Source organism: Pan paniscus, chromosome 16 (genome assembly GCF_029289425.2).
Source record: "Pan paniscus chromosome 16, NHGRI_mPanPan1-v2.0_pri, whole genome shotgun sequence".
In the NCBI taxonomy this organism is placed as follows: Eukaryota; Metazoa; Chordata; class Mammalia; order Primates; family Hominidae; genus Pan; species Pan paniscus.
Genome location: NC_073265.2, coordinates 77970378 through 78039592, shown reverse-complemented (window position 1 = coordinate 78039592; position 69215 = coordinate 77970378). Strand labels below are relative to the sequence as shown.

The following is a 69215-nucleotide window of genomic DNA, read 5'->3' as shown; positions in this document are numbered from 1 at the left end:
GCACAAGTTTATGGTATAATCTAAATGGATGGATAACATATTCTTTTCTGTTGCCATATTTAGTGCCCTAACTTTTGAAAAAACACAAAAGCTGGCTGAGTGAATGGATCAGTTTATAAAATATAGTTAATAAGGCCCATGAGTCCTGGCTCCCATTGCTAGGCTGGTGGGAGGACACATGAACTCAGAGCCCTTTTATTCTGTGCCTCTGTCCCCCAGGCCACTCTCTCCAGGCCACCATCTCCTCACTGCTGTCCACTCTCCATTCTCCAAGTGTTGCCATGCCTCTGATCACAGCCCTGCTCAGGACACTTAGGCACGCCCCAGCCTCCTCTGCAGGCCCTTCACTGCCTGGCCTCAGCCCTGTTTCCAGTCCTTCCCCTCAGCCCGCACCTGCACTGACTCCGCCCCATCCTGCCCGGATCACTCAGGAGGGCTGTTTCCTGGCTCCTGGAACACAGCCAATGCGTTTCTTGGCCTTCTGCGCATCATTCATGCCATGCCTTCCGCCCACTTGTTGCCACAGAAGGCCTAGCCCAGCAGCTGCCACCCTCAGAGGACTTCCTTCCCTGGTCCCTGCCCATCTCTGCCCCCAGCACAGGGACTGCCATGCTCCTCGGTGCTCCTGAGGTGCTGGTCCTTCGAGAAATCACAAGCCCACCCAGGAAGCACTGCTGCCCTGTGCCTGGGAGGCTGGACTTCTCCTTCAGTCACAAGGTGCAGAGAAGGCAGGTGGCCCGTGTTCTCGCTGCCCAGCCAGCTCTGCGTGCAGTTAGGGAGCCAACTCACTGTGAGCTCCTGGAGGCTGAGACAGGGTCCACAGTCTAACGCTGTGCTTTTCGGCAGGTCCAGGGTAGGGTTACTGCAAAGGCCTTTCCTGGAACTTGCTAGAGGTGCAGACTTTCAGGCTGCACCCAGGCCCTACTGAATCAGCACCTGCATTTTCACAAGGGTCCCTAGGAATTCATGTGAACAGCCGAGGATGAGAAGGGCTGGTAAGAGAAGGGCTAGTCACCTCCAGACAGGACTTAATAAAGGACAGCAAAATGAATCCAACAGTGGCCACCCATTCCAGGCCAAGTAAGAGACTTTGAAAAGGTGTATTGCACCAGTCAGACTCTCGGTTGCAGGAAACAGAAACCACTCTGGCTATTTTAGGTGGAAAAGGATTTGTTACTGGATATTAGGTGTTTACATATCCTTGGAAGGGTCCAGAGTGTCCCTGCAGATGCCCTAGGTTGCTGCTACCTTGGTCCCCATCAGGAAGACAGGGCTTCAGGAGGGATTGTGGGGGCGGGCGACCTTCAGCTTCTTGACCCCAATGGAGAGGCTCTCATGGCCACTGTCACAGCCACCTCTCAACACCCACAAAGCTGCTATGGAAAAATCCACCATCTCCCCAACAAAAGAGTGGGGAGTAAGCAAATGCTTTACTAAAAAGTAAAAAAACCCAAGATGACCAAGGGCAGGGGGTGGGGGTGGGGCATGAGGCTGGTCTCTGCCACTCTTCTTCCAATTCTTGTGCAGGCACAACTCGTGAGACATCATATACAGCCACAGCTGCTTTCCCCTGCTTGGAAGTCAAGCGAAGGGCAGCTGGCTTGTAGAGTGTGGAGCCTATCACAGGTGCAGGGTGATGTCTCATGATCTGGCTGAAGGCTTGCTGAGCTGCAGAAAACCTGTGAGCCTACTCCGTGCCACCTCTAAAGCAGACTTTAACAAGAGAGTTCTTGGGAGCAAGGCACTGATGGTGCCTCATGTGACTTGGTTGGGGCGTCACCATGCAGGTAGATAATGGAGCATGCTTCTTCCAGGAGAAGCCTGGAAGTGGAAGGCTGGAGGAGCAGCCTGTATGGTAGGGCAAAGAGAGAGCGGCAATGGCTGGGTAAGTTATGCTCCTAGCAAGTGGTGGCCCCCAAGGCTCCTGCGGCTCAGTGGGCAGGGCTCAGTGGGCAGGGCTCAGTGGGAAGGGAGCTGGGCTTGAGCCAACATTGCTGGTACTCCTCTCACCTAATGGGGCTCAGGGGTCCCCCCAGTAGGAGGCTGGATGGGGTGGGCCACAGGGCAGGAGCTGAGGCAGGTGAGGAGAGGCAGCGCAGAGTGCTCAGGCTTGTCAGGGAAGGGGCTGTGTTTGGAGGCGACCTGGAGACAGCTCTGTGTTGGAGATTAGGGGAGTACCCCAGGATCAATGCCTGTGGGAGGAAGAGGAGGAAGCGGGATCAGGCGGAAGAAGAAGGTGAGTTGTGCTGCAGGCCCCTGGGGGGTTCAGTTGGAGCTGAAACTGTCTGTCAGGGATGCCCCCTGTTGGTGGTCATGCCATTGGAAGGGTGTGGCCTGGGCTGTCCCTGGTGCTGACAGTGCTCCCAGTAGCTGGGTGATAGGTGCTTCCTTGAGGAGGTCTGGGCAGTACAACTCCATATCCCCCTCAGAAAGGCCTGGGGCAGAGGTCTCTGCATGGATGATGGGTGGGGCAAGTCTCCAGAGAGCTCACTCTAGGGCCCATGAAAGAATCCCCCTGGAGTAAAGGAGGTGTAACTGCCAGGGTTGGCCAAGAGAGCCTCACATATAGCACCTGCTGAGCAAAACAACCTGACTCTCCCCCAGTTCCATCTTCTGCGATCCCAGACCTGGAAAAGCCTGAAGATGAGGAGGGGAAGCTGCACGTGGGTTGTGAGATTGAGGTTTTATTATAGACTTGACTGGACTTTTAGGTCTCTGAAGAAGAGTCATAACTATCAAATGGGATTTATTCTTGGAATTAAAAGTAACCAGGCCAGGTGCAGTGGTGGCTCACCCCTGTAATCCCAGCACTTTGGGAGGCCAAGGCAGGTGGATCACTTGAGGTCAGGAGTTCGAGACCAGCCTGGCCAACATGGAAAAACCCCGTCTCTATTAAAAGAAGAAAAAGTAACCAGAAAGCCACAGAGTCTCCCTGAGATGGAGCTTTAGGAGTCTAGAAAGGGAGATGTGAGGAAGCTGATTGGAGGCAGTGATGGGAGAAAAATAAAGGGTATCCTGTCGGTACTCCAAGTTCAGCCCGCTACAGAGTGTGTGCTCACTGAGGGGCTGGGGTAGGGTGGTTCTGTCCTGGGGTGGCAGGGAGCAGAGGAGGTGGGGGATGCTGCACTTTTGGCTTGTCGCATCCTGGGAGGCTTTGGAGTCCACGTGTGACCCAGTTTTCTGCCTCTGTCTGAGCGAAGTGAGCTCTGATTAGAGGAGGTGTGAGAGCTCTAAATGACTGCAGAGTTTTCAATCAGACAGAAAATAGGTGAGAAATGCATTTCCGTTAATGCCCCAATTATCCCAATCCCAACAGGACAAGAAATGTGCTTTTGCCTGCTCCCAGGGACGAGACCACCAGGATCCCCTGTGTGTCCTCTCCCAGATGCAGCCCGGCTGGCACAGCTGAGGGGTCTGGAGAGGGGTCCTTACAATGCACGGAAGCTCCCCCGCCCTTTCAGAGGGCTCAGGATCAGGCCCAGGCGAGTCCCATCCCTGAGCCGGGGCCCACACAGGCTCTGCTGGTGGCGCCCCTGCAGCCGCTTCTGTACTTCTCCCCTCTCCTCCACCCGGAAATGGCACCTTTGCCTCTGCCATGGATTGGATGTCCCCTCAAAACCCATGTTGAGATTTAATTGCCATTGTGACAGTATTAAGGGGTGAGGCCATTAAGAGGTGATTAGTTCATGGAATGGATTGTTAGAAAATCCAATTTGGCCTTTGCATTCTTTCTCTCTTTTTTTCTTATGCTCTCTCTCTCTCTCTCTCACATGCCCTTTATCTTTCTCTCTCATGCTCTCTCTCTCTCTCTCATATCCCCTTTCTTGCCCTTCTGCCTTCCTCCATGGGATGACACAGCACAAAGGCCCTCGTGAGATTTGGTCCCTCAACCTTGAATTCACAGCCTTTAGAACTGTAAGAAATAAGTTACCCAGTCTGTGGTATTCCATTATAGCAGCACAAAAGGGACTAAGACAGCCTCCTAAACCTCCCTAGAATCTGCCCTGCCTGCAATCCTGCTTGTGGCTGTTTTCTGCCAGACTCATCTCTCACCTGGATCCCAGCCATGACCTCCTGTGGGTCTCTCTGACTCCAGGTGCCTTTAGTTCGTCCATCCAGCGCCCCAGACCCCAGTCTGCTCTTTCTAAAACACACCTCTGACCATGGCACAGCCCTGTTAAAACCTTTCAGAGGCTCACGCTGCTTACAGCCTGCAGAGGGCCCTCCTGGTGCCCCAGTAGTATAGGGCCCTTCTGATGTTATGAGGCCACCGGATGCCTGGCTGTCCCTCCCTCTCTTATCCCACCTGCAGTCCACCCCAGCCTTGCCCATCTTCCTCTTCTATATCCACCACCCCCAAATTCTCTCCATCCCCACTGACTTCTCCAGCATTCTCTCCTACCTCTATTAGATTCCTGTGGCTGCTGTGACAAATGACCACACTCTGGGTGCCTAAAACCACAGACATTTGTTCTGTCACAGTTCTGGAGGCCAGAAGTCCCAAATCAGTATCATTGGGCCAAAATCAAGTTGGCAGCAGGGCTATGCTTCCTTCAGAGGCTCTAGGGAATGAAACCATCTCTACAGGGTTGATAAGAACTGCCCGCCCAGCTCTGAATAGAAATATAGTTAGAATTAAGCATTGATCAGGCTGCTCTTTGGCCCTCTTCTTTGTTGCTAAAAGTCATGTAGCGCTGGTTACTGACCATTTGCATCCTCATCGTTTCTACAGATAGGATTTCTGACATTAGGATTCTGAGACTAAGAATTGATTGCATACACGTTGTTCCTATAGACAGGATCTCTGACATTAGAATCATAGAGCTTTTGTGGAAGGATGGCTTAAGATATTTTCCAGGCCATGAATTCCAGGAATGAGTTTGAAGACCCCCACACAGGAATGGGATCGGCATGAGAATTCAGCTGTTTCATCTCCTTGTCCCGTGACTTCACCCTGCACTCTTCCACCCATCAATGATCTCCACACTTCAGCCCACTCCAAAACTCTTAAAAACCCTAGCCCCAAACTCACTGGGGAGATGGATTTAAGGTTTCCTCTTATCTCCTCATTCGGTGACCCTGTGATTAAACTCCTTTCTCTACTGCAGCCTGGTGTTTCGGCATATTGACTTGCTGTGCACATCGGGCAACGAACCATCACAGTTTCAGGAAGAATCTGTTCTTGCCCCTTCCAGCTTCTGGTGGATTTTGGCATTTCTTGGCCTATGGCTGAATCTCTCCAGTCTCTGCCTCTGGAAAGGCCGTGGTCACATGGCCTTTCCTCTTCTGTTTATGTAGTCAAGTTTTCTGGCTCCATTTTATAAGAATACCTGTGACTCCATTTAGGACCCACTAGATCATCCAGGATAATCTCCCCATCTCAAGAGCCCTCATATTTTTCTTTTTTTTAAGAGATGGGGGTCTTGCTATGTTGCCTAGGCTGGACTCGAAGTTCTGGGTGCAAGTGATTCTCCTGTCTTGGCCTCCTGAGCAGCTGGGACTACAAGCATGCACCACTGTGCCTGGCTTTCAAGATCTTTAATTTAAGGCTGGGCATGGTGACTCACACCTGTAATCCCAGTACTTTTGGAGGTCGAGGAAGGAGGATCCCTTGCATTCTACCCTTTGTTCATGCCATCTTCTTTGCTGCAACCTCCCCCTTTCACCCCTCATCACCCATAGTTGCCTCCTAACTCTTACTCTGATTTTGAGCTTGTGTCACCTCCTCTAGGAAGTGTTCCTTGATTCATCTTCTCATCCCCACCGTAACACACACAGACTCTAGGGCACGCGCTGTCTCACTCACTCACAGGTGTCCCCGTTCTGTGGTAGCACTCAGTGGTGTCACAACAGACTTTTTCTGAATTTGTCTCCCCAGCTAGCCTCCTAGGCTGCTCAGGCCGGTTACTAGGGCTTAGACATCCTGAATCTGAGTGTTGATAGATGCTTGAGGAAGGAGGGAGGGAAGAAAGACTTTTGAGGGATAGACTTTCCAATCATTTGGCGTTTTCATTTCATTTCATTTTTGGCTGCAATTTTTTTTTTTTTTTAACGATCTGGCTTTATCTACAGTTGGGATGAATTTAAGGAATTAGGAAGATGGGTGATTGGCTCCCACAGGACTTTTCTGATTAAAATTACAGGAAAAATATTTGAAAATAATTAATAATTATAACAGCAGCAACAAGATGGGCATGCATCTGCATTCACCACTGTGCTCCCCGCCAGGGCCCCACAGAATCAGCCAAGGCCCTGCGAGGATGGAAGCTGCCACCTTAGCAGTGTGAGGATTGGGAGGGCAGGGCAGGAAAGGCAGGGCCAGCCTGGATGACACTCGCTGTGCCCGAGCAGAGTACACAGTTGCCTTACAAATCCCCCTGCCAGTCCTGTGAAGGCGGGAGTAGCTGAGGCTCAGAGAGATGCAGCCATTCCTCCAAGGTCACACAGTAGAGCTGAGATTCAAACCCTGGTCTTTGTGACTCCAAAGCCTAAGCTCTTCTCAGCCCAGCAGGCTAGAAGGAATGGGCAACTGAGCAGGGTGGCAGGTGGGGGGCATCGGCAGGGAGCGGGCCTGGCCTAGAGTCTAGGGGAGAACTAATTGGATTCCCTGGGGCATAGAATCTGGCTTGTGTAACATCCCTGAGGCTCTCCCTCAGAGCAGCTTAGTGAGTCAGGATCCAGGCTTTCTTCCCAGCCACGAAGGACCTGTAGGCTCCTTAGATGCTGGAGCTGCGTCCCACTCAACCCCCTCATGGTCCTGAGGGAGAAACTGAAGTCTTGTGTTGGGGAGGGAGTGTGGCCTGACAGCCTGCATGCTGAGTCTGGGCTCAAGCTGGGTCTAGACAACAGGTGTCCTCCCAGCCAGGGCCCCCTGTGACACCATGCTGCCCCTCAGTTGACATTTCTTTTTAGTTCAAGGGGATTACGCAAATCCTAGGCGGTTAAGCTGCCGCAGGGCACTATGGAAACAGATCACCCTGCTCTCTCTGCCTCCTCCTCCCAGCCAAGCAATAATGACACCGAGGCTGACTTTTCTGGCAAGACTTGTTATGCTAATTTGGGAGCATGTGCATAGTTTTATTTGAACCTGGGTGGGCAGCAGAGAGAAGCCAGATTAATTATGAGAACAAATTTCAGAGCCAAATCAGATGTCTTCCCCCAAATACTGGACCAACAGTGGAGATGGGGAGTGTTACAGGGTCCGTGTGTGTCCACATATATACTAAAAAAATGTTATGTGCACATTTCAGCAGATGATTTATGTAATGCCTGACTGCAGCATCTATACATTTTTTTAAAAAGTTCTTTATTTTTATTTTAATTGGTTCATTAATTAATATGAATAAGTAACATCAATATGGCACCTACTTCTAAAGGTGAAGAAGGTAAAGAGTTGAGTCTGCTTTCCACCTGCTACTCTGTCACCCAGTTTCCCTCCCTGGAGCTGAGCACACTGCCAGTTTGGGATATGTCTTTCCAGATACTGAATGCATACACAAACATGTATGTACACACCTTTTCTCCTTTTCTACAAAAATTAGCAACTACACTGTGCACAACGTTCTGCCCCCACTCGTTTATTTTTCACTTAGCAAAGCATCTTGGTGTGTTTCAGGGCCAACATTCCATTATCTGGATGTACTGTATTGTAATTTAACTAGCCCCCTATTGATGGACATTTAGGTTCCAATCTTTTACAGTACCTTCAAAAATATCTTTGCATACTTGGTACACATGGGAAAGAATATCTATAGCTTTGTGGTCCCACACTTGCTGGTCACCTGTGGCTATTTCAAAGTTAATTAATTCAAATTAAATAGAATTTAAAACGCAGTTCCTAGTCACATTTTAAGAGCCATGTGGGGCTACTGGCTTCCATTCTGGCAGGGAAGATATAGGGCATTTCTGTTGTGCAAAGGAGTTCTAGTGGACAGCGATGCTGTCTCTATGTGATACATTCCTAGAAGGGAATGATGAAGCCACAGGTCTTTGCATCTTGTGTTGCCAGATATTGCCAAATTTCCCTCTGAAGAGGCTCTAGGTATTTACCTTCCCCCAGTAAGTGCTGAGAGAGAGCACACACTTTTTGTTTCAGAACAATCGGTGTAGAATGTCGGAAAGAACACGAAACGTTCCCTGTGTACTGATTCCAAGGACATTTTGTTTCCATTGTTGGTGCCCACGTTGCTCACATCAGACACTGCTGTTCCCAATTTACAATGGGCATGCCTGTCCCTGGGGTCCCACACCGCTATCTCCCTCAGAGGGGAGATAGCCACCTGGCTGAGGTCTGCTTCTCCAGAGCTCTAAGCCTCTTCTCGTCTCCTCTGCACACCCCGACTCTTGGTCCATCATGGTGCAGGGGAAACTGCTGATCCCATTTATTCTCCATCACCACGAGACAGACTTTACTAGAAAACTCAGCACTCTTGGCCCGACCTCTATTTCTTCACCTCCCACTGTTTCTGACCCTCTCTCCCTTTGGTGAATCATGACCTCCACGTGGCTAAACATAAGGGGCACCTCATCTTGTAGAGTTCCTATCAGTTCTGGACAGCAACCTGCACTCCGACTAAGCCCTCTGTCCCGCCTCCTTCACAGTCTCTCTTTCTTGCATTTACAATCTTGGCCATCTTCTTTTCCCTACTCAGTTTTCCTGGTCTGTCTCATCCCACTATGGCGTTGATTGGCATCTCTACATTTGGGGAATGATGCTAAGGCATTTAGCTTCTATGTCCTTGATTACTAGTAAGATTAAACATCATTTCACAGCTTTTGAGCTTTTGAAATTCTTCTGTTATAAAGTCAGGGTGGAAGCAGAGTAGATGTTGGGTATTAGATATAGATTCCAATCCAGTTCCTGGCTCCTGAGGGGCTCTGGCCCCACACCTCCAGGACCCCAGAGGCTCTTCTGATTCTCCATGCTCTGGGCATCTGCGTCCACAGCCGCTCCCTTCCCACCACGGTCCCTACACCTTCAGTCTACTGAGGAGACACAGCCTCATCACCATCATTTCTCCAGCACTGTGCACGCCACCCCCTACCTCCCACCCAGTGGACAGGGATAGGCATCAGCATGCTCCCCCCTCCTCAGCCCCTCCAGGGATATTGTTCCACCACCCCCACTTGACAGCCCTTCTCTTTTGAAGTGCATACGGTCTATTACTTCTGCCTTCCTGAATTCTTGGTCTGCTTCCTACACTATGGGCCACTCCACTTTGTTTAGGGACTTTGAACCTCATAGACTTCTCTAACCTTTTCCCTGACATCTACTTCCAGGCTTCAGCATCAAGGTAAGTTTCTTTGTCCACATAATTACTTGACTTAAACCTCAGTGACTTGTATTTCGACGGTATTTTAGACACCCATGTGCCTCACTTCCTCTCCTGTGAATGAGCTCTCTCTTGAATCTCTAACTCTGAAGTTCCTGTTGACTGCAGCTGTCTACACACCCACCTCCTTTTGTCCATCCCATTTGTGGAGCCTGCTCTTTAACCTTGGTGTGACTACAAGTTTTTTTTTGGTTTTGTTTTTGTTTTTTTTTTTTGTTTTTTTTTTTTGAGACGGAGTTTCACTCTTGTTGCCCAGGCTGGAGTACAATGGCGTGATCTCGGCTTACCGCAACCTCCACCTCCTGCATTCAAGCGATTCTCCTGCCTCAGCCTCCCAAGTAGCTGGGATTACAGGCATGCGCCAACCACGATGGGCTAATTTTTTGTATTTTTAGTAGAGACGGGGTTTCTCCATGTTGGTCAGGCTGGTCTCGAACTCCTGACCTCAGGTGATCCGCCTGCCTCGGCCTCCCGAAGTGTTGGGATTACAGGTGTGAGCCACTGCACCTGGCCTGATTGCAAGTTTTATGACCCTTTCCTTTCCCTTGAATCCTCTGGTAAACTATTCTCTCCATCCAGTCTCCCTAGCCAGTCCGAACCATGTGACCCACCGTGTCAACTCAGTGGGAACCAGGAACCTGATGACCTCTCACCCCTCAGCCTTGCATGCTGTGTTGAGCTCCTGAGGATGCTCATTCGCCCATGGTTCCTCTTGCATGCCTTCTCCTCCACAAAGACTTCCCTTCCGGCCCTGAAGCTGAGGGGACGGGTCTTTCACTCCAACGCCAATATCATTTGTGCCTCTTTTATGGAATTCCATTCTAACTCAGCCACATACCTGTCCTGCCTCCTCAGAGCGTGAACTCCAGCCCTGTTCCCCCAGTGCCTGGCCTCCATGTTTGTGGACTAGCCCATGTTGGCTTAATTTGGTGAATGGATAATTTCACCAAATTATCCAAGCAAGTGACAGCTTCATCACCTTAGGCTGATAGTACCCAGGTTTCAAAAGCAATGTGTCTTTCCAGAATAGGAGAAAAATGAGTAGAGAAAAAGAATAAAGTCCAGCAGGAAGGTATATATGCCTTTTTTTTTTTTTTTTAAAAAGAGACATGTCAGAGCCAGGTTACAGGCAAATAGAGTTGGTAAATGCTTTCTCCCAAGGTGCCAGTGAAATTCTGCTAGCATTCAGGGACTCTAGTGGTAAACAGGCTTATTTTGGCAGTGACCGTACATCTCGGTGTCAGGTGATAGCCTTGGCAGAAAGATGTGAAAATGTCACGTCTATGCTGAAAGGAAAGAAATTGCATCTGTTTTTTTGCTAGTGTAGGAGGACAGGCTTTCCTTATGTAGCCAGTCCTGTGCAGCCAGCCTTAGAAGCAAAGCTGCAGATGCATCCGTAGAAATAATCTGAGGCTCTGCTGCCAGAAGACAACAAAGTGTGTCACACAAGCTGATGCCAACACCCTGCTTGTGCAAATACTTGGGACCCACATGCTGGGCTTGCATCTTTCCGCCCGTGGGAAGTGCAAGCACACATTCCACCTGTTTCCTCAGGAAGGAGAGACCTGCTGTTTGAGATGGGCTGTGGCAGCAGGGACAGGGCAGTCCAGCATTTTAGGTAAATAATCACCGCCTAGATTGGTCAGCCTTCGGTTAAGGTGCCTTGGTCTCTCATGGGGGTGGGAAGGTCAGTCTTTGAGAGGCCAAGACAAATGATTAAGAGACAGTACAGTTTAAGACAGCACCAGCTTTATTGGCCACTCAGAGCCTGGAAACAACACTGTGCACCGAGAGCTCATGATAAAGCAACGTGCATTTTCCAGTGCACAGTCAACAAGGCGGCCTCCCCAAAACTAGCTCCGGGGGTTGCGCCAGACATCCATTTCTGGCAACAAGACCATTGATCCTTAAGGGTCCTCTGTCCCGTCTGCGCATGTAGGCTCTGCTAGGCAGGATCTTCCTTTCCAAAGCCCTCTTGTGAGTAAAATAACATTTTAAAAACTATGGTGTGTGGATCAGGCGCAGTGGCTCACGCCTGTTATCCCAGCACTTTGGGAGGCCGAGGTGGGGGGACTGCTTGAGACCAGGAGTTCAAGACCTGGTCTCAATACAAAAAATACAAAAATTATCCGTGTGTGGTGGCATGCGCCTGTAGTCCCAGATGCTCACGGGAGGCTGAAGCTGGAGGATCACCTGAGCCCAGGAGTTTGAGGCTGCAGTGAGCCATGGTCGTACCACTGCAATCCAGCCTGGGTGACAACGAGACTCAAAAACCAAAACCAAAATAAAAACCTATGGTGTATGGAGGACTTATAGAAGCCACAGAAGCCTCCTGTGTTTGCTATCCTCTACGTGCCCCTCCAGATCCACTCTGCAGCCTGGGAGGCTGAGCCTCCAAGTACCACAACACTGAGTTCCCTTCCTTTTTGCTTCCTTTTGGGATCAGCCAAGGGGGACCCCAGCAAGGGACTACAGGCCGGGAACAGCCAGGCATTTCTTCCCTCTCCCTCAGGCCATGGTTTTGGCAGAGCTGCACTCTGCTGCTGTGGCAGCTCCTGCCAGGTTCTAGGAACTGTTCTTCCCTGCCTCTTCTAGCCTAGGGTGGCAGCTGCTTTGTAGTCCACCTTCTTTATTTCCTTAATCTTACCCATGCCTCTGCAAAGAGCTTTCATTGAGCTTTTCTCTTAAACCTTGTGAGCTGTTTCCTGCTCAGACCCTGATTGAACTGTCTGATGGCTACGGGCCCTCTGTCCGCCAAACCATATCAAATCGCAAAGTGCAATTTTCAAGTGCACCATGTTTTAATGCATTGTGTTTATATGTAGTTTTGCGGTGAAACAGTCTAATTCCTTCCGACAGTGGTTTTGATCCAAGAGGCCTCCGGTTGGGCTTCTTTGGTCACTGTCACAAGATGGCCTTCATAGGACCTGCTAAGGACTAAAGAGAAGGCAGTAGGGAGGCATTTTTCCTCTAAATTCATGTCTTGGTTCATGATCTTCCTCCTTTCTTTGTCCTAACACAGCCTCTTGCCTATTTAAGGGGGCATCTGTGTCTTTTCCTATACTGAGTTCAGGCAGATCACAGTACTTAGCTGGCTGGACACAGAAGTAAAACTCCACAGTGCCTTCCTCTTATGGTCAGCAGCCCTTCCTGCACTCATCTGGGAGGAACAGTGCTTTTGTGTACTTGACCACTCCTTCTCAGCTTCTGGTGATACTCTCACCCTTAGTCTTTGCCTGTGGAAGAGGGGACTCTCTGGTCGTGTCTCTAGAGCCCCCACCTTTGGCCTCTGTGCTGTATCCAGGAACCCTAGAGCCCCAACAGAGGAGCAGTCAGTCCTGCCTGGGGGTCCTGAGTTGTGCCCCACTGCCAGCACTACCCAGGTTCCTTATCAACTTGCTTTCTGCACTTCTAGATTTGGACTCTACTCAAGCCCATCCTGCCATCCACCCTATTTTCTAGAGAATCATCAGGTTTTTTTTTTAATTTTTAAAAATTTTTATTTATATTTATTTATTTTTTTGAGACAGTCTCGCTGTCACCTGGGCTGGAGTGCAGTAGGATGATCTCAGCTCACTGCAGCCTCCACCTCCTGGGTTCAAGCGATTTTCATGCCTCAGCCTCCAGAGTAGCTGGGATTACAGGCGCACACCACCATGCCTGGTTAATTTTTGTATTTTTAGTAAAGAGGGGGTTTCACCATGTTGCCCAGGCTGGTCTCTAACTGGACTCAAGTGATCCACCCGCCTTGGCCTCCCAAAGTGCCAGGGTTACAGGTGTGAGCCACCGTGCCTGGCCAAGAATCATGTTTTGTACAACTCTACCCTCCCCGCTTTTAGGGCACTCTCTCGTTAGTGCTGGGACTGCTGAAGCCCATGGAGTGTAAACGATGACTGCCACTTTAGTGTGGGGAGTTTGACTGTCCACTTGTAGAAACTCCTGTGTTTAGGGCTAACTTTAAACATGCCCATAATGGCGAAATCCATCAGAATCCAGAGGTAGGTGGCAAAAAGCTCCAATTTGGGGCCAAATTATAAGTCATTAATAAGAAAAGTTACTAGGATTAGCTCTAGAAATCTTGGGTAAGGGGCTAGAAAAGAAATATCTGAAACCAGAAGTGTCTGGTAAATAGCAACTCACATTTATATTTTACTTTCATCTGAGGTCTCACCTCATTTCACACTCTCTTTTTCAAGAGGAAGTAGGAATTACGTAACTCTGAAAGCAAAAATCTCAAAATTATGACAGATGGTACAGATATTTATTTTCTCAGAGCAGAGTTTGGGCCTAGGCCACGGCTGCCCCTGTAGCTCCCCTCTTGTGAGATGCAAAGCTTACTTCTGGGGCACACCCATCTCCAGCTGGAGGTGCAAGCAAAGGCCACTGTGTAAGGAGGCAAAACTCTCCCTTACTGCCTGAAGGATCTCCAACAAGCATATTCTGGAGAGCTCTGACAGGGAGCATTTTACAAGGTCCCACTGGAGCTGAGGCTTGAGGTCAGGTCCAAGTGCAGGCTTCCTTCCCATCACAGCTTCCGAGCCTTCCTGGGACGACATCCATTGTGTGGGATTGGGGTGTTGTCTGTGATTGAGATCACTTCCAGGCCGCCCATGATCAGTCCGTGCATGGCAGACTGGAAGGAACAGAAGGAAAAGTAGAATGACATGGTCCCAGAAATGATGATCCAGTGTCTCCAGGCAGGGTTCGGAGAGGGACAGGGTGGCGTAGAGAAGGGAAGGGAGGGGTGAGATGCTCACTGGCTTTGATACCTATAATCCCAATCCTATTCTACTCTCACAAAGGTCTCCACCCAAACCCTTTCACCAGGTTTTCACACTGTTCCCCTCTCAAATCGTACCCACCACTTTCCACTTTGCACTTTACGATCTGCGAACAAAGACTTCTTGTAGACCTTGGCACACCTTGGGTATCATACTTCTGTAGCTTACTCAGGCAGTTTTCTCTGCCTGCAATGTCCCCCCCTACCTGCTGTGCCTCCACCTCCCTGATACCTCATTATTCCTGCAAAGTCAGAGAGATGTCACCTCTTTGAGGAAGCTAAAGATTATCTGTGCTAATGATCATCAGGAAAGATTATCCCTGCTAGATTCGGGATCCCCTGATGGGCTCCCAGCGATCTGGGCACATGCTTTACCACTGCGCTCACCAGTCTGTCCTGAGGGATTTGTTTGTGACAGTTCCCCCAGGAACCACCTTCCCATTCCCAGTGCGTGGCACGCAGCAGGCACTCAGTGTCTGATGAATTATACTAAGTGATCTAGGCTTGCTCTGAGGGGCTTGGTCAATTATAGAAACAACAGACGGGAACTTCAAGCAAACATGGAAATCCACTAAAAGGTGTTTTCTACTCTCCCTGTACTCTGCTCTCAAGCCCCAAATTCTCCCACTTGCTAGGAGGCAAGTACACTATGGAAATCACTGTAACTTACCAAGCGTCCTGGCCCCAGGCCTTTCACCACAACTCGGATGTGGATCACGCCCTTTTGTTTAGCTCTCTGGAGAGAAGCAATGAGTGGTTAGTGCCCCGGAGAGAGAACTACTGCATCCAAATCTCTTGCTACTGCCTCCTAGAGCAAGGGGTGTGTGAGCTCAGGGAAAGGGCATCCAGAGAAGTAAACAGGGAGGCAAAGGGCAGATGGCTATAGTGGAGGACAGGCGCCAGCAGAGACCACAGAATTTGGCAGGTTGCAGAATTCACGTGACTGTGATCTGTTTAGCCTAGGACAGCACCGCCACCTAATGGAAATTCCTAAATATTGCTCAGGTTTTTCTCAGGTGGGCAAATGCAGAATTTCAGACCATGAGGCGCCACCCTAGGCTTCAAGGCTGAACCTAAATACCCACTTTAAAAGTATTATCATTTAAAATCTCTAAGCAGTTAGAGTTAAAATTTTCTTTCTTGATAATAAAGGCAGTTCATTGTAAAAATGGGAAAATATACAGAAACCATTCATGACTCACCATGCAGAAGCCACTGTGAACAGTGACATACTTCTTTTCATAGTATATGATCTGTCCATGGTTGGGCATTTACAGCATTTTGATTTCTGATGATAGTACATGAAATCAATATTTTGGGGTGCCTTCCCTTGTTTGAAGGTCAAGGTTTTCCTTCAGGAAATACATCTGGTTTGGCAGAGTCTGAACATTTGTAAGGCCTGTACTATAGTAGAAATTGTGCAGGCTTTGGTCCCAGACCAATCTGGGTTCCGATCAGTGAACTGAATCGGTGCATGGCTCTGGGCAAGTCACACACTCTGAATCTCAATTGGCTTATGAAAATGTGGATAATACCGAGGGTCTCTGAAGATTCAAGATAATGAATGTAAAGTGTCTGGCACATGTAGATGCTCAATAACTATACCAATAGCAGCACCTTGCCAATTTGCTTCTAAAAAAGGTCTACGACAGTTCACACTGGAACTGGTATCGCTATTGCATGAGTCCCCACGATACTATGTCCTCTCCAAATAGACTATCATATCTCTCCCAACCCCAAACCACTGGTCTTTATTTTTATTTTTTTTTCTTGAGATGGAGTCTCGCTCTGTCACCAGGCTGGAGTGCAGTGGTGTGATCTCGAGTCACTGCAACCTCCACTTCCTGGGTTCAAGTGATTCTCCTGCCTCAGCCTCCCGAGTACCTGGGACTACAGGCGCGCACCACCACGCCCAGCTAATTTTTCTATTTTTAGTAGAGATGGGGTTTCACCATGTTGGCCAGGATGGTCTCGATCTCTTACGCCTGCCTTGGCCTCCCAAAGTGCTGGGATTACAACTGTGAGCCATCGCGCCTGGCCTATTTTTAATTTATTTTGGAGACAGGGTCTCTCTCTGTTGCCCAGGCTTTAGTGCAGTGGTGAGATCATAGTTCACTGCAGCCTCAAACTCTTGGGCTCAAGTCATCCAGCCTCAGCCTCCCAAGTAGCTGGAACTACAGGCAGGTGCCACCAGACCTGGCTAACGGTTTTTAAATTGAGGGGTCTTTGGTTCTCAAGCCTTTGGTATCTTGGCTCTTACATCCTAGAATGAACCAACAGGGGCTTCACCTCTAATGAAGCTGAGAGAAAGAAAAAAGAGGAGCCTTTCACTAAACCTTTTCAAACCAATGCTCCAATCAGGGCATCAAAGCTGCCATGACAAACCCTTGCTTCTGAATGGGTAGTATAGTGAGGATTCTCCACCCAGTGATGAGCCATGCAGAAAGCAAACACACACTAGAGGGAAGCAGAAGGAACACACACTTACCGCCGCTGCGGCTATGCCTGCTGTCTGTGCTGCGATGCCTGTGCCCTTCTTGGCATTCCGAAATCCCTCTGTGCCACAGGAAGCAAAGGCAAGGGGCTCATTACTAGCAGAGACTACCTGGATCTGTGTGCTGAGAAAAGTAGAAGAAGCACATAGGATACAACTCTTCTTCAGGGAAATAAGAGAGAGCTAATCTATGCCCCTAGAAGCCTGGGTGAGAAAGAAAAAGGAATTCAGTTCTACTCAAAGCTTCTACTTTGAGCTTCTCAGATGAACATGTTTTGAACTCCTACAGGAAGTATCAGGAAAGGTCAGAATTCTCCCCTAAACCTGACTGAAAACTGGTAAGTCACATAATTTAAAGAGCGCTCCATAATCTGAGAGTAGTTAGTTAAGTATCACCCAGAAAATGACTGTATTGGGGAAAGGTTTAAATATACACAAAAGTGAAGAGAATAACATAAGAAATCTGATGGACTCATCAACCAGCTTCAACAATTATCAACTCATATCCAATTCAGTTTCATCTATAAACCTTGTTCCCACCCCACTCCCCTCACCAATGGATTATTTTGAAGCAAATCCCAGACCTATCATTTTGTCTGTAAATATTTCAGTACATAGCTCTAAAAGAAGGACTCTTAAAAAAATATTAGCATATTACCATATTGGCTACTTTTTTTTTTGAGATGGAGTTTTGCTCTTGTTGCCCAGGCTGGAGTGCAATGGCACGATCTTGGCTCACAGTAACCTCCGCCTCCCGGGTTCAAGCGATTCTTCTGCCTCAGCCTTCAGAGTAGCTGGGATTACAGGCATGCACCACCATGCCTGGCTAATTTTGTATTTTTAGTAGAGACGGGGTTTCTCCATGTTGGGCAGGCCGGTCTTGAACTCCTGACCTCAGGTGATCTGCCCGCCTTGGCCTCCCAAAGTGTTGGGATTACAGGCATGAGCCACCTCGCCCGGCCTCATATTGGATACTTTTGATGCTTATGACACTATATTCCATGATCAAAAATTATTTTAAACAAGTAAAACTTTTCTCTTTTTTTCTTTTTTCTTTTTTTGTGAGACAGGGTCTCACTCTGTTGCCCAGGCTGGAAGTGCAGTGGCACAATCATAGCTCACTGCAGCCTCCAACTCCTGGGCTCAAGCCATCCTCCCACCTCAGCCTCCCAAGTAGCTGGGACTACAGGTGCATGCCACCACGCCTGGCTAATTTTTGTATTTCTGTAGAGACTGGGTCTCACTGTGTTGCCCAGGCTGATCTTAAATTCCTGGCCTCAAGTGATCCTCCCAAAGTGCTGGGATTATAGGTGTGAGCCACTGCATCCACCCACAACTTTTTCTTAATCATCTCTAATAAGTTAACTTATTAATACAATTAAGAATGCCTTAAGAAATCCTCAGATATGCTTTTGATTTCCCCTTTAGTCATCATCATCCTATTTCTGGTCTGGAGAGCTCTGAGAGCTCACAGAAGGAGGCAGGAGAAGTGACTGAAGGGGAGGCCTGCTGGAGTCAGCCCCGGGCTTGGGCCATCCACTTGTTATCCTGGCTATGGCTCTGACATTCCCCCTACCAGAGTTTCTAGGGTTTTCCATATTGAATAGATGCATAATTGCTTGTCTCTGTGACAGCCTAAACAGTGCTGTATAGAGTAGACCATAGACACTTAAATGCAGTTAGCCTATGTCCTTATTAGTCTGAGGGGAAGAAAAAGAAATCCAATTGCTGTCACTTTACATTTATCTGACAAATGCTGAAATGAATCCTATAGCATTTCATCTGTGCCACACACTTTAGCCCATGACTGTAGTCTCTTGTGCTGGTCTCTAAATTGCTGGGTGGGTTGGCTGTGACCAAATACTGATCTCATTTCCAAGTGGGGGCCAACCTGTAAAGTTGTCACTAATACCAGCAATGCTTCTGTTGGCAGCATATGTTTGGGAATTCCCTTGGCACTGTCCCCGTCTGTAAGCCACACAAGAACACTAGTCTTGTCACTTTAAACTCACCATCCACATTTAGCTCTACAAGGTGGAGGCCAGTGCAGTGGCCCAGAGTGGTGAGTACTTTAAAGGGACAATATCTATTTAGAGGTCTAGATTCTGGTTAGTGTATTAATAAATCATATTAATATCTTGAATCATATCTTTTAATTTATATATCATCCATTCCCTATCAGCAACACTTAATAAACACCTTCATGGTGGGACCATATGCCCCTCATACACTCCTTCCAACTCTTGAGCAAAACCAGGAAACACTATTCTCAAGGAAAGCAAAGAATTCTTATAACTAGGATATGCCCACCCTATTTCACATTTTTATGAAACTTGTGTAAGATGGCAGGTGGTTCCTCAAGTGAGGAGGAAGACGGTGCCCTACATTAGCGCCATCATGCAGCACTTAGCACCCTCACTTCTACCCCGGGGTATTCAGGGCCAAGCCTGACTTTCCCTGTGAAGTGGGAAGAATCTCACGCTAGACCTACCCATTGTTTCCCTTCCCACTTACTTGTTGTGGGATGCTTTAATGTGTGCGATTGGGATCTCCTCAAATTTCTTTCCTGCCCACCTCAGAGAGCTCTCCTCTCCTGGAATGGGAGGGTAAATGCTGCAATTAGAAGAAAGATTTTATTTAAAATTGTCTCGACTTTTTAAAAATCAAAGAAATACAACACATGGTTAAAAAATAACAGCTCTGTGCCCCCTGCTGCTTCTGAAGTGGCTGCCCCCACCATTCCTTTTCAGTCCTTCTGGTGCCACCACTGCATGTGTGACTGCTGTGCTTATGATGCTGTTTCTTGACTTGCTGACTTCAGACACATCTGGGGACTTTCCGCTATGAGAAGGGATTTTCATGCATACTCCCCATCTTCCTTGTCCCTGCAGGTATACCCGTGTTCATTATTTTCAGATCCTTTGTAGGTTCCTCTTCCCACAATTTAAAAAATACAGTCAAACCTCTGTTTCTTATTTCATCAACCATAGACAATATCTGGACTCTACATTGCAAAAAATGAGACAAAAATAATACTCATATCATTACCATTAAAAAAACCCCAGAATCCCCTAGAATAAAGGACAGCAAACTTTTTCTGTAAAGGGCCAGATAGTAAATATACTGGGCTTTGCGGGCCAACAGGTCTCTGTCCCAATTACTAAACTCTTCCACTATATCCCAAAAACAGGTACAGACAACAGTAAATTAATAGGCTGTGTTCCAATAAAACTTTACTTACAAAAACAGGCAATTGGCCAGATTTGCCCAGTCGACCATAGTTTGCCAACCTCTACCCTAGACCAGTGGTTTTCAATGCAGGCTGAACATCAGTCAGCTGTGAAGCATACAGATGTTTAAGCTTCACCCTGAACTTTCTGGATGGGGTATGGAAATCAATGTTTCAAATGTCCCAATAGAATCAGATGTGAACACATTGTGTTGCGTTCAAGATCTTCCACTGTCTTAGTCCAAGCTGTCTTCTGGCTATTTCTAGCTAAGTTATCATCTAACTTATCATCTCTAATAAGTTAACTTATTAATACAATTAAGAATGCCTTAAGAAATCCTTAAGGAAAATAAGGATTTTTATTTTCAGATGGTGAAAATTAGGTACCAATAGGGAAATAGGGTTAGCAAGAGAAGCCAAGCCTTGGACCTAGTAGATCTGTCTCAGTCTAGAGCTTTGCTCACCAAGCTGTGCTTTTTAAAATTTGAACACACACAATCATCCTTCAGCAATGGAGCTGGAAATAAACTTGCTGTTCCTCTAGGCCTACACACACATATCAGATTCATGTTTGTACCCACCACAGCCACTTGAAATACAATAGATTCCATTTTAGAAATTATATTATAATCTAAGGACTACTCTCGCCCCAGCCCTACCTGCTTTTCTAGAGGTATTTTAAAAGGCAAAACAAAAACACATTGGTATTCAAAGTTTACAACTATATTCTTTCCTGTGGGTTTGACCTTAGAAGTGATTAGAACTGCCTCGCAATCATACAGCACATACCCTGTTCAATTATCCTTCCATTCTCCTAGATGACTCTTTTATAGCTTCTTTTGTCTCCTCTAACCTCCAACTCCCTGCTTCCTCATTGCTGAGCGGATGACCTCCACAGGGGAATAGAAGCAATCAGACTTTCTCCCAGCTCCCACTACTGAACATCTGTGCCCACAGCCTTTGCGCTCTCTCCTGTTACAGTGCTCCACTTGTGTATTAGCCCCTGAAGGACACTGTTCCCGCAATGTTTCCACTCCAGTATCACTTGTTTTTTCCCCTCTATACTGCACTGCTCCCAATGGCAAAACATATTGTTATGTTCCAAACTGAAAAAATAACAGAACAACCCTCGAAAACCTCTTGAACCCACCTCCTGGGAGCTATTGTCCATTTCTCTATTCCCTTATAGCAGAGCCCTCTTAAGGAACTTTAAGGTACTGACTATACTTGCTGTTTCTTCCTATCCTCTGCTTCTATTCTCCTTGAACCCATTTCAATCAGATATTAGCCTCTACCACTCCACCAAAAATGCTTTAATCCAACTAACTCCACATTACTAAATATAATAGGCAATTCTGTTATTGATCTAGCAACCTATCACATCAGCAGCATTTGACACAGCTGATCTCCCCACCTTGAGCCAAATTAAAAAACAAATGCTCTCTCCTGGTTTTCCTATTACCTCTCTGGAAGTTCCTTGTCTCTTCTGATGGTTCTTCCTAGTCTCCCAAATCTCTAAATGTGAAAGCGCCCCAGGGTTCAGTCCTTGGACCTCTTCTCTTCATCTACATTTATGGTATTAATGATTTTGTCATCTCATGGTTTTAAATATCATCTCTATGATGTCTCCCAACTGTATATGTCTAGCTAAAGTCTGAAGTCTGACTCTTGAACTCCATTTCTTTTTTTGTTTATTTGTTTTTTTGAGATGGAGTCTCGTCCAGGCTGGACTGCAGTGGCACGATCTTGGCTCACTGCAACCTCCGTCTCCGGGGTTCAAGTGATTCTCCTGCCTCAGCATCCTGGGTAGCTGGGATTATAGACCCACGCCACCACACCTGGCTAATTTTTGTATTTTTAGTAGAGACGGGGTTTCATCATGTTGGTCAGGTTGGTCTAAAATGCCTGACCTGGTGATCCGCCTGCCTCGGCCTCCCAAAGTGCTGGGATTACAGGTGTGAGCCACCGCGCCCGGCCCTTGAGCTCCATTTCTAATGGTCTACATTGTATCTCCACTTGAATGTTTATTAAGAATCTCAACCTTAACAACTCCCATCCAAACTCCTGCAGTCTTCCCCATCTTAATCAATGACAACTCCGTCTTTCCAGTTGTTTAGGCCAAAAAAATTTGGGGTCTTCCTTCGCTCCTTTTTCTCACACTGTATATTAACAAATCCTGCTTGTTCTACCTTCAAAATATGTCAGACCATTTATAATACCTCCATGGCAATAACCATGGTCCAAGCCAACATTGTTTCTTGTCTGGATTATTTCAGTAGTCTTCTAACTGCTTAGAGGACTTTTCCCAGCTTCCATTCTTGCTCTCCTATGGTTTAATATCAACACAGCAGCCAAAGAGCTTACAAGACCTTGTCAGCAAGATCATATCAACCCTTTATTCAGCAATTTCCATTGGCCTGCCATTTCATTCACAGTAAAAGCTGAAGTCCTCACAACGGCCTACAAAGTCCTACAGAATGTGGCTATGCAGGCCTGCTTGACCCCCACTTCCCCTTTCCAACCGTTATACTCCTACATTTTACTTGTTTTCTATTTACTGTCTTCTACCCACTGGAATTTAAGTTCTATGAGGGCAGGGCTTTTTGTCTGTTTGGTCAGGGATATATCCCCAACACTCTGAACAGTGCCTGGCATTGTTGAAGAAATGACTACAACAGAATCTTGGTTTAGATGCTTTCAGCACCTCCTCACTGCCTTCAGTGGGGACAGCGTAAAAGCTCCAGTGTGACAGACAAGACCCCTGGCATTCTGATTCCTTCTTGTCTTGTTGGCCTCATCTGCCATCACATACACACCTGAACACACCATGTTTTTTCATACCACATGCCTTTACACAGATGGTTACCTTTGTCTCCAATGACCCACTTCAACTTGTCCAGATGAACTCCCATCCACTTCTGAGCTCCATGTTCTTTTCTCCATGGTCTTGCCTGATTTCCTCAGGAATGAGACACTTATTCTTTTTTTTTTTTTCTTTGAGACAGAGTCTCAATCTGTCACCCAGGCTGGAGTACAGTGGCGTGATCTTGGCTCACTGCAACCTCCGCTCCCTGGGTTCATGCGATTCTTCTACTTCAGCCTCCTGAGTGGCTGGGATTACAGGTGCCAGCCATCACGCCTGGCTAGTTTTTGTGCTTTTAGTGGAGACGGGGTTTCGCCATGTTGGCCAGGTTGGTCTCGATCTCCTGACCTCAAGTAATTCGCCCACCTCGGCCGCCTAAAGTGCTGGGATTAAAGGCAGGAGCTACTGCACCCGGCCAGGAGTTAGACACTTATGATTTCATACTTCCAACCAATGCTTACCTCCATTATACTATTGAGCAGATTATGGTTAAAATGTTTGCATGTTTGTCTTCCCTCAAAGACTGTGAACTACTTGTGGGGAGGAATGATCTTTTGTATCTGTATTCACGGCACCTAGCATGGTGTCTCACTCATAGTAGATTCTTGGTAAATGTTTGTTAAATGGATGTGAAGTTAAGTGGATGTGTATACAGCATACAGAGGTGGTGGCACTGGTGGGAAGCAAGATGCCAGTTCCTAGGGCTGAGCACAAAACCCACCCTAGACCATCCGTAAGACGTGCAGGAACATCTGTTCCATCGCTAGCGCCCTCCACCTCCCCATTTTGTTTTGGAGGCAGGGAAGGTTGTTGGTCTGAAAAGATCTCCATCTCAGAAGAAAAGAACGCTGATACATGTTATGGATATCTCACATTCACTCACTGATTTAACGAATGTTCACTGAACATTTAACTCTGTACCACGGCTCATCTGATTCTGACAACCACTCTCAGCATTATCCGCATTTTTAGATGAGAAGGCTGAGGCTCAGATTTATTTGCATAAGGTCCCACGGATAGCAAGTGACATAGCTGAAAATTCACTGGTTCTGACTCTGGAGGGTGTCGGGCAAGAGTCAGGGGTTGCGGGTCTCCAGAGGGCTGGTCCAAGTGGGGCTCACCTGAACTTGGTGTGGCTGGGAGCCGCGTTCTGTTCAACTTCCTGCTTGGCCGCAGCGTCCTGGAGCTGTCGAGCGCCTGTGCAGATGGTCCCGGCCGGCGTCCTGGCCACGACCCTGCTGGGAAGAAAAGCTCGGTGAGGGCCACGGCCTAACGGTCACTGGGGCCCGGGTGGCTCAAGGGACACGAGTAGGAGCATAGTCCTGGAGGTGGCGGTGGGCTCGAGGGGGCAGTCATTTGTTACCCGGCTGTCTGGGGCCAAGTCCAGGACCGCAGGAACCACGACCCCACGTTTCTCACAGCCTGCATGACTTGAATTGACCCCAGTCAGTTTCCGTCTGCAGCGACAGTCACAGCGCGCCGGCGCCGGTACCATGAGTGCCTGTCGGGGAGGGGACAGAAGGGAAAGTCATCTACTCTTCATTAGGTCCACTGAATATTTTTATTTCCATTTAAATGCTCAATAAGACTTTCACTGTAGTTCACCAGGGGATTCTTTCCCTTTTTTAATGTTCTGAGATGTTGGGTCACCCCTCCATATGCGAATGGTTCGTTCTAGCAGTTCCGGGACTGAGCTTTCCCCTAGTTTGCCGCTCCCGCGGCTGAGGGATCCCTGGGAGCCGCGGTGCATTGTGGGAGAACGAAAGATGGCGGCGCCCGTAAGGCGGACGCTGTTAGGGGTGGCGGGGGGCTGGCGGCGGTTCGAGAGGCTCTGGGCCGGTAGTCTAAGCTCTCGCAGCCTGGCTCTTGCAGCCGCACCCTCAAGCAACGGATCCCCATGGCGCTTGTTGGGCGCGTTGTGCCTGCAGCGGCCACCTGTAGTCTCCAAGCCGTTGACCCCATTGCAGGAAGAGATGGCGTCTCTACTGCAGCAGGTGGGACTGAGATGCAGGGTTCAGAGTGACGTTTATTCTGCGTGACTTTGAGGGAGTAATTTCACCTCTCTGAACTTAAGTATACGGTACTTATCCGCAGAATGGTACCTACCTTACTGACTTGGTTTGGTACATAGATGTTCAACAAAAAGTGGTTTCTTTTCATTGGCCGTGTTTATTGTCACCTTAGACAACTCTTTGGAGATACTCTACTTCTTGTTCATGCAACACAATAGGGATCCTGTGGTGAACAAGAATCGGTCCGTGTCACTAGGAGCTTACAAGTCTGTAGGGAGAAAGTCTTTGTGATGTGATGAATGTTAAGAAGGAAATACAAGAGGCGGTGGGCACATCTGTCAGATGCCTATGATAAGCCTACTCTGTTTTACCTCATGGGGCTATCTGTGTGAGGGGCAAGTGAGGAAGCATGGGCAAAAACAGTATAGTGGCTGTGAGGGTGTGAAGTCGCTACAGAAAGTGTTTGAAGGGTGATATGTTTCCTCAGAATCCGAGATGTTTTTGTCTTGGTCTGTTGAGAACTATAAACTTCTCTTCTGTGCTTTTTGCTTGATTTATTCATTTACTCGCTCGCTTGACAAATATTTGTTACTCAACCTACAGATGTTCATTGTGCCCATACTATGCATCAGAGAGTATGTTAAGTGATAGAGATGCTGTAATGAATAAGGCAGGAGTAGCTCTGGTTCTCAGAGTACTTCAGTCTAGTTGAGTGAGAGGATCAGTCAGTAACCAAATAATCATACAACTAAATGCAGACCCTGACAAGTGTTGTTAAGGAAAACACAAGGCACTATAAGAGTGTTTAACAAATACATCACATTTTGATTTTATGGTGAGTGTCAAGGAATGTCTCAGACTTTCTGAATACAGGTTTTTCTCTTTATGAGAAATGTCTCTCTGAGACAGTCATATTTAAATTGAAATCAGAAAGATGAGTAGGACTCTCCCAGAAGAAAGAATGTGAGGAAAAACATTCTAGGAAGAAGGAACAACGTCTTGAAAGTCCCTGAACAGGAAAGTCCTTGGTGAGTGAGATTCTGATCAAAGACTGACATGACTGGATTGTGGTGAGTCAGCAGGCATTGCCCAACCCAGCTCTCTGTTTTTGTAGCACTCTTGACCCCCAGTGACATCCTAACATTTTTGGCAAATGTAACTCAAGCCCAAAGTTCAGAGGACCTTTTTTTTCCTCCATTTCCTTTCTGCGTGGTGTTTTGACTGTGTATCTGGTTATGTTGGGTGATAAACTTCTGAGCCTGCCAAGTGTGCCATGTCTCTGTTTTATTCTTCCTGTTTTTTTTTTCCTTTTAATTTTGCCAGATTAAGGTAGTTTTTTGCCCTTTGAATTTTCCCAGATTGAGATAGAGAGAAGCCTGTATTCAGACCACGAGCTTCGTGCTCTGGATGAAAACCAGCGACTGGCAAAGAAGAAAGCTGACCTTTATGATGAAGAAGATGAACAGGATATATTGCTGGCGCAAGATTTGGAAGATATGTGGGAGCAGAAATTTCTACAGTTCAAACTTGGAGCTCGCATAACAGGTTGTGATCCTTTTAGGCCAGCCAGAAGGAAGGGAAAAGGGGTATTTGGATTCCCAAATAAAAGACAGTTGCTTGGCCCCTGCTTTGTGTTTTAAGTAACAAATAATTTCATATTCTTTTCTTTGTTGCTCACATCTACCATAATACGACTTAAAAAGTCTGTCTTATTTTCGGGTGAGAGGTAAGGGTATTGGAATAGCCTTTTCTCTCAGTTAAACTTTGTGAATGTTATCTGTGTTTAACTCCAAGTTTGAGACTGAGAGTGGGGCAAATGAAGCCTTTTTCCACTAATTCCTGTGTTTTATGTGAAATCCCTCTTAAAGCGGGAGATTGAGTTCTGTTTTCCTTGTTTCACAGATGAAGACTGAAGAACAGAGAAAGTAGGGGCTAGTTAAGTCAGTAATAGTATCAAAACCAATGAAGTAGTTGTGTTTGAATTAGTATGATCATTGTTTCTTTTTTGAAGACTCAAAATATGGTTTGCTGTTCAAAGAAGCTTACCTCTTGATTTCTTACCTTTTAGTTTCCTCAAGATTGTGAGACTCTTCCCTGGAAGAGGTCAGAGTTAGAGAGATGGGTCGAGGTGTAATTTGGTTCTAAGCTCTTTGAGGGCAAGGATTGTGGATCTTAAAGGAAGATTGTAAAACTCCAGGTTTCTTGGTTCTGGCAGATCACAGTCTTCTTACCTCCTCTGACCCCCTTTGCTGTAGAAGCTGATGAAAAGAATGACCGAACATCCCTGAACCGGAAGCTAGACAGGAACCTTGTCCTGTTAGTCAGAGAGAAGTTTGGAGACCAGGATGTTTGGATACTGCCCCAGGCAGAGTGGCAGCCTGGAGAGACCCTTCGAGGAACAGCTGAACGAACCCTGGCCACACTCTCAGGTGGGTTTTCTGCCTTCCTCTAAATTCCACAAAATTCACTTCAGACTCAGCCAGAGGATTTTTAGGCTGACTGGGGAATTGGATTAAGGGTGGGGGTGGGAAGGTTAATGGAAATTTTGAAGTTTATAAAAATTTCAGCCAGAAAAACCCAGGTAAGGATTTTTTAAATTATTTTTTTATTTTTATTTTTAGACCAGGTGAGAATCCTTTGTTCCACTGAGATTTTAAAATTTAGTACATTCAAAATTGATATTTCTACCATTTTCTCAGCCTGCTTGTCTTCTTATCTTTGCAGCACTGCTTATTGCCATCACTGCTTATCTGTTCACTCAACTTGAAACCTCAGAATTGTCCTTGACCTCATTCCCACATCCATAAGTCCTTGAGTCCCTCGTGATCTGTTCTAAATAGTCCCCTCTTTGTTCTAACAGCTTTAGCTGTGACCCTCTTCACTTCTCACTAGACTAGGGTTTCCCATCTCTGGCATTATTGGTGTTTGGGGTCGGATAAGTGTGGGGAGCTATTCTTTGTGTTATGGGATGTTTAGCAGTATCTCTGGCCTCTACCTACTAGATGCCAGTAGCACTACCTCATCCCCTGACCCCACCCCCAGTGCAGTAACCAAAAATATCTCTAGACATGGCCAGATATTACCCAGGGAGCAAATTACAGTGGTTGAGAAGTACTATACTGAGCTATTGAATTAGATGCCCAGTAAGTTTAACCTTGGTTTTGTGGAGTGCCCTTCAGTGCTGCCAAAATGAGCATTCTGAAACACACATCCCTTGTCACTTCTCTGCATGGAATTCTTAAAAGGTTTCCAATAAAAATTCTAACTGTCAAGCATGGCCTGCAAATCTTATTTGCCCTGATCCCAGTCTCATCAGTCTGCCGTCTTGCTGTTCATTAATGTAAAATTCAAGTTCTAACTTAACAAACCTTTTGCATTCCTTGAATAATATGGTCTTTCATGTGTCTCTGCTTTGGGGCCTGCTGGTCCCTGATGAAATACTTTACTCCTTCCTGGCCTGACTGCTCAGTTTTTAAGACAGTTTATACATTATACCTTATGTGGTGAAACCTTTCCTGAGCCTTCAGGAAGACAGAGCTACTCCTCTCTCTAGGCTCCCATAGCACTGGTGTGTGTCCTTATTCCATTTATGCAACAGACATATAGAGTCTCAGTGATGAACAGGACACTACCCTACTCCCTAGGAGCTTGTGTTCTAGTGGAGAATACATTCTTTCACTTATGCCATTGCACTATAATTGTTTACTAACGCATTTTTCTCCCTAGTCAGAATTTTGACTTCCTTAAACATATAGGCAGTATCTGTTCCTCTCTCTGATCCTAGCTTTCAGCAAAGTACCTGGCACATAGGCATTTGTTGAATGTTGACTAAATGGATTTGGTGGTGCACAGCCACTTTACCTGCCCTCCCATCAGCACAAGTACCTGCTAACGAAATGTCGGTAGCCAGTGTGTGTCTCCTTGACTCTCCCAAGGGGCCTGTGTGGCCTGCAGGAGAGACATCAAGACAGAATGGAATATGGTAGGAGAGGAGGTTGCTGCTTTCTCAGTCTCCTCAGCCATCACATAGGAGTCAGCAGCTGAGTTTCTTGCGAGGATCATTGTGTCCAGATGCTCAACCTCTCTTAACGTCAAACATTCACAACTGATCCTTGCTCAGCTCCCCTTTCTGTTTGCAGTGAGGAAAGGGGTTCTACCCAAGCACTATGCTTTCCTTTAAACATTGCCATTGTAATAAGTAAATGTAAAAGGAAATATATCAAATATGTTAAAACACACATTTATGTTTAATAGATGCATATAAAATAGTGTATTGACTTATTACAAATTTACTAAACTGACAAATAATATACAATGGCAAAGAAAAACTCAAGCAATGTAAGAGTATATACTGTATATTTAAAAAGTGAAAGTGCGCTCCTTTCCTCCCCTCTGGCTCCACACTGCCAGTATTTCTGCAAGATGGAATTTCTAGCGGTAGAATTAATGGGTCAAAGATGTGCAGACTTCAGTTTTTGGTAAGTGCAGCCCAGTTGCCCTCCAGAATGTATATAACAATTGACGTTTTCCAGGAGTGGTGTCTGAGAGTGCCTCTTTGTCTAAACCTCACTGACACATGAAATAGTTGCTTTTAAAATTTTGCTCGTCTAGTGAGTCAGATGATCTCTTTCAGATTAGCATTTTCCTGTTTGCTAGTGAGATTCAGTATCTTCATGTGTTTATTGGCTGTTTGTACTTCTTCTTTTGTGAACTGCCTATTTAGATCGTTCGCTCATCTTTGTAATAAGCTGTTTTTTCTTTTTAATTTGTTTATATTTTTAATCCATCTTTTCCAGATTATAGAAAAGTAACATGCATTTATGGGATTAAGTTTAGAAAATTCAGGAAAGTGTAAAGAAATATGCCAATACAATTCCACCACTCACAGATACCCACTGCTAACGTTTTTTACTTTATGTGAGCTCACACTATAAATTTTTCATCTAATGCTAGTAGTGTTTTTTTTTTTTTTAGTATGAGAAAAGCCATTCACGTATGTGGTAAAAAAATTATCGGTGTCTAGTAAATGTAGTGTAAGATGTAATTTTCCTTTTTCAGAAGCAACCTCTATTAATAGTGTTTTTCTGTATCTCTTCAGAAATTCTCTATGCATATACAGATGCATAAATGTTTTGTTTTCTTTTTTTGCATATAACGGGAACATATTTATACACTGTTATGTGCCTTCCTTTTTTCTCATATATGCTTTTAAACATCTTTTCAGGTCAGCCTATTAGGACCTATCTTAAGCTTTTTTTAACACCAGCATACTATTTTATAATATGTATGTACTGCAGTTTGTTTAGCCAGTCTGTTTTTACAAACAAAGCTGCAGTGAATATCCTTGTATGCTCATCTTTGCTCACATGGGCAAATTAGTATATCTGGTAGGATAAAAGTCTAGAACTGGAGTTGCTAGGTCAAAGGGCATGTGCAATTAAGTTGACACCTCTTGCCAATTAATAGCACTTATACTAATTTATAACCCCTCCAAAATATGTGTGAAAGTACAGGTTTTTTCCTTATCCTTCATAAGCAGTGTACAGTTAAGTTTTTGAACTTCAATAATGATATATGTTGTTGTTTAACTTTATTTCTTTAAATTATTAATAAGATTGAACACCTTTTAATGTATTTATGGGCCAGTGATATTTATTTTCATGTGAGCTTAACTGTTCATGTGCTTGGTTCATTTTTCTTTTTAATTTGTTGTTTTTTTTCTCATTGATTTTTTTTCTTTTAGAGATGGAATCTTGCTGTGTTGTCCAGGCTGGCCTTAAACTCCTATTCTCAAGCAGTACTCCTGCCTCAGCTTCCTGAGTATCTGCATTGATTTTTAAGTGCTTCTTATACCTTAAGATATTCCTTTGTTGAATGTGTTGAAAATATTTTTCCTAGTTTGTCATTTTCTCTTTGACTTTTTTTGTGCTTCATTTTTCCTTGCAGAAAGATTTAATTTTTATGTAGACAAATATAAATCTTCTGTTTTTTGGGCTTAAAAATTTTGTTTCTTGCTTAGAAAGGCCTTGCCCTCTCAAATAATATCTTAAGGTTTAAGAAAGCATCCTGCATTTTCTTCTAATGCTCATATGTTTTTATTGTAATTAGAAAATACGCCCCACACTTTGGGAGGCCGAGGCAGGCGGATCACTTGAGGCCACAAGTTCAAGACCAGCCTGACCAACATGGCAAAACCCTGTCTGTACTAAAAGTACAGAAAAAAAATTAGCTGAGTGTGGTGGCACATGCCTGTAATCCCAGCTACTCAGGAGGCTGAGGCATGAGAATCCTTTGAACCCAGGAGCCTGAGGTTGTAGTGAACCAAGATTGCACGACTGCACTCCAGCCTGGGTGACAAAGCGAGACTCTGTCTTGGGAAAAAAAAATACAGAGAAGATTGGAAAATATTAAATGTCCATGAAACAACCATCCAGAATGAATAAATTTTTTATGAAAAGTTAAAATGTCTATTGTTAAATCTTTGATCTATATGGTATCAATTTTATTGTGAGGACTGAGTATGGAATCCAGCTTGGTTTTTCCCATCTGGCTAATCAGTTCTTCAGATGGCGTTTAGTAATTAGTCCATCATTTCCCCATCATTTGAAATGCTGGATTGGGGTTATTAACCCTTAGTTATAGATTACAGATACTGTCTACTCATCTGTTTTTGTCTTTAACTTTGTTTATGCCTTTTTTCACTTGGTAGGAGTTAAAACTGGGGTCCTTTTTAATGCTTTCCAGGTGACACCCGTTTTAAAGGTGGATGAACTTTGTTTTACAGACCAAATGTCCTGGTCCTTCACCAGCAGATAGCGACTGGGCTGATTCGCCAACAGTTAGCAACTGGGCTGATTCGCCAGCAGATAGGGACTGGGCTGATTTGCCAGCAGATAGTGACTGGGCTGATTGGCCAGCACATAGCGACTGGGCTGAATGTAGGAACTAGGTGCTCTGACTCCCAGGTGTGATTGTAACTGTGTTGCTGACTTTCAGTCTAAAAACAGTAGCTTGGCACATGGGAGTGAGCCCGGTGAATCTGGGCTCCATGGGCCAGGAGGCATTTGGATTGAGAGGGGAGGAGGCTCTGTTCAGGAATGGCTCTAGTCCTATTCCTAGGGATTGATTTTACCTCAGGGCCAGATCTTGCAGAGACCCCCTATAATTTTGGGAGCCAGAGTAAACAGATGGCTGTAGCCTTACCTTCCAATTGTGATTTTTCTTTCCTCCCTCTTCAGAAAACAGCATGGAAGCCAAGTTCCTAGGAAATGCACCCTGTGGGCACTACACATTCAAGTTCCCCCAGGCAGTGCGGACAGAGAGTAACCTCGGAGCCAAGGTGTTCTTCTTCAAAGCACTGCTATTAACTGGAGACTTTTCCCAGGCTGGGAATAAGGGCCATCATGTGTGGGTCACTAAAGATGAGCTGGGTGACTATTTGAAACCAAAATACCTGGCCCAAGTTAGGAGGTTTCTTTCAGACCTCTGATGGGCCGAGCTGCCTGTGGACGGTGCTCAGACAAGTCTGGGATTAGAGCCTCAAGGACATTGTGTGATTGCCTCACACTTGCAGGTAATATCAAGCAGCAAACTAAATTCTGAGAAATAAACGAGTCTATTACTGTGTTGGTCTCGGCTGATTTGCCCTTTGATGGCCCAGTGAAGAGAGCCATCTCTTAGGGTGTCTTTCCATTTTTTTCCCAGGTGATCATTGAGTACTGGATTATATTACAGTGCATCACTGAGTTACTGGGCCCAGGAAGAAAGGACAGAAGGAAATGAATTGACTTCCCGAAAGCCTTGAGTTCTGTGAAAGCTTCTCTAGGCCCTTGGGAAAAAACTAGTTCTATATAGTTTCTTAGCCATTTCCAGTTTGTTTTTCCTTCCCTCTGCACTTGATATGAAGGTGTTTTAATCTAGCCTGGGAAATAATCCTTCCTTCTTTCCCCCCCTTCCTAAAAGCATTTTATTTTAAAAAGAATTGAGTCATGTCTTAACCTTTTTTGAAACAGTCATGTGAAATGTGCAGTTAGTTTATCTCCATTCTACAGATGGAGGAATCACGGCCAGGTTGTGACTTAGCCTAGAGTCATACTGCATGTGCCTGTTGGTGCTAGAGGAGAATGCTGACCCCATGCCCCTCACCTCTTTGGGGCTCTTGGCTCTTCAGTGTGTTGTTTGGGTCCTCACTGGTCCCCAGTGCCTGGCACATATGAGGCACTCAGTAAACATTTGTTAAGTGGGTGGCAGAGCATGGGGAACTCTCAGGCATAGCTTTGTCTGCCCAGAATAGTGGTTTTAGTCTGCAGTCCTGGATTCCCATCAGATGCTTCCTGGTTTCGTCTCAGACGGCCTGGGTTAAACAGGCTGTGAGCACATGAGATGGGATTTCTGTTTCTGCGTCAGCTGCAGCCTTGTGTTCTTGCCCGGGATCAGGGAAATTGCTTTCTTAATCAAAATTGAGGGGCCTAGGCCTGATACTCCTCTGCTAACCTTTTTCCTCCTGCATGTGTGCTCTCCCCTCCATGACTGAGGGGAGATGTCTCCTGGCATAGGCTTGCTGATGGTGAGCTGTAGTGGTGCCTTTGGAGTGAAGCCTGGGCGCAGCCACAGGGCCAAGATGCACTTTCTGGGTTTTGGAGTGACTTGTGTGTGAACTGTATTGCATATTCTTAGGGCCACGGGCACCTCTGACCTAGAAGGGAAGGAATCACCAGAGTGAAGTGACTATTTTCATGACCGTGCATGTCTGTAACAACATTGTTTTTTTGGTGAGAAATAGCATATGTGCAATTGGGAAATAGATAAATGGTGTCAGAATGACCCAAAATTATGTTAGATTTTTCTGCAGAACATTAATATTTTTAAATGATCAGGGACAAGATTGAATAGCTTAAGAAAAAAGCTGAAAATTTTCTAGAAGCGCCTTCCTTTATTGCAAGTAGGGGCTGGTTTAGTAACTTCTAGAAGCACTGCTAGCCTTTCCATGATGTTCAGCTCTCAGGGGAAACTGTGAGTGGAATGGAAGAAGCTGTGAAGACACCTCACCCACCTTGTTTTAAAAAATTGATGAAGAAGGCCCTGTCCTGGATCACAGTTTTAATTTTGATGGAATGCATCTCTGCTAAGATTACATATCAAAGGACCTACATCTCAGGAAGCAGTATAAGCCCCAGGATTTAAGGCTGCTGGGGATTGGTGTACAGGTGGTGGGGGTACTGCATTAGCATCATCATTAGGCTTCATTCTCTTTTGTTATTGCTCTGGTTACAGAATTCCATAGGTTTTGAGTGGTCTGCCCCAACCCCCTTTTCTGTTATTTTTGGAGTGTGATATTGCAGAATGCAAGATTTTTAGCATTATAGTATAAATAACTATATTTGCTGAGTGCCAGCTTGAATCTTCTACCGGCTGCCAAACATGACCAAAAAATTGTTTCTAGTGTATCCTTTGGGGGAAGATTGCCAGGGAACAAAATAAGATGCGATGTTCTCAGTGTGGGAGGACAGCGTAATGTGTGTGGTGCTGTGGGGATTAGGAGTTCCAGTTTGAAGTGTGTTTGTACAACCGAAGAAGAGAAATGCCTCTGTGTGTGTGTGTGTGTGTAACATGTACAACAGACCACCCAGTTCACTGAAAGGATCCTTCAGTTGTTAAGGTTTAGCCTTCGCCTCTTGGTCATTGTTTTCCCAAATGATTTCTGGTCTCCTGGTTTTCACCTTTGCGGGTTCTACAGAGAAAATACTGCCCTGCTTACAAACTTGTTTTCCTGGTAACTTATTTTCAAGGGTTACTTCCTGCTGGGCCATTTCTATGCCTTGTATGTGCTTCTACACTTAACAATTTATAGGATAATTAGTTGTTAATCTGGCTCCTATACAGGTCGAATATCCCTTATCTGAAATGCTTGGGAGCAGAAGTGTTTTCAGATTTCAGATTTTTTTGGATTTTGGGATATTTGCATTATACATAATGAGATATCTTGGGAATGGGACCCAAATCTAAACATGAAATTCATTTATGTTTTATATACATCTTATACACAGATTACCCGAAGGTAATTTTATACAATATTTTAAATAATTTTGTGCATGAAACCAAATTTGTGTTAAGTACTTGATATGTGGAGTTTTCCACCTGTGGTGTCATTGAGGCCCTCAAAAAGTTTTGGAGTTTGGAGCCTTTTGGATTTTGGGGTTACGAATGTTCATCCGTACCTACTGGACTTCAGAAACTATGTGCAGATTAGCTCCTTTCCCCATGAGCACTGGACTTGGGGTCAGAAAACCTGGATTTGAGTTTTTATGACCTCAGTTAAGTTACTGTTACTGTTGATGACAGCGTAGTGACTCCTGAGTGCCAAGAGCCTTGTGAGTGCCCTTACTTACAAGCTACGTTGTTATTTAAACCAGCAGGGCAGGCATCTTTATCCCTATTTTATACATGAGAAATAAACTCAAGTTAGTTAGCTTACTTTGAGTTACTTCCTAGTAAGAAATGGGGCCAGAATTCAAACCTAGACCTGTATACAAAGGTAGTTCTTAACCTTTCTTAACTTTACCTTTCTCATCTATAAAATGAAGATGATACTTCTTCTCAGGTAATGTGGTAAGTTATGTGAGAGTACTTAGCACCATGTGTGGCTTGTTATAAACACTCAGCAAATGTTTCCCTCCTTCCAACATACTTAGGCTCCTGAATTCTGCTCCTTCATTTAGCTGTAACATCTTTAGCTTTTACAACTCCCATTCTCACCTTTTCTGTTATACATTGTGGCAACCAAGCATTTCTGACCTATTTGGAGAGGGATGTGAGTAACTTGGACATTAATGGTTTCCATCCATTAATGCCACACACAATGGTTGTATGGCAGGTAAGTCCCATAGCCAGCCTCATCCAGCTGGTTGGGCATGTTAGCTCTGTCCCACCCTGGGCCAGGAAATCCAGAGCCACTGTTAGGCACAGGCTTATGGGCACTAAAAACAGAAAGGATTTGCTGACCCGTTCTATTACCCCAACAGGGGAAAAGGAGTGCCGCTGAAAGGTCAGCAACCCAATTATTGAAAGCTCACAGATCGCTAAGCTTCAAACACACATAGCAAGATAAAGCCTGTTTGCCTGAAATCTCAGGGTAGCCTCAGCCCCTACCCTTCTCCGCTTTATTTTCTAGAAGCACATCGGGCCTGGATTATGGCCAGTTACTTTAGGCTATCAGTCGCCTTTCACCTGTCTTGGCATTTTGGTGCTTAAAACAGGAAGCGAAGGAGGAAAGTGTTCTCTCTGTGGTCGGAATAGGTGCTGTTAAAGGCTCAGGGATAGATCCAGATAGCTGAATCACTGCTGTAGCTAAGGGGCTGGGGCTGGAAGGTCCCCTGCAAGTCAGGAGATAGGCACTGCCAGGGAGGGTCTTACTAGCCTAGAGCAAGACATAGGTGCACATGTGCACGCATACATCCCAGCTACCCTACTAAGCCACTCTGAAGTGGGCCTGAGAAGCTGGCCCCAGGTTTTATTCAGAGGCTTTGGCAGTACAAACAGAGCATTGATTGCCCGAGTGTCAGATACCAGGCCCCAAGTAGCTGCTGAGTGGCTAAGGTGGGTGGGGGAGAGAGACTCCCAGGTTCTCCTTTGGCCCAGTAGGGGAAAACTGTCCTAATGTAGTCAGATGAGGGCACTGAGGCTAGGGCTTTTGGGAATGACAGGGCTAATAGACAAAGTTGAGAACACCCTGGGCCTAAGGGGTTTGGGACACACCTCCAGGTCAGAAAGCCTTGGGGTAGATCAGGCTGAGAAAAGGAGAGAGAGGATATCCCCAGACCGAGAAACCAGATGGCAGCCCAGAGTGGAAGGCGGGGCTTTATGACAGCTGGAGTGGGCTCATACGCATGAGCACCACAAGGTGGCAGGGTTTGCCTGGCATCTGCTCTTCCAGAAGTAGGCTGTCTCTGGAAACCTTCACGAAACCTGGAAACCTTCTGGAAACCTGCCTGGCCTTAGGCTGCTGCCCTTGGAGAAGCTTCTTATCTCAGGCTGAGCAGAGTCCCCAGCACCCAGTCTCCTGGGGTTAAGCAGCAGCCAGAAGCTTGCTGACAGCCAACCAGGACAGATGTGGGGCACTCATGGCCATCCACCCCCATGCATCAGCTCCAGGGAGTGCCACAGATGGACACCATGCCCTTGGGAGGGGAGGGCACCCAGACTGCCATGTGTTAGGACCACTTCATGTAGCCTTGTGCTAGGCCTGCATGTCCACAACATAATCTGACTCACCTAAGAATTACGTTGGTCTTGTGTGGCATTTTTAGATCCATAGACAAGCTTGGAGAGGGGAGGAGACCCTGTGAAGGTCTCAGTCAATGCTTGGTAGAGCCAGGATTTGAACCCAGAGCTATGTGATTCTAAAGCCATCCATTGTCCCATGCTGCCTGGACCCCTGCCTTTGTATCATGGAATTCCTGAACTGGTCATGGAGGGGCAATCTACTGCAGGCTCATGGACCCCTTGGAAAGCCTGAACTGGGGTGATTTGTGAGAATATGAAGAGGATTGACATGGAGAACAGTGAGGCTGAAGGGATTGGAATTATTTGAACTTGGAGAAGGGAATGGTGAGAGTCATGGTTTTTGAGTGTGTATATTACTTACACAGAGGATGTCCATTAGTCATCTTGGTCTGAATTAGAGGAAGTAAGCAAGCTTTAAAATGCAACAGTAGGAATTTTGAGAAGTTACACATGGGAAGAGTTCCTTGACATTTAGGATTATTAAATATTAAAGTGAGTTTTTATTTGAAGATGCTACTTCTTAGTACAAAAATCAACAGTTAAAGCACAATTTGGGAAAGCTAATTGGTAACAGTGGGTAAGAATCTCCATGAGTATTAAAAATAAAACAAGAACAAATGCCATTAAAAATAAGGTCAGTTCTGAGTAGTCCAATAGATTAGTCTTTTTCAGTTTCTTTGTCAATCACCTCACCACATTTTCTACAAGACGGTAAATCTTGATGACAAGGAAAAACCTCAAATAAAGAGAATTCTTGAAACATCCCAGTTAACCCTTCAACAAATATTTGTGGAGGAGGTTGCTTTACAGCCAAGCACTGGGAATAAAATGGAGACCAAAATACTCTTGGCCAACATCCTCAGTTTAGTGCTGAGGGTGGTGGGGGAACCCTGCCTGTCAACAAGCCAAAGGGAGCTGTGCTGTGCACCAACCCTGTGAGGGCCTCAGAGCAGGCCTCAGAATAGAGGGGAGAGAGCCAGGGAATAGAAGAGAGTAGGAATCACGTGCACAAAGCCCAGAGAGGCCTGGAAGAAGCTCTGTGGGGCTGGAGGGCAGTGCATATGGGAATTATTTTACAGTGTTTTAGGTTCTTAACTGTCCAAGACAGCTTAAGAGTAGTTTTGTCTGAAGGCAAGAGAATGAGTTCCATGATGCCTTGTGCAGAATCACATCTAACCTGAGGGCTGGATTCTAAAGTCACTGTATAGGTCACAAATCATCTATGACTAAAGTTACCATGGAAATATCCTTTAGAAAGGTAACACATTGGTGACTGGCCAGGTCTCTCCGGGAATCTAACATGGCCAGTGTTTCTTCTAGAGGTGGAACCAATCATGATTTATTTGGAGGAGCACAAGATTAACCAGTTGGCTTGTGTTTCGGGGCCATGATGTATAAAATACTAAGATTCCTATCCCTGTCCTTGAAGGGCCGTTGACTGCAGGTCTGTGCCCCATCCCTTAGAGGCTTGAATGGAGCGGGTTGGGAGAATATGAAGAGGATTCTGAATTACACCAAATATGAGATGTTTGCACAAAGACAGACATTCGAGGTCCTAGATGGAGTTGCCTCATCCATCCGAGGCTAACTCCAGAGCAGGAGCCCATGGAAGAAAATAGTGGATGAAAATACCTGCACTGTTTACAGTATTATTTGTCTCACCTTTAAAATTCTTGCTGTAATAGTTCGAATTTATAAAAGTCAAATGTGTGTATGATGGAATTCTGTAGACTCCACAGTATTCCTTTGGTTCCCAGTAGTTTCTGTAGCTCCCTGCACACTGCCATCCACAACAGCTAATTATCAAGCAATGAAGCTTGTATTTTAATGCGTACATGCAAGGGAAGCTTAGCCTCAAGGGGGACAAATTCCCTTTTTTTTTTTTTTTAAAGAGAGAGATTTGGGTTTTGGAGAAGTTCTTAAGCCAACAATGGGAATGATGAATGATTAAGTGATTAAGTTGGGTCATTCTAGCCTGAGCCAATAAGAATATGTGATGATGAGTAATGATTGTAGACTATTTGTTGGGCGCAAGATGGACTGTGAAAGCAGACCCCAAAATTTTACTGGGCCATGGCTGCATCAATACAGTAAAAATTTAACTTTTTAAGGTGGCTACTTTGAAACTCATTTGGATGAAAAAGTCTGTTTATTAGGGCAAATTTTATGTTTCTTATAGTCCCACCTCACGCACAGCTGTCTTTGAACACCATTCTCTTAGCCATTCTTTATGCGCGTGTGAGCCTGAAAAGTTTAGTATGCATTTCTGTCCCCAGCGAAGACAAATGGCCACATTTCCTTCTATGGATATAGGGAACATTTCTGTACACTCTGTTCTTCCATCCCTATGTCTTCTCACCAGTTTCTCTCTCTCTCACACACACACATACACACACACTCTCTCTCTGTCACACACACTCTCTGTCACACACACACTCTCTGTCACACACACACTCTCTGTCACACACTCTCTTTCACACACACACACACACACACACCTTGGATGAACATCACATCACACAGCTGTGAACATTCACATCACATATACACCTCCTGAATATTCACAGCACACACACACGTACCCCAAGAGTTTTCTCATCACACATACACATAGTCTTGAATGTTCGCATCACACACAAACACTTGGGTGTTTGTTCCTATCACACACAGGTATAAAGCTTGTTCTCTGTCTGATACATGCATATCCTTGAACGGTCACACTAAAACACACACATGCACACTGCCGACACACCTTTGAAGCTGATATAATACACACGCGTATTCTTGAACATTCACGTCACATGTAGGCTTGAACATGCACCTCACACACTGGGGCATTTGCCTGTTGCTCTCAGACCCATTCCCTAGCCTTTCCCTGCTGTGTTTTGTAATGCATATGTGTGTGTGTGCATGTTGGGGAGGGTGTTAACCACTGCAAATTACCTTTCTTTCTTTTTTTTTTTTTTTTTTTTTGAGACAGAGTCTCACTCTGTCGCCCAGGCTGGAGTGCAGTGGTGGGATCTCGGCTCACTGCAATCTCTGCCTCCCAGGTTCATGCCATTCTCCTGCCTCAGCCTCCCGAGTAGCTGGGACTACAGGCTCCCACTGCCACGCCTGGCTAATTTTTTTGTATTTTTAGTAGAGACGGGGTTTCACCGTGTTCGCCAGGTTGGTCTCAATCTCCTGACCTCGTGATCTGCCCGCCTTGGCCTCCCAAAGTGCTGGGATTACAGGCGTGAGCTACCGCGCCCGGCCTGCAAATTACATTTCTTAAACTTTTTTGCCAACTGGATTCCAGCTGGATTTGGCCATAAGAGGTACCAACAAGAGACTGAAAGGAGGAGCAGCCAGGTATTTCTCCTCATTCTTTTTGTGTGTGGCAATCCAGCATCTACTCTGGGCCCAGCTCTGCTGGCAGCTGCCTTCATGATTCAAATTTCTGCAGGTAGTCGAGGCTCCTGGGAGCACCACGTCCTTCCTCTGTCCCCCCAGCCCTGGGAGTGGCAGTGACTTCTAACTTGCTAATCTCTGGGGTGTTCCACCATCCTCTGTTTTCATTTTTCAGTCTTTCCAACACGTTTGTAACTAGTTCCTTATATTAAACTCATTCTTCTGAACTACCTGGCATGGCTGAGTTTTTCCTGATTGGACCCTGACTGATGCTCAGCCAACGCCCACAGCTCACCTTAATAATTGTCTCAACTCTGACCTACAACCTTTCCTCCGACTGTGATCAGATTGCTGTTGGACCAAATCCTGGTACAGAGTTTTCAGTATTTGTTGAATGAATGAGTACAGTGACAACCCCTGTCCCCCCTACCACCAGTCCCCACTGTTCTAGAATTTTTCTGGATAGAGCTTGTTGCATCCCTGAGCCCATGAACTGAGTGGCTCCGGGACGTCTTCATCCCTCTCCAGATGGATTACAAATGACAACAGTGACGACACTGGTCGTCTTGGGCAGAGCCCATTTGGAGAGTGGAGGGTGAACCCTCATTCGAGTCAGGCCCTTGTGGAAACTTCAAGGGGCATCAGGCATAAGCAGATTTTGCAATAGTAGACCAGATGTGGCTTCAGAAGCAAGGGGACTATCACTACCTGAGATAAACAGGAAAGAATGAGGTCGTCGCTCTCCCCAAAGATTTAGGTGCATGTATGGTCTGAGGATTGGTCCTCAAATCTAAATTTCTAGCTTTGAAACTGACTTGGGCAAGCTGCTCTCTGCCTCAGCATTCATGCTTATAGAATTATGAGGTGCTATTACAGATCACTTCTTCCTTTTTGCAGAATGCCTAAGGAACTGTTTGATCTTGAACAAGTTATCCACCCCCATGTGGGCCTCGGGTTTTTCACTGACAACATAAGAAAGTTGCCTCCACAATCCTGGTGGGGACTGCCAGAGGCTGATGTTGGCAATCAGGGTTGGTCCCAGGCAATACCTGTGGTGTCCACAGGGAGGCGCCACACACAAATGTATACACGTCCCAGACGCTCCAAGTCGAAAGCTGTGCTGCCGGTCCGGAAGCCCACGTTCCCTCTTCCCTCACACCTCCTGGCATGTGAGCATCACGGAGTGACCATCTGCTTATTACAAATTGAGTGAAGGCATTGAAGGCCACTGCAAACATGCAGCTATATTGGGAGGCAGAAGTCACCAACCAAGTCATGAACACATTAGGGTGAGTTGATGGGATTACGCAGAGGCATGAAGAGGGTGTGGGAATTCAAGACAGGTGAAATGTGAAAGGGTAGACCCAGCCAGGAAAAAAGGTAATAACAGCAACATCCTATTGTTTTCCCATGTATTTGATTCAGTTTAACGTACTTTTGCTTTGAGTAGACTGAGAGGCTAGATTCTCTCTGTAGTCTGGCATCCTAATTTTTGTGACTCTCACAAGATGCCGGAGGAAAGCAGGGTTGTATAAACCTCACTAGGAGTAAGGGCAGCGTGGAGCTGTGGAAGTGATGTGCATGGCCCCGCCTCACTCTCGTGAGTGGCAGAGCTGGGACTTAAATCTAGTCCTCGTGAGCCAGGGACCAGGTTCATGAAGGGCACTTTGGGGTACTGGAGACAGCCAGTAGGGTGGGGCGCCTGCCTCAGGATGGTCTTGGGTTAGCAGCTCCTGACATGTGACAGGGAGGCAATCCAGGCCTGTGCTCACGCATGGCTACATGCAAAGCAAAGCAAGGTGGACTCTTTAAATAACCTGCCTCCAGCTTCTTGCTTTACATTTGGGGATAACCAGGCTTAGAGACAAGAAGTCACCTGTCTTAGACCTCACAAAGAGTGGAGGCAAAGGCAGGAGATTCCAGGAGTCCTGAATCCCAGCCTGGGCTTTTGCCCACATGCCATGTGGGGTTTGCCTGGCGACAGCGTTTCAAATCCCTGATGCTTTCTGGGAGCCACTGGGAGCCCAGGGTCTCCTCCCTGTGCTCAAATACCAGGCTTCCGAGGAGCCAGCGCTGCCCTGGAGGCAGCATCTCCTTAGCCTCCTGGCAGAGCTGCTTGGCTTTCAGAAGCCCTGTCCAGTAGAGCAGGGATTACCCAGCATGCTGGGCCTGCGGAGGCGGAAGAACCAGGCTCTTTGCTTTGCACAGCCCTCCCTGGGATTACAAGATAATGCATATGAAGAGACATTTGCTTATCCAAGTTCATGGATTATGTGGAAATCAAATTGTAGTAATCTCCCTGGCCATCTGGTCTTGATGCCTCTAGCCAGGATCTCCCAGAGGCCTGCTCAGGCCCCCGTGCAGGGCTGGGGCAAGGGCCGGATGTGCTTTTGATGCCTGGAGCCAGGCCAGCATTTTCCAACAGGCCTAGAAGGCCAGGAGGGTTTATACCCCCAGTATCAGGGAGCAGACGGCAGGGCAGGGCCAGGCAGCTAGAGCCAGGAGGCAGAAAACCATCCGTTACCAATAATACTGCGTGTGGACAGTCCACCTGTTTTGTTAATGAAAACCACCTTGCGTTTTAAAAGGCATCATTAGGCACATTTCTGGGGTGGGGGTGTTGGGAGGGGAATTTTTCTCAAGATCAGGTGCACACATCTCCCATTCTCTTGAAGAAGTGAGGCCTGAGCAATGGGCCTTCCCTGGTTCTGAGAAAAGGGAAATCAGGTTTTCTGTAGCTGGTAATTTGGGTTCTGTATTCATGACCCACTGAAGCTTTTGAAAGGGGAAGAAGAAAGAAGGGCAGTGCTGTGTAGGGTGAAGCATGTGGATTCGGGCTCCAGGCTGTGAGGTTTGGATTCAGCTCTTCCACTTAGTATCTGTGTGACTTTGGGCAAGTCAGTTGATCTTTCTGTACCTCAATTCCTCATCAGTAAAATGAGAATACTAATAGGATGTACCTTGTGGGGTTGCTGTAAAGGTTAAATGAGTGTTTATATTTAAAGCCCTTAGAGGATTGCCTGTCACCAGGGTTCCTGAGTGCAGAGACTGTCCTGAGTGTGAGTGGGGTTGCAGCTGATATTGAGTCTTTACTAGCTGTGTACAGGTAAACAGGCTCTTGGAAGTGTGGGGGTGGGAGTGGTGTGTTGTTTTGTGGCACTCACTTGTCCATCTCCATGTTGCAAATATTCCCACCATGGCTGATTTTTGAGCCATCATTATGGTGTCACTAAATGCAGAATTGGGAAGAGGTGTGCACAATTGACTCTCGAGAGTTGGGGTGAGCTGATTCTAACAGAGCTCTGGCCCAGCACCCACTGGTGTGATGAGGCCGCATAATCAATATTAAAAATGTTCATTCTGGCTGGTCAATGCCTTAAGAGTCCTCCTGCTACTCTGTTAGTCATGGTTTCTCCCCTTGTGATCTTCCCAGACTTCCCACTGGTCCATTAACTGAGAGAGTTATGAGGACTCTGCTCCATGATTTGGCCAGTATCAGTTCTGATAGGTCAAGGCTGTGCCAGACCAGCAGATAAGTTGTATGAATATCACAAGTCTGCAGCCCCAAAGGTTCCAGGTCAGGAAGCTGAGTGGCCCTGGGTTGTGGGTGTGATGCCTGGCATACTACTGTCAGCTACTCTGTGAGATTCCCTCCCTGTATTGTCACCCAGCCCAGCCACGAGACAAAGGTAAAGCCCTGTAACTGTACTCTGAACTGAGGCAAAAAGGTGTCTATCACTTTTAAAATAGAGTTTGCACATGATTTACTCAAATGATTAAAAAATGTAATCAATATGACCTACTTCACCAGCTTGGAATGCAAATACCATCTCGTTTCTTTTAGTTTTTCCAATTAATTGCTTGAGTAGTCTTTATGATTCAGAAGTTCAAGCTCTCTCTTTTGAGGCTTCTGCCCCACTGAATTATCGTTGGCTTAGAATAAAGGAAGAACAATTTCCAAATGCGAGCCAGAAAACAAGAGTCTGATTAGTCCACTAGCTGGCAGTCTGAGCTGGGTGGCTGCTGTGGTACTCTCATTCAGGACTCCCAGCCTGACCAATGTGCCAGGGTGGTTGGACCTGGGCAGTATGGAGCCAGGCAGGGGGTAGAAATGAGTGTGATGGGCTGGGAGTGGGCAATAGAGAGTGGTGGGGTCTGTGTTGAAGTGACATGTACCTTCCTCCAGCCAACTGTCACCATGTGAGAGTGTGAGCCCTGTGTTGGCTGATTTTCTCATGTTTTCCAAAGAAACCAGATATGTATAGGGTTTTATTTTTGAGGCATAATCTGTATACAATAAAGCATACAAATCTTAATGCGTCTTTACACATGTATACATTTTACATGTGTAACCACCATCCGTCATAAAGAGATGGAACATTTCCACCACCCACAAATTTCCTTTGTGCTTCTTTCCCAGTCAACAGCTAGCCCCCTCCCCCAAAGGTAACCACTGATTTTTTTTTTTCTTTTTTTGAGATGGAGTCTCGCTCTGTCACCCAGGCTGGAGTGCAGTGGTGCGATCTCAGCTCACTGCAGCTTCTGCCTGCTGGGTTCAAGCAATTCTCCTGCCTCAGCCTCCCGAGTCACTGGGATTACAGGCATGCATCATGATTCCTGGCTATTTTTTTGTATTTTTGGTAGAGACAGTGTTTCACCATGTTGGCCAAGCTGGTCTCGAACTCCTGACCTCAAGTGACCTGGCCATCTTGGCCTTCCAAAGTGCTGGGATTACAGGCATGAGCCTCCGTGCCTGGCCATGTAACCACTGATTTCTATAGCCATAAATAAGCTTTGTCTGATCTTCAGATTCCTATTAATAAAATCTTACAGTCTGTATTCTTTTGTGTCTAGTTTCCCTTGTTCAGTATACTTTTGAGAGTTTTCCATGTTGCATGTATTCACAGTTTATTCCCTTTTATTGCTGAGTAATAGCAAATATCACAGTTTGTTGATCTATGCTCTTATTGAAGAATATTTGGATTGTTTTCACTTTTGGGCTATTGGAAATAAAGCTGTTACGAACCATCATGTATGATCCTTTTTTGTGGATACGTGCACTCACTCCTCTTGGATACATATATATGACTAGTATTGCTGGGCTATAGGATACGTATATGAAACTTGATTAGAAACTGACAATTTTTCATAAAGGTTGTATCAGTTTATACTCTCACTAGCAATATATGACAGTTCTAGTGCCTCCACATCCTCATGAGTACTTTTGGCCATTCTAGTGTGTATGTAGTGGTACCTCACTGTGGTTTTAATTTGCATATCACTGATGAATACTAAGATTGAGCATCTTTCCATATATTTATTGGCCATTCAGTATCTTCTTTTATAAAGTTCCTTTTAAATTCCTTGCCTTTCTTTTTCCTTTTTAATTGAAGTGTCTTTTATTATTTTATATTTTTTATCTATGTATTATATATATGTTTTATTTGGGTTATGTTTTGTTGATGATTTCTGTTTCAATCCATTGTAGTCAGAGAACATACTCTTTTGAGATTTATGAAGACTTGCTTTATGTCCCAGCATATAGACTATGTTGGTGACTGTTCCATGTGAATTTAACAACAAGTATGCTTTGAAGTTGTTGAATATTGTTTTCTATGAATATCAATTAGGTCAAGGTAGTTGATAGTGTTCAAATCTTCAGTATACTTGTTTTTTGATTACTTGTTCTATTCATTGCTGTGTTAAAATCCTCAGCGGTGATTGTGGATTTGTTCAGTTCTCCCTTATGTTAGTTTTTGCTTCATGTACTTTGAAGCTCTGTTGTTATGTGCGTACGCATTTATGAGTGTTAGGTCTTCCTGATGAATTGATCCTTTTATCATTATAACATGTCCCCGTTGTTTCTGCTAACACTCCTTATCTCGAAGTCTGTTTGTCTCTTATATAAATGAATATAGCCACATCAGCTTTCTTCTGATTAGCATTTATACGGGACATCTTTTCTCAATCTGTTTACTTTCAAACTGTGTCCTTATATTTCAAGTATGTCTCTTGCAAGCAGCATAATTTGAGCTTGTTTCTTTATCCAAACAGGCAACCTCTTTTTAAAAAAATTTAAGTGTCTGGTTAGTATAATTAAGGATATGGTTGGGTTTAAGTTTACCCTCTTACTATGTGTCCCATCTCTTTTTATATATTTGTTCCTCATTTCTAGCCTTCTTTTGAATTAACCAGGCATTTTTTATTATTATACTTTATTCCTTTGTTGGCTTTGAAGCTGTACTTTTGTATATTATTTAAAATATGTATTCTAGAAATTATAATATGCATCTTAACTTTTCACATTTAATAAATCATGTAATTAGTATTAATTACCATAATACAATTTAACAATGTATGAATCTGACAAAATATGATTCCTTTTATTTCCTCTCCTACCATTTGTGCTACTTTTCATATATTTTACTTCTAGACATGATATTAGATTAACACTTCAATGTTATTTTTTGCTTTAAATAGTAGGTTTATGTATATATATTTGCAAATACCCCTTTCCTGTGCTCTTTATTCCTTCCTGAAAGTTTTGGCCTCCCTAATGTTCATCAGCCTGAGGAGCTTCTTTCAGTATTTATTTTAGTTTAGTCTACTGGTGATGATTATTCTCTTCTTTTGTTTTTCTGAAAATGTCTTTATTTTGCTTTATTTTTGAATTATGTTTTCACACTATATAGAATTATAGAGTGACAGTTTTTTTCCCTTTTAGGGTCTCAACAATATAACTCTATTATTTTCTGAATTCCATTGATTCTGTTGAGAAGTTTGCTATAAATCTGTAAATCTCATGGTTATTCCTCTAGATTTAATGTTTCTTTTTCCTCTGCTTTGAAGATTTTTTTTCATCATCTTTGGTTTTTAGTGGTTTAGCTAAAATATGCTTAGATGTATTTATCTGACTTGAGATTCACTGAGCTTCTTGAATCTGTGGGTTGATATGTTTCATAAAATTTAGAAAATTCTGGGTCATTATCCTTTTAAATATTTATCTTGCTTCAATTATCTTTCTCTTCTTTTTGGACTTCAGTTGTGTTTATATTATACCGTTTGATTTTTTTTCCCCACAGTACTCTGATGGCATGTTCTGGGTTTTTAAGAATTTTTTTTTTTCTCTTTGTGCTTCAGTTTTGCTATTTTTTTAATTGGTCTGGTTTTGAGCTTACTGATCCTTGCTTTGTCCAGCTCATTATTAAGTTACTTCTTCATTTCAGATATTTACCTTTTTAGGTCTGAAATTTCCATTTAATTCTTCTTCAAAGTTTCTGCTTCTCTGATGATATTATCTTTTTACTCATTATATTCATACTTCCTAGTAACTTAAAATATTTGTAACTGCTCTTTTAAATTTCTTGCCTGTTAATTTCATTATCTGGGTCATCTGTACGTATGCTTCTATTGACTATTTTTCTCTTGATTACAGTTGTAATTCTTTGCATTTATTAGAACTTTGGATCACAAGCTAGACATTGTATACAAAAGCAGGGTAGAAGCTGAAGTAGGTAATATTTACCCCCAGAAAAGTGATGTCTTTTCTTCTTTTAGCAGCAAAAACAATGGTTTCATTCAATGGTTTCATTGTTTTCAAAAATGTCTTGTGGATGGGATCAGGTCTCACCCTTGGGATCTAAACTGATTATACGACCTCTCTCTCTCCCTCTTTGACTTCCTGCCTGCCCCCAGATTTCTATTCTGTGGGAGAAATCTTGCTCTGGTTTCCAGCCCAGGTCCATAAGTTACTGCATACTCAATTGAAGTCCCATGGGGGAGAACCGGTGGCTAGTGAGCACCATCTACTTTGAGGGCTCAATCAAACTCCAGTCTGTCATTCTCAGCTCTATTTCATTCAGCAGAGCACCCCAGTCTATTGCAGGTGTGTGTCTCTGTCTGCCCATATCCCCAAGAATAAAAGCAGCCATAGGTCTCTGTTCCATTATGAAAGGGTTCTCTTTCTCTAAGATTTAGTTTATTTAGATTTCTCTGCATCCTCAGCTCTCTGGTGGGTTTACAAAACATGATTTTACAGTTTATCTGATGTTTTCTCAGTGTTATGGTGGGAGTAACTGTCTTTCATGACCTTGTGTATACTAACTAGAAGCCCAGATCACTGTTCTTTTAGTGTAAAACCATCCCATTTTCAAGATAGCAAAAAAAGTCAAATATTTAAGAAATATTATGCAGACCAAAGGAAATGCTTCTGTGGGATAGGCTGCTTTTAGCCCATTGGCCATAAGTTTGTGGCCCTTAGTATTATTGATAATTATTGTAATATTTTTCTTCCTTGGAAAATGATTAGAAGTTTTTGTTAAGATCTGCCTGTATGAAGAGAGTATGCCATGCTTGAGTTTTTCACATCTTTCACAAGTGTTGTGATAGGGGAAAATGTTAAGAATCTGCTGGATAAGTTGGGTACGAGTCCCAGCTACTTGGAAGGCTGAGGCAGGCGGATTGCTTGAGCCCAGGAGTTCAAGGCAGCCTGGGCAACATAGTGAGACTCCATCTCTACAAACAACCAAACAATCAAACAAACAAGCTGCTTGATAAGGCCATTGGTGCTCATAGTTGACAGCCCTGTAACTACTTAAGTCCAGTCTTTGGATCTTAGCAAGTCTTACCTTGAGTACAAAGAGAATGGGATCTCCTGGTGGACAGAAGAGAAAGAATCCTGAGGTTGCCAGGTGTGTGTGTGTGTGTGTGTGTGTGTGTGTGTGTGTGTACATGAACTTAAAGAAACTAATCATTCCAGGAGTCCAAATTACCAAGGTCAATGTGGTACATAACCCCAGTGCTCTGGGTGTTATGCCAAGCTGCCCTTTCTCCAAGTCTAGTGAGAGCCTGAGGCGTCAGTCATGATGTCACATAACCCAACAGGCACTAAACAGCTCGAAAAAGTACCTAAAAGGCAGCAAATCAGCAGGACCTGATGGGAAATGAGGTATACATAGTGCAACACACTTAATTTCAACAGATCTTAACTGCTATTAATAAAATTGTATTTTCTCATCCATTTTGTTGTGAATAGTTAATCTTATTCTTCTCAAATAAAACCTGTAATGAGCCCAATAATCAAACTCTTGACAGAGCATATCATTCTCTAGGATTTGAAGTTCTGTCAAAAGATTTCCCCTGGGGCTTGTAGCTGATCACTAAAAAAACAAGAACGTGTTCTTCTGAGTACGGAGGGCAACGTGGGGAGGGAGAGGTGAATAGTATTCCAGTTCACTGTGATGATTGTATTGGTTACATATTTCCTGCATTGGGCCAGATCATGCTCATTATAGCTCATTGGTGCTGCATATCTGGAACTTCTCTTTGTCCAGTTAGTTGCAGCATTTTCTTTACTCCAACTCCTAGTCTTTTTTCTCCACCCTTCAGCCTCTGTCCGTGTTTAGTGTGTCTGTTTCATGTCAGCGTTAGAGTTTGATTGTTTCTCTAAGGTTGGATAAGCAGTTCCTTTGTGGCTTCTCAGATATCTTACATTTGGTTGGCCATTTTTACCCTTTTTGAAAATTTAAAGTCCTCAATTAATTAAATAAATGAACACAACCACATACCTATTTTTGATAAGTGGATTAATGCTCAAAAACAATGCAATTTTATGAATATTTTTATGCACTGTGTTAAGAGAAAAAAGTGACGTGCTTAACAAGGCACTTTGCAAGACATTCAAAGGTTAATTTAGAGGATTAAATAAATATTGGGAAATGCACACCGCTCTTATAAACACTTTTATATACAGTTCAAAATAGGTGACACATATTTAATAGCAATGCTGTAAAAATTCTAAATTCAATTTAAAAATATTAAGTATACAAATGCTCCAAAATATATCAAGTCTTTCAAAGGCAGTAACCAAAAGGACAGGCATGTTTTCAGTGGTTGGAGTAGTTATTTAAAAAATGCAGGCTCAGCAGAACCTTGGAGAAACAAACCTTTGGATTTTATGTGTCAATAAATGATGTTCAGAACTCAGCTCAGCCCTGGCCCCAGCCTTAGTAGAGGACTGGAGGTTGTCAGGGGCTGGGGGCTCTGGCAGAGGATCAATCAGGTTGCCTGGCACCACAGTGCTCATCTCAGCATTTATTCCTGCCCCTAAGGCTCTGTGTCCCCAGGACACATGATATGGGAACAGGACTATCTCCAGATCCTTAGGAAAAGAGACCCCGTTGGCCATCTTAGTGGATGGGAAGTTGTTTCTTGTGGTTGAATCTCTCTGGGCTAGGGTAGCAGGGATCCAAACCCTGGTGCTGGTGTCCTCTCCTTTCTTGACTGGTTGGTTGTACAGTGGAGAGGAAAGAACCCATACTTTAGGTTGAAAAGTCCTGGGTTTGAGACCCTGCTCCAACACTCACCAGCTGGACAAGTCACTTACCAGTTGACTGATCTTCCATCTTCATACCTGTAAAGTAAGGCTAATAATGCCTTTCTGATAGGGCTTTGGGAAGATGAAATTAGAAAATGGATACAAAAGTTTTTGGCAAATTATATAAGATGCTGCATGCAGTGCTCATTTTGATTTTTTCCATTGCAGATATTCAATTCAAGAAGCAGGTACTAAGCACTTACTGTGTACCAGACAGGCCCTGTATTAGCATTTCATGGGGTAGAATGATGAACAATGAGAACAGATGGACATAGGGAGGGGAACAGTACACATTGGGGCCTGCCGAGGGGTGGTGGAGGAGAGAGGGGATCAGGAAAAATAGCTAATGCATGCTGGGCTTAATACCTAGGTGATGGGTTGATTGGTGCAGCAAACCACCATAGCACACATTTACCTATGTAACGAACCTGCACATTCTGTACATGTATCCCAGAACTTAAAAAAAAAATCCTCCCCTGCTAGGAGGATAAGATATGTCAGTATATAGCTGAAATGGAGGTCTTTTCCACCTGAATTTACATCTGCAATGAAAATGTACTGTTAGCAATAGTCCCAGTTTAGGATAACCTGCTATAGTGATCATGGGTAATTTGCTTTCCAAACACCCATTCCTGATTTTCCTGGTAATAGCATCTGAGAATCCACCTCTCTCTCTCTCTCAGCCCATGTGGTTGAGCAGGATCCACCCCTGGCCCATGGGTTATACAGTAAGGCTCAGACTTATAAAACCAGAGCGTTCCATTCCCCTGCTGACAGTGATTGGTTCAGGAACTAGTACATAATTCAAGGGAGACCAGTCAGAGCCAGTGAAATTCAGTTCTGGGTTTTTTGTTTGTTGGATTGCTAGGAAAGCTGACTCACACTTCCTCATAGGACTTAAACCTGGAGGTATGTGGTGGAGCTGCTGCAGTCATCTTGTGGTTATACCAGGAGAGTCTTTCTGAGAATGAATGCTATCCAGAGAAAATGGGCCTTAGAGATAAAGAACCAGGTTTTGGTGATTCTCTTTGAGCACCTGTATCCAGCCATGCCTGAAGCCAGACCTACCTCTGAACTTTTCAGCTACATGTGGCACTGAATTATCATTTGACTATGATAATTTCGGTGAGGTTTCTGTGCCTTATGACAGAAATGCTTATAACTCACACCAGGATGCCCTGAAGAATCCCCCAAGAGGCTCCTTGGAGACCCTGTAGAGAAGATCACAGAAAGCAAGTATTTTACCTTCTGGCTGCCCCCACACTGCTCCAGCTCCTCCATATGCATACTTACACCTGCTGAAGGCCATGAGGACCAACATCTTTCAACAGGAAACCAATCTTCTGCCCAGTCAGATGTACCTGTCTTATGACAATGACCCAGCCCTTTCTCCCAAGTGGCACCAGGCCTGAAAACTCTTTCCATTGTAGTCTACTGCCCTCTCCCTTCCCTCTTTTAAGCAATTCTGGGAACTGGCCTCATCCAGAGAATCTTTTCTAACTAAGCAGAAAAAAGCACGAACCATCTTCCTTTTCACATACTATGCCACTAGCCCTGCCTGAGATGTCCCTCAGCCAAGGAAGGTCAGAGCTGGAAGGGTAGACAATCGAGGTCATCTAGTGCAGGAGGAGGAAGTGGCTTGTCTGCCTTCACTTGGCAAGCTAGTTTCAGGATCAGGATAAGCAACCAGGTCTCTGCGTTTCTTTTGCCACCATGGGACAAGGTTTGTTTACATTCTGCATTTTTGCATTGCAATACGTGAGATCCTCTTAGACCAGCATGGTGTATGTTGGCGTATAAGTGCCTAGGGAGCAAGGATGCTGGTATATGGTCTGGGTCAGTGGGAGACACAGGATGGGATGGATCTGTGTGAAGTCAGGACAATTGCTTCCATGGTGACCCAGTTGAGTTCCTGACCTGCCATAGGTCATTCTGCCTTGGATTCATGGTTCCTCCCTGGGAAATAGGATTGATGTCTCATTTTCATTCCCTGTTGGAGTTTGCTGGAAGACACTCTCTCCCAGAGCTTGGACCATGAGGTTTCAGAGAGCCAGAGCTGGTCTGCAGTGGCTCTGTGAGGGAGTTTGTATCTCTGCCTACACACTCTGCTTATTCATCTGACAGGGCTCCCAGCAGCTGGAAGGGCAGCTCTCTCTTCCATGCTGATGATACCGGGAGTGGACATATGATCTGGTTTGATAAGTTCCTTAATCAGATCAATTCTTTTAAGAATTTGAAATTAAGACTATGAGAGAGAATGAGTTGGTGAGCTGGGAGGCTGCGCTATGGCGCCCTGTGGAGTTGAGGCCAAGTGAGCCTGGCTCATGGAAGCCATGGAAAGCCTAAGTTATGGATGAACCAGAATGACAGCACCTAGATGACGCCCTTCTACAGAGAGAACTGGAAACATGATGGTGCTTCCCAGAAAGAGGTGGGTGGGAGGGAGAGGGAAGCACAGATGACTTTCCAGCTGCTGTGAGAATTACTTTCACTTCGTGCTATCTTCTCGAGTTTTTCTGGTAGCCCTTCAATAAAACTCTTTATTAGTTGAGCTAATTTGAAGAGGTGTGGTGGGGGGGGTCCCTGTTTCTTGCAGCCAAGTGATGCTTGACTAAGGCAGTGTCTCACACATGCTGCCTCCCCAGGTCCTTGCAGCAAGCCCTGCACATTTGCTGAATGTGTACGTGTGCCCCTTGGGGCTGCGTGACTGATGGAGGTGCATTCAGCAGTCCAGTGAGCCCAGGGCCCAGGCCCAGAGCTGTAGACACAAATGCTCTCTCACCTGATGAGGGACAATGGGAAGAGGTGAGCCACTGGTGGGTGTTTCTGGGGTGTTTACAGTGGAGGCTTAGTTTGAGAAACAGAAGGCTAATAGCTCTAGGGTCTTCTTCAAAACCCTGTGGAACATGAGTGCTCCCTGTCTTCAGCATTCTTACCTACGCTTTTTGAGTCCCTGTGCCTCCCCTTTGACCCCAGGTTCTCAAGATACTCCCTGGTTCCCCTTGGGGCCCCTAATTGGTCTTGTCCTGGTTCTTTGAGTCTCAGTTAACTGCAATCTCATTCTGTCTCTCCTCCTTCCCCTTCCTTTCTTTGATGTTGAAATCTGCATACCTAGCAATGGGGAGAGTCTGTAATACAAGTGGCAAATACTCTGATTCATCCCTGTGTCCCTGGAGCCAGCCTAGCTCCTCACCTCCAGTAGCTGGTACCCAGCCCACCCACAGGCCTGGTACTTTTATCTCATATCCTGTTCGGTGCCCTGCAACAAGGTAGGCACTTCGGAGACATTTGTGGAATTCCTTGAATTTGGAGGAATATACTTGATAGAATAGGATGCTCTTCTAGAGGGCCTTCGACAATCTAGGGGAACTGTAGAGCCCCAAGGCCTTGGGGAAATGCAGAATGAAGAAAAGGAGTCTGAGAGACAAGGAGGGCTATGGGAAGAGGGGGAAGTCACCAAAGGCATGTTTTGGCAACTGAATTAGTCAGGGTAGTGCCATTGGTGTAGCAGAGAAACTCAAGATTGCAGTATCTTAAAACAATAGAAGTTTACTTTTTGTTCAGGTATGAGTGTGATTTGGGTGTTTGGCAGGTGGTTTCCATGTGGTAATTCGGGCACTCAGGTTCCTTTCCTTTTGTAGTTCCATCATCCCTAGGACCTGCAAACGTTTCGCTGGATGCTGTACATCCAGCCAGTTGTGTGTGCACACGTGTGTGTGCGTGTGTGCATGCACACGTGTGTGTGTGTGTGTATGAGAGAGAGAGAGAGAGAAACCTGCATGGGAGGCTTTCATGGGCCAGCCCTGGAGGTGACATCTTGAAATTCTGCTCACCTTCCATTGGCTAGAAATTTAGCCTCATAACTATTTTAAAATGTAAGTTTTATGATTGCTCATGTACAGTGAGGCCAACAGATCAGGAGGCAATTACCACTGAAAAGAGAATCTGTTACTGACAATTCCCGATAAGAAGGGGGCATGCCATGCCACGCAGGGCCACATGTGGGAGGAGGCAGAGGGAGTGAGGGGAACTGTGGGGAAACCTTCACTGAGGTTGTCTGGGGAAGGCAGGGTAAGCAGGTTTAGAATTGGTTAGTTTGAGACTCAGGGGGGTAGGGGCTGCCCCTAGTTGTCTGATGGCTGACCCTGGGGTAAGTAGGGCAGGGAAATAGTGTCCCAGAGTATGAGGGCAGGTGTTGTGGGTGTGGGCTTTGGATTGGGTAATTTGCATTTGAAAGGTGTACTCTTGGGAGGGTCACTATCTCTAGAAATGTGCCAACTCTGGGAGGGGCAGTTTCCCCAGGTCTTGGATGTCAGAACATCATACTAAAAAATCATGACTAATTCCGGCCGGGTGCAGTTGCTCACGCCTGTAATCTCAGCGCTTTGGGAGGCCGAGGCGGGTGGATCATGAGGTCAGGAGATCAAGACCATCCTGGCTAACATAGTAAAACCCTGTCTCTACTAAAAATACAAAAAATTAGCCGGGCATGGTGGTGGGCGCCTTTAGTCCCGACTACTTGGGAGGTTGAGGCAGGAGAATGGCGTGAACCCGGGAGGCGGAGCTTGCAGTGAGCCAAGATCGCACCACTGCACTCCAGCCTGGGCAACAGAGCAAGCCTCCATCTCAAAAAAAAAAAAAAAAAAGCAAAAACAAAACAAAACCAACAAACAAAAAAACCATGACTAATTGAATGACCACACTGAATTGCAAGAGGGGGAGGGAAATATTATCTAGTTGTGTGCCCAGGAAAAAAAGAGACACTCAGTTCTGGTGAGCTTATTTAGTGTCCACAACAACAACTTAAGAAGAGAGAGCTGAACATTTGGAGCTAGAATATCTGTATGGAACTCCTGACCCAAGAACATGTAGCTGTGGAGGCCTGGATGAGTCACTTTCCCTCTCAGCACATCAGTTTCATTAGCTTTCAAAAGGGGGAGAATCCTCAGAGCTGCATCTCATGGCAGTTGTGAGAGTCAAATAAAATGTATAAGATGCTCCTGGCAAACTCTAGAGTGCTGCTCAAATGTTAACTGGTGTGTGTGTGTGTGTGTGTGTGTGTGTGTGTGTGTGGCTTTTCCAAGTTTGCAGGGGTCGCTGTGCTTCTTCCCTTCCTCTTGGAGTTGGAGCTCTGCTGTCATTCAGGCACAGGTCCCGCCTCCAGCACGCTTGGAGTAGGACCAATGAAGCAGCTGCGATGACTTGATTCCCTAAAGCCACATGCAGGGGCTGGGAGGGTCTTTACAGGGATGGCTCAGGATTAACAGATGTGGTCGGGGGATTTCATGCCATCTCCAGCTGGGAACACATGCGGCTCAACAGGAAAGATGCTGATTAGTGACTCCGACAGTGCTTTTAAAAAATGATTCTTTTCCCCATTTGAAATCAGTACATGTTCACTAAAGAAATAGAGTTAAATATAGAAAAATACGAAGAAAAAGTAAAGGCGTCCCTAGAACCACCGCACAATCATTGGTAACATTTTGTTTTTGCTTTTTTCCCCTTTTGGTATTTTCCTTCTGTGAAATGGCTTTTAATTCATTTGTTCTTAATCAGAAATTCATTTTGATACGTAGTATACAAAATTCAAAAGTTACAGAGGATTATGCAGTGAAAAAGAAGTCTGCCTCCCCTTGCAGCTCCCTTCCTGGAAGGCGGCCTTGGTTACCAGTCCCTTACGTTCCTTTCCAAAGTTAATCAATGCACATATAAGTATATGCACGCATATTTTTAAATTTTTAAACATGTTCTAGCATGATATACACCCTCTTCAATAACTTGCCTTTCCACATAACAATATATCTTAGAGCACACTCTTATCAGTTCAGGGGAACTGCCTCATTCATTTTAAAGGCTGTATGATATTCAGTTGTATGGACTGTATCACAATATATTTAACCAGCCTGATATTGAAGGATAGTTTGTTTCCAGTCTTTTAGATTTTTAACGATGCCACAATGAATATTCTTATACATATATCATTTCATGTATGTGTAAGCCTATCCATAGGATAATTTTCTGGAATTGCAATTTCTAGATTAAAGACTCCACACGTTTTAAATATTATGTTTTATTGCCTCCATAAAGGTCACATGCATTGAGAGTGCATATGAGTGAGAGTGTCAGTTCCTTCACATTCTTGCTAATAATCTGTTATTAAGCTTTGTCAACTTGGCTAACATAATAGGTAAAAATGAGAGGTATCTCATTTTAATTTGTAAATCTTTTTATGTGTTTAAAAATTCATTTTTATCTTAGTTACCGTTAACTATTTTTTCTTATCCACATTTTCCTACTGGACTCTTGATCTTATTGATTTGTAGACACTCTTTATATATAATAGAAATTAGCCTTTTGTCTTTAATATATGTTGCAAATATTTCCCTTAATTTGTTACTGTTCTTATAATTATCATTTTTTTTGGTGAAGTTAGTAGTGTAATCAATCTTTCCTATTAGAGTTTCGGGGTTTGTATTGTATTTTTTAAGAGGCCTTTCTGGCTGGGCTCAGTGGCTCATGCCTGTAATCCCAGCACTTTGGGAGGCTTACATGGGAGGATCGCTTGAGTCCAAGAGTTTCAAGACCAGCCTGGGCAACATAGTGAGACCTTGTCTCTACAAAAAAAAAAAGAAAGAAAAATTAGCCGGGCACGGAGGCGCATGCCTGTGGTCCCAGCTACTCAGGAGGCTGAGGTGGGAGAATCACTTGAGCATAGACAGTTGAGGCTACAGTGAGCCAAGATCGTGCCACTGTACTCCAGCCTGGGTGACAGAGTGAGACCTTATCTAAAAAAAAAAAAAAAAAAAAAGAAAAAAAGGCGGTAGGGGGTGGGTGTGTGGTTTCCTATTTCAACTCCAAGAATGTAAAACCTTCCTTCAGTTCATGAACTTCCAAGGTTCATTAACCTTGCCTCCATCAGGAATTTATTTTTGGGTAAAGAATAAGGTTGTGATGAAACTTTTCTTTTTTTCCTAACTAGAGACTCAGTTTATCCCAGCATCATTTACTGAATCCTGCATCCTTTGTTCTACTGATTTGGAAGGTTGTGTTGATCATGAGCTTTATTTTTCATTTGTATTTGAGTATGTTTCTGGAATCTAAAATCTGTTTAATTGGTGGGTTCTGTAAAGGAGATGAACAGACTGAGTAGGGAGTGATCAGAGAAGGTCTCTGTGAGGAGGTGACATTTCAGCTGAGGTCTGAAGGTTGAGTAGAGGAATTAATCTGGCTGAGCGCAGCAGGGTAGCAGGGTCTTTCAGGAGGAGGGAACAGCACGTGTGAGGGCTTTGTAAGGGCTGACATAACCAAATACCACAGCCAAGGTGGCTTAAGCAACAGAACTTGATTTTTCACAGTTCTTGAGGCTGGGAGTCCAAGATCGAGGTGCCATAGGATGGCATCCTAAGCCAGTTTTGGGCTGGGTTTCCTATCGCTTACAAGCAAAAGAGTACTAATTTTCAGTATCAGAACAAAATGGTAACACTTTGAGCATTTATTCATGCAGTGCTGAAATGCTAGCGTTGCTTTCTTGTGAAGCCCTGTCTCCTGGGCTTGCAGACGGCCACCTTCTCACTGTGTCCTCATGTGGTGTTTTCTCTTAAGTGGGTACCCCTGGTTCCTTTTTCTTTTCTTCTAAGGGCACCAGTCCTGTTGGCTTAAGGACCTTCATTTAACCTTAGTCACTTCCTAAAGACTGTTTCTCCAGATACAGTCATATTGATAGTTAGGAATTTGGCCGGGGGCGGGCACAGTTCAGTCTGTGTCAGACTAGGTGCATCAGAGGAACTGACAGGGACAAGTCCAGTGTGGCTGGCCTCCAAGTCAGGGAGCAGGTCATAGGAGATGAGGGTGAAGAGGTGAAGAGGGGGCCTGTCAGGACTTATGCGCCATGTTAATTAAAGATTGTGTTCTTCATCCTATGCAAGCAGGAGACTTTGAAGGGTCTTAGGCAGGGAAATGACATGATCAGGTTTACATATGTGTTTTTATACCCCTCTTTTAAAGTGCTTAAGATGCTTGTTGAATGAATGAAGACACTAGGTGTAAGCTTCATCCTGCAGGCCCTCTGAAGGATGGGGACAAAGTGCGCATCTTTTCTTCACTCTTGAGATTTCCAGCACAGCCATCAGACTCTCCCTCTCCCTCTGCCTCACTGTACTGAAAGCAGTGAGATCTGCATACTAGCCCACAATTAGCCTTTAATTAGAAAAGCATGGCTTTGCCTTCACAAAAGGACAAATATCTTTAAAAATGGAATCACTTTAATTGAATAAATCTTTTACTAGATAGTTCTGAAAAGTCTACTTCTTTCATTACGAGCCCCATCCAGCAAGGCTGTTTGAACATGCTCGGTTAATAGAGCAGTCACGAGAGCATGGTTTCGAATAGGGTTGTTTGATCATGCAGGGTAGCCTGAGTCTTGGCCAGCAAAAGGCTCTTCCCCGAATCTCTGGGCTTCCTTTGTGGGTTCTCTCAAGCACTGCTACACAAAGTGTGGTCCAGAGCCTGTAACATCAGCAGTGGTTAGGAGCTTGCTGGAAATGCAGAGTCTCAGGCCCCATCCCAGGCCTTTTGAATCAGAATCTCTGGGGGTGGGGCCAGGATATCTATGTTTTAAAATCTATGTTTTAAGCTCTCCAGGCAATCCTAGACACACTAAGGTCTGCATTCAGAACCCAGAGGGTATCTACAATGCTTTGGCCCATCAGCCTGTCAGATAGAGGGTCCCCAGGCAAGCCACCGTCATCTGGAACTGCCAATCAGATGTTCACTCTACAAACAGTTATGGAGCAACTATGGAATGCCAGGCATTTCCTGGGACTGGGAATACCCGATAGTCCCTGTCCTCTAGGAGTTTAGCCTAAGAACCTTTTTTTTCTTTTTTTTTTTTTGAGACAGACTCTCATTCTGTCACCCAGGCTAGAGTGCAGTGGCATGATCTCAGCTCACTGCAACCTCCGCTTCCCGGGCTCAAGTGATTCTCCTGCCTCAGCCTCCTGAGTAGCTGGGATTACAGGCATGCACCACTGCACCCAGATAGTTTTTGTATTTTTAGTAGAGATGGGGTTTCACCATGTTGGCCAGCCTGGTCTTGAACTCCTGACCCTAAGTGATCCACTCGCCTCGGCCTCCCAAAGTGCTGGGATTACAGGTGTGAGCCACCACCCCCAACCAGATTTTTTTTTTTTTTTAATAGCGTGAAGGGAGTCATTTAAAAGAGAAGTCTGGAATTCTATGGAAGCACAGAGGGGCGCATCTGAGGTGAGTACGTGTTGTTTCGTCACACAGCATCAGCTCTCTCTTCTTGGGGTAGTTTCTTACGCTTTGGGGAAATTATCCCTTTCCCACCTCAATCTATGTTTCACAGAAAGCTGAGCTTACCCCAGGCTCTGCAGTGATGCGGCTTATGATGCGGGACTCAGGGGTTGCTGTAGCGATGGCCACAACAGCCCACTGGAGCCGATGGGAGGCAGCAGGACTCCTGCGGATTTCTGGGAAAGCAGCTCCTCCCAGCTCGATGTGAAGTTGAACGGGCGTGAGGTCTGGAGCTGCTGCAGTCTCTGGGTGACCCTGAGGGATGGCCTATCCAAGCATAAAGGGGACCCATGGAGGAGAACTGAGTCTGACTGAAAGACTGAGCAACCCAGGTCCTGGTGATACTGTTCTTGCCCTTGCGCCGAGCTAGGCCTGAGGCTAGCCGACGCACTGGAATCTTCATACATGTGAAGTAACAGATTCCCTTTTTGCTCAAGCCAGTTTGGGGCTGGGTTTCCTATCCCTTACAACCAAAAGAGTACTGAGTTTCAACATCAGAACAGAATGATAATGCTATGTTGGAATATTTATTCATATGTTGCTGAAATGCGAGCATTAATCCTGTTTTTATTGTTTTGTTTTGTTTTGGTTTTTTGAGATGGAGTCTCACTCTGTTGCCCAGGCTGGAGTGCAGTGGTGTGATCTCGGCTCACTGCAACCTCTGCCTCCTGGGTTCAAGCAATTCTCCTGCCTCAGCCTCCTGAGTAGGTGGGATTACAGGCGCACGCTACCATGCCCGGCTAATTTTTGTATTTTTAGTAGAGATGGGGTTTCACCATGTTGGTCAGGCTGGTCTCGAACTCATGACCTCATGATGCACCCGCCTCGGCCTCCCAAAGTGCTGGGATTACAGGCATGAGCCACCACGCCTGGCAATACTGGTTTTTAAAAATGAAGTATTTAAAATTTATTTTAAAATAATCAGTGAAACTAAAACCATAATACCTTTCAAATACAAAATATGTACAAATGTGGAAAAATCAACTAAAAGTTTTAATTAAAATGTTAACATTGAACAAACATTCTGATCCTAACATCATTCTGACATTGACTGACATTCACCACCACCAGCCCTGCCGTTTCATCTCATTATCTTCTGGTTCTGCCAGCAGCTCCTCCCATTGTCCCAGTTAGGCCTATGGGTGGTTAAGGTTGCCCTCTGTTTCTAGTCCTATGTATGATGCAGTCTCTTTTTGGGTTCCCTAAACCCTGCCTTTGAAATTAATCACTTTGTTAAACTCTTCTCAACTATCTAGTTTGAGTGTTCCACTCATTTTCTGATACGTATCTCAACTCCCAAACAAAAACACTCATTGCAATCAGAAAACAAAAGTGCTAACTGATGCATGGTCTAAACTAGCTGGAGGTGAGGTGATCAGGGAAGGTTTTCTGGGGGAGGGGTCAGGCACTAGTTTGGAGGGATGAATAGGAGTTAGGCAGATATTTAGTGATGCAGCTCATTCTTCCAGACTGAGTCCTGGACTCACCTCCTCCAGGAAGCTTTCCCTGATCTGGTGGTGGGAGGAATTGGGAGATGACAGGGAAGATATTCCAATGAGAGAGAGCAAAAGTGAAGCCTAGGGAGGCAGCAGGGGGCTGAGAGCTGCAGGGGTTTCAGTGAGACGTGAAACTAGGCCATAAGGAAGAAGTGGAGGTAAATGGAAAGCAGGTGAGGTGGGCAGGATCCAGGACCCCACTTTGCCCAATGTGGCAACGTGTTTTCTAGCATCTAGTCCGACTTAGGATGATAGAGCCCTCGTGTTCTGCTTGGATGTTTGAGTTGGTGGTCATGATGGTGGGAGTGGACTGGGCATGGTCAGTGCAAGGATTTCCCAAAAGCACAGGAAGATAGGAAAGAAACTATGTGCCGGGTGGTTTGCTGGGGGCTCTTACAAAGATCTCAAGTAGATCCTACCAGTGACTTATGAGGCAGATGTCTTTTGGATCCACTTTAAATACAGGGAAAACTGAGGCTTACAGAAGACAGATGACTTTTTCAAGCCACCACTAATAGGGAATGAAAGAGGGCTTCAGACTGTGGTTTGCCTCTCAAGGTCAGGGTCTTGCCCTAAAAGGCAGTCTTTGAAAGTGTGTGTGTACATGTATGGGTATGAGCGTGTGAGTGTATATGTGTATGTGAGCTAGTAATCATGTGCATGTGTGTGTGTGCGTATGCACATATATAGGCAATACTTTTCAAGATACAGGTGGACAGAACAGAAGCCCTTTGTCCCAGAGAAGAGCAGGCTGAATGGCGCTTTTCCTGAATCCTAGGGTTACTGTATAGAAGAGGAGGAGGATGCTAATGAGTGGAAGTCCTAGGATGGCCGACTTCACATTCCTTCCTATTAGGACCAGTCCACGCTGCTGAGTCGGGAAGGATCTGAAAGGGCTCGAGCCTGGGCCAGGTGGTCAACCACCGCGGGGGCATTGTAGGAGAAGCCTCTGCCTTGAAAGGGCTGGATCAGATGGCACAGAGGATCCCTCCCAGCTCTGAGACATTCCAATGACTGTCAAGGGATGACCGAGGTTACCAGTGAGTCCCAGGACTCTGGCTTTCCCCCTGCAGGTAGGGTGGGTATGTGGTGGTAGTGTGTGGGGGCTCAGGGCCTTGTTGGTGAGCGTGCATGGTGAGTGTGCATTCAGGGGTTGACAGGAGCCACTGGCTGGGCCTCACACTCACAGAAGGCTTCAGATGTGGGCTCTTGATATTGTCCCCAAATGAGGTTACATATGCAGTCCGAGAGATAAGCTGACAAGATGGCGAGGGGAGGACATTCATCATCCAGCCCTAAGCACAATGCATTCCCGAAGCCTGCTGCTGCTTGCCGTGTCCTAAGAATTAATTGTTCCTAAATCCTTTAATTATTTTGTGGATAACACAATTATCTCGCGTTTAAAACACACAATGGTAATTTATTAAATGTAAACATTTAAAAGAGCTACAAATTTTGAAACACGGTTGTAGCAATTTGTCATGCTTGAACATGCTGGAAACCTCAAAACTGTAAGTGATCTGGGTCTCTCGTGACTTTTGAGGACCCCAGGGTGTGGGTGTTCATGGACGCTTATTTGAGTGAGTATGGGTGATAGAGTGCATTTGTGGGGCTGTGGGGAAGTGTTTGTGTGTATATGAGGATTTGTGTGTGTTTATGTGTGTGTGTGTGTCTCTGTGTTTGTGTGTGAGAGAGAGAAAGAGGGAAAAAGAGAGAGAGTTTATATTCTGCAGGGGGATCAAGATAGGTTTATACACTGCCGGTGACCATCTGTAGCTTGTGGGGACTGAGGGTGGGCTGCAGGGGAGGAGGCGCTGTCAGAGCACTGCAAATCTAAGATGTCAGGGGCATAACTTGATTTGGAGATTTGGCCCGAATAACCCTCTCCAAATAGAAAAATCAAGGACCCAGCGTGGAGGCAGCCTGTCTGGGCTCAGGCTGGTAATGAGGACTAACAAGGGTTGATGGAGCCTGGGAGCGATGGGCGGAGATGGCCCCGAGCTGCCTGACACCCTGGGGCCTGCAGCCATCCAGGGCTGCCCGGCCCCGGCCTAATGCTATCAGCCACGGAGATTCTCTGTGATAAGGATTGAGAGAAGAGGAGAGAGCAGCCTTGCCAGCCACAGAGGAAGGACAGTGGCCTCTGCACAGTCTTCACAGGAAGCTGCTCTTGTGTGCTGGCAAAGCTGGGATAACTAAATGGAACATTCTAGAGGGTACTCTGTTAAGTCCCCACTAGAGCAGGAGGTCTTAGCTATCCTTAAAAATACATTACCTAATACATGTTCATTTTAGGTAATTAGAAGATATAGCTTGTCATAAAGAGAAAAGAAACAGCTTCACCCAGTGGTCACCACTGTATACATTTTGCTGGGAAGGAGCTTCTTGGGAACCACAGGTGGGGGTCAGGATCTAAAGTCAGGAGGAAAACCACAGTGGACAATTTCTCAGGAAGGGGCCGCATTAGGAGAGGACGCGGCATCTTTCCATCCGTACAAGTCAGCCATTTTCCTCTGGGCTTGAACTTGATCACTGCTTCATTGGTTGAGCCCTAGAAAACGTAGCTGGCTTGCATTTAGGGGACAGGTTGTATAAAAAAATACACATCTTGAAACATTAGCATCATACTCAGCATGGGAGGATGCTCACATTCTGAAAGGCAAATGAGAACTGAGAGGGACTGAAATTTCAGCATTCTTGTGTCCTCATCTCACTCATGTGTTCAGTGAGTGTCAGGTCAGATCTCCTGCACGCTTTAAATTATTCTCTCTTTCTCTGTCTCCCTGCCGCCGCCCCCCACCACCCCACACATCTTGGGGACTGCACAGTTTAACTCAGAGAAGTTAAAGGAATGCGTGATGTAACTATTATGTATCTTTTCAATCTTTCCTTGTGCACATGAATGCATCTATAGGTTTGATTGACAAAAACGGGATCATAATGTCCATGCTCTTTTCATTTATTATATCCTGGCTCTTCCTCTGTGTAATATCTGTATCATCATTTTACTCTTAGCATGCCACTGAAGAGATAATACCATAATTTGTGTAATTATATAATCAATTTCTTATTGCAGGGCAGCTACTTTCAAACTTTTGTTATCCCAATAATTGCTGCAATACATTTTCTTTCACAGGAATCTTTGCTTTCCTAACCATTTATTTTCCTAGAAGAAATTTTCTCAGTGAGGAATCCTATGTCAAACATATTTACAGTTTAAGCCTTTGGTCACAGCTCAGCAGATATTTTTACTATTATCTAGGGAAGCGGGGGTATGAGCTCAGTAGCCCGGAAAGAGGTGGATTGGTCTTATCTGTGTGGTGAAGAGCATTTGACAGTGGCCCTAGTTCTCACTCCACTTGCCTTATGGCCGTCCATCAACCTCAGTTTCCCATATTTGCCCTTTATCCATGGGATAGTTTCCCCCTCCTAACCAGGATGAGCTAGGCTCAGTTCATCTCTGGTTTCCTTGGAGCAGTAAAGATGATCCATTACATTTGTGGAGTACTTTACAGATTTCAAAGTGGTTTTTATGAGTTTTATCTTGTTGAATTTTCACAAGGCAGGCTTTATTAGTTCTTCATTTGGCAAAAAATGGCCCAAAGGAGGTTCAAAAAAGTTAAGGGAGATTGTCCAGTTCACAGACATCACATCTGGAAACCAGACCTTCAGAATTTTAGTTCAGCAAACTGAAAGTGCCACTAGGGTCACAAGGCAAGAAGAGTCAGGGACTCAGCTGCAGGCTTTCTTAGTCACCATCCTACCAGAGCCCAGGGGAGGAGCCGGAACTTGCCATGTAGTGGACCACTGTTGCTTCTGCCTGCCCATCATTCCTCCTCCTTTTCTTTGGTAACATCCTGATTTTAGCTTGAGGACTACCCTTGGTAAGTGGTCACTAGCTTGAAGCATATGCTACATTTTGTAGGGCAGTACCTCAGCCTCACCAGGTCGTTCCGCCATACTGTAAGGCTAGTTGCTTTTGGGTGATGAACTACTTGAAACGGATCTAGTCTCCCTTTCAGACTTCATCCTGATCTGACTGTTCAGGGGATGCGTATTACCTGGGCCTGGCATATTCAATCTCATTGGCCACAGCAATCGATTCAGTGATGGATATGTGACCCAAACTGCACGAATGAGATTCAGTCCAGGGACTTTTTTTTTCTTGATGATTGGAAAGAGAAACTCTCTTTCACTGGGTTTGGGGCTCCCAGGGGCCACTACAAGGGAAAGAACCTACTTCAGAAGGAATCCAGTGCAGATAAAAGCTAGGTCTAGAAATGGAAATGGATATAGCAAAATTCTGATGACATTATTTTGTCATCTGGAAATTCTGCAGATGCTGTGACGTACTGCTCAACTCCTATGAAAACACAAACTGGACCTTCACTGCACTGAACTTCTGTTACAGCTCCTGCAGAACTGCCTAAGACTGCATACTTGCATGATTCCACTAGTCTCACCGTTCACCTCACTATTCTCCCATCTGCTTTCTAAGTTTTATGCTGATGCCTCTGATTGAAAGAAGCTAGTTTTATGTCTGTACCTTACTGAAAAGGGAGGCTGAGAAATGTAGTTTTTTTTTTAGATGATATCTTGCAAAGGTAGGACTTACAATGTGGAAGTATTCAAAAATTTGAGATGTCACTACAATCCACCCCTTTGCTGCATGTCAACATTTATGTGCCCCATTTTAATGCTTATATTACCAGCTGTAATAGTAACAGTAACCTGTGCTAGCCTGAGAGAATACAATGATCACTCGTACAAAAGAAAATGCACTACCCCAAAGGAAGGACTCCAAGTTTCATTGTTTTTCTGCGGCATCCAGATCCAAGTTCAGGTTTTCTGGGTGATATTCGTTTCTCGTCTATCTCAGTCATAATGTCATTGGTATTCTATAGTCTATGGACTAGGTTGTAAGATTAAGTACCACCCACACAGACTACATAAAATAGTGCAGAAAAGCAGAAAGAAATAAAATAGTAAAATGTATTAAATAGACATAAATACATACATGACACAGCAAACGAAGAAGAAAATGTGGATAGTCGATGTCTATGCTGCAGAACTTATTTTTCTGCAACTGGTCACGAGGCTGCAGTTGTTATTTATAATGTCCTTCTTCTACCCATTCGTGTTCCCTTTGTCCTCAGCAAGTGAGCCAGCTGGGCATGATTCTTTATCTAGAGGGATGACCCAAACTTCATTCCTGGGGGATCTGAATACTTAATCGCTCTGCCGTTATGGGATTGAAAGTTACCTTCTATTAACTTTTTTTTTTTTTTTTTTTTTTGAGACTGAGTCTTGCTCTGTCACCCAGGCTGGAGTGCAGTGGTGCGATCTCAGCTCACTGCAACCTCCAGCTTACTGCAACCTCCACCTCCCGGGTTCAAGTTATTCTTGTGCCTCAACCTCCTGAGTAGCTGGGATTACAGGCATCCAGCACCACACCTGGCTAATTTTTGGATTTTTAGTAGAGACAGGGTTTCACTATGTTGGCCAGGCTGGTCTCGAACTCCTGACCTCAAGTGATCTGCCCGCCTTGGCCTCCCAAAGTGCTGGGATTACAGGTGTGAGCCACCCTACCTGGCCCCTTCTATTAACTTTTATCACCAGACATGGCAGTTTTAGAGGTGCCCCAGAGAATCTCTTGGTTTACAGAAATAGTCCTTTCTGCTCACATGTGTGACAGTAGTCTACTTGGATAATCTGGATCAGTCATTTTGTCCAACAGGGGATGATAAATCTCAACTGTCCGGGCGGGAGTCTCAGGTTCCAATTCAGTGGCCTCATTATTGTGTCCTCTGGTAAAAGTGTCCCTCCCATGGGTTCAAAGTCTTTGAACCAGCAGAGCCCAAAAGTCACAAAAAGCAAAAATTTAGCAAGTTGTTCATTAGGTATCATTATGAGAGAAGATACTCTTTTTTTTTTTTTTTTGAGCCAGAATCTTGCTCTGTTGCCCAGGCTGAAGTGCCAGTAGCACCATCTCGGTTCACTACAGCCTCTGCCTCCCGGTTTCCAGAGATTCTCCTGCCTCAGCCTCCCTGGTAGCTGGGATTACAAGCACACGCCACCATGCCTGGATAATTTTTGTATTTTTAGTAGAGACAGGGTTTCACCATGTTGGCCAGGCTGATCTTGAACTCCTGACCTCAGGTGATCCGCCTGCCTCAGCTTTCCAAAGTGGTAGGATTACAGGCATGAGCCACCGGATACTCCCATTTTTACCTCTTATTTTTAGGGGGTGAAACAGCAGTCGTTCACTTAAGTCATATGCTACATTTTGTAGGGCAACACTTCAACCTCATCAGGTCCTGTCTTCATACTGGACAAGGGGTCACTCCATTCTCTCAGGCCAGTGGCTTTTGGATGATGGAATACATGGGAAGACCGGTGCATGTTATGCACATCAGCCCACCCCCATACTTCTTTTCCTGTACATTTGTTCCCTGGTCACAAGCAATGTTGTGAGAGATGTCAACATTTTGAATAAGGCATTCAGTAAGTCCATGAATTCTGTGGCTTTCAGAAATCGGTGGGAGAGGAAGATGTATTAGTTTGCCTTAGATTGCCATAATAAAATCCTACAGACTGGGTGGCTTAAACAACGGACATTTATTTTCTCACAGCTGTGGAGACTGGAAGTCCAAGATGACAGTGTTGGCACGTGCGTTTCTTCTGAGGCCTCTGCTTGGCTTGCAGACACTTGCCTTCTCACTGTGTCCTCATGTGGCCTGTCCTCTGTGCTTGTGTATCTCTGATGTCTCCATATGTCCAAGTTTCCTCTTCTTCTAAGACCACCAGTCAGATTGGATTAGGACCCAACCTGATGGCCTCGTTTTAACTTACTTTGGAGATATAGACCTGTTTAAAATCTGTGTCTGGCCAGGTGCAGTGGCTTATGCCTGCAATCTCAGCACTTTGGGAGGCTGAGGCAGGCAGATCACCTGAGGTCAGGAGTTTGAGACCAGCCTGGCTAACATGACGAAAACCCATCTCTACTAAAAATACAAAAATTAGCTGGGCATGGTGGCAGGCGCCTGTAATCCCAGCTACTCGGGAGGCTGAGGCAGGAGAATTGCTTGAACCTGGGAGGCAGAGATTGCAGTAAGCCGAGATCGCGCCATTGCACTCCAGCCTGGGCCACAAGAGTGAAACTCCATCTAAAAAAATAAAATAAAATAATTAAAATAAAATTAAAAAATAAAGTCTATATCTCCAACTTTACTGACATCCTAAGGTACTGGGGTTTAGGGCTTCAACAGATAAATTTTGGGGAGACACAATTCAGCCCATAACAGAAGAAAAATCCGTATCTAGATTAAGTGTCTATTGGGGAAGGACTGACTCCAATGCGATCAGTCTACTCAATGGTGGTAGGCTGTTTTCTCAGAGATATATCTCTTGTCCAGGCATCCCAAGTGGTCATTGCTACTGGCAAGTTATGTGCTCAGCAGTGGCAGTATCCTAGTCATGGGAAGTCCATGTTGTTGAGCCCATGCATAAGGTCCAGCTTTGTCACTATGGCCATGTTTTTCATGAGCCCTTAGAGCAAACATAGAGATGGTTGAGGAAAGACTCCCTGACACTCATAGGACAGCTTATTTTGTTCACCCAAATATTGTGAACTTCATTTTCTGCAGG

The 69215-nt window shown here is 45.1% G+C and overlaps 2 protein-coding genes across 7 annotated transcripts; one reads left to right on the top strand and one right to left on the bottom strand.

Annotated features, from left to right (window-relative positions):
- Nucleotides 1-13571: 13571 nt before the first annotated feature.
- MRPS11 (mitochondrial ribosomal protein S11) lies at nucleotides 13572-24425 on the bottom strand. Of its 5 annotated transcripts, none has more exons than XM_008973857.4 (6): nucleotides 24062-24425; nucleotides 23820-23936; nucleotides 19121-19219; nucleotides 16601-16730; nucleotides 14783-14848; nucleotides 13572-13965 (listed from the first exon to the last, which is right to left on the bottom strand). In XM_008973857.4, the coding sequence occupies exons 1-6, from the start codon at nucleotides 24124-24126 to the stop codon at nucleotides 13858-13860; spliced, it is 585 nt and encodes a 194-aa protein (XP_008972105.4). In that variant the 5' UTR covers nucleotides 24127-24425; the 3' UTR covers nucleotides 13572-13857. The 5 variants fall into 5 exon arrangements, with proteins under 5 accessions (XP_008972105.4, XP_003820454.4, XP_008972106.2 ...); XM_003820406.6 differs by having other exon boundaries at nucleotides 23820-23933; nucleotides 24062-24386; XM_008973858.5 differs by lacking the exon at nucleotides 24062-24425 and having other exon boundaries at nucleotides 22702-23933.
- Nucleotides 24415-32334, top strand: MRPL46 (mitochondrial ribosomal protein L46). 2 transcript variants are annotated; one of them, XM_003820405.4, is made up of 4 exons: nucleotides 24415-24692; nucleotides 26069-26255; nucleotides 26966-27139; nucleotides 31949-32334. In XM_003820405.4, exons 1-4 carry the CDS (start codon nucleotides 24465-24467, stop codon nucleotides 32197-32199), a joined length of 840 nt encoding a protein of 279 aa, XP_003820453.1. In that variant the 5' UTR covers nucleotides 24415-24464; the 3' UTR covers nucleotides 32200-32334. The 2 variants fall into 2 exon arrangements, with proteins under 2 accessions (XP_003820453.1, XP_008972104.1); XM_008973856.4 differs by having other exon boundaries at nucleotides 24429-24692; nucleotides 26969-27139.
- The last annotated feature ends 36881 nt before the right edge of the window (nucleotides 32335-69215 follow it).

What these genes read in the sequence shown, in the direction of transcription:
- MRPS11 (XM_008973857.4), bottom strand. Translation starts at nt 24,126, where the DNA reads ATGCAGGCTGTGAGAAACGTGGGGTCGTGGTTCCTGCGGTCCTGGACT. An exon ending in ACTTGGCCCCAGACAGCCGG is followed by an intron (nt 23,937 to 24,061) that starts GTAACAAATGAC and finishes TTTTCTTCCCAG; the next exon opens with CAGGGTCGTGGCCAGGACGC. An exon ending in GCCTGGGGCCAGGACGCTTG is followed by an intron (nt 13,966 to 14,782) that starts GTAAGTTACAGT and finishes TGTTCCTTCCAG; the next exon opens with TCTGCCATGCACGGACTGAT.
- MRPL46 (XM_003820405.4), top strand. Translation starts at nt 24,465, where the DNA reads ATGGCGGCGCCCGTAAGGCGGACGCTGTTAGGGGTGGCGGGGGGCTGG. An exon ending in TGGCGTCTCTACTGCAGCAG is followed by an intron (nt 24,693 to 26,068) that starts GTGGGACTGAGA and finishes GAATTTTCCCAG; the next exon opens with ATTGAGATAGAGAGAAGCCT. An exon ending in AACCCTGGCCACACTCTCAG is followed by an intron (nt 27,140 to 31,948) that starts GTGGGTTTTCTG and finishes CTCCCTCTTCAG; the next exon opens with AAAACAGCATGGAAGCCAAG.